This window comes from Saccostrea echinata, unplaced genomic scaffold (assembly GCF_033153115.1).
Source record: "Saccostrea echinata isolate AGI-Se365-2 ecotype Australia unplaced genomic scaffold, CSIRO_AGI_Sech_v1 ptg000008l, whole genome shotgun sequence".
NCBI classification, from domain to species: domain Eukaryota; kingdom Metazoa; phylum Mollusca; class Bivalvia; order Ostreida; family Ostreidae; genus Saccostrea; species Saccostrea echinata.
Window position 1 is genome coordinate 2,714,409 of NW_026889757.1, and position 72,089 is coordinate 2,786,497.

The following is a 72,089-nucleotide window of genomic DNA, read 5'->3' on the forward strand; positions in this document are numbered from 1 at the left end:
TGTTTTCTAAAGATGGTTTTCCTATGACGTATAAAACAAGAGGCCCAAGGGCCTTAACGGTCACCTGAGTATGATACAATAATTTAAAGGATGCATAGAATATAAAATGAGGGTGATGATGATCAACAAAATAATTGGTCTTAATATTCATTAACAGTTCATAAATTAGGTTCTAATCTGTTCCCCATTTATCACTATCACCATACAGTATATTAACAAATTATTAATGCTTCTGTACTATTTTAATCCCTTGTTGAAATCTCTTACATTGGCCTCTCTTGGTCTTTGATGAACATTTAATAAGAAAAGTTATTTTTGTCTCATTTTTATTTATCTACTACTTACAAGTCTATCTGATCATTAAAACAATGAAAGTACTTTTTGTATTATACAATAAAAGTTTTTGCATAATTCTCTTATTCTATTTACCTTTCAAGTACATTGTTTACAGTGATAAATTATCAAATGTAAATGGCAAAGGGGAATGGAATAACTCCTCTCAGTAGAATACAAACTAATAGAACCCTGGCCAGGACCAGAACACTTGACCAAATGGTCCAGATGTTCAAAAATCTGGTAAAAATTCCCTTCCTTATAAAAATTTTTACTCTATTTGCCTCAGATATGCGGAGGTGCGGAGAAGAGTTTTAAAGAAATAATGCATTTTTACTACAGATTCACTATATTATCAATAGAGCCCCCCCCCCCCCAAAAAAAAAACAACAAAAAACACCAGAGCTTCTGACCCTGGAACCATAAGTTTTCTCATCATAACTAATCACTTTGTTTATCTGCTTAACACGAAGGAGCAAACAGGATTATTTAATAGAATTAATGCAATTCACTATATTATCAAGAGCCCCACCCTCGCACCAGCACATCTGACCCAGGGGTCATGAAATTCACTACTTGGAAAGAAGCATTCTTGCTCATCATAACTATACACTTAGCTTCTTTGCTTTTTAAACCAGAAGCAGAAAAGAATATTTTCAAAGAAATTTTGCTTTTTCACTTTATAATCATTAGAAGCCCCCCCCCCCCTTCACCAGAACCCTTAAACCTGGGGTCATAAAATTCACAATTTTGGAAGAGGCATCCTTGCGTATCATAACAATGTACTTAGTCTGTTTAAACAATACCCAGGGGCAGAAAAGAAGATTTTCAAAGAAATAATTCACCTTCACTATAGGATCTATATAGCCCCGCCCTAACACCAGAACTCCTGTCCCCGGGGCCATGAATTTCATAATTTTGGAATAGGCATCCTTGCTTATCATAACAAGGTACTTAGTTTGTTTAAATAATACCCAGGTGCAGAGAAAAAGATTTTTAAAGAATTAAAACATTTTCACTTTATAATCAATAGAGCCCCGCCCTAACACCAGAACCCCTGATCCAGGGGCCACGAATTTCACAATTTTGGAAGAGGCATCCTTGATTATCAGAACTATGTATTTAATGTGTTTCAATAATACCCAGGAGTAGAGAAGAAGATTTTCGAAGAATTAATGCATTTTCACTATATAATCAATAGAGCCCCACCCTAACACCAGAACACCTGACCCAGGGGCCATGAAATTCACAATTTTGGAAGAGGCACTCTTGTTCATCATAATTATGTACTTAGTTAATTTATCTAATACCCAGGAGCAGAGAAGAAGATTTTCAATGAATTAATGCATTTTCACTATATAATCAATAGAGCCCCGCCCTAACACCAGAACCCCTGCCACTGGGGCCTTGAAATTCACAATTTTGGAAGAGGCACTCTTGCTCATCATAACTATGTACTTAGTTACTGAATTTGATACCCAGGAGCAGAGAAGAAGATTTTCAAAGAATTAATGCATTTTCACTATATAATCAATAGAGCCCCACCCTAACACCAGAATCCCAGACCCTGGGGCCATGAATTTCACAATTTTGGAAGAGGCACTCTTACTCATCATAACTATATACTTAGTTACTTCATTTAATACCCGGGAGCAGAGAAGAAGATTTTCAAAGAAATAATGCACTTTCACTATATGATCTATATAGCCCCGCCCTAGCACCAGAACCCCTAACCCTGCGGCCATGAATTTCACAATTTTGGTAGAGGACTCAATGCTTATTACAATGATGCCAACAGTTTGACTGCTTGATGTCCAGGAGTAAAGAAGAAGATTTTTAAAGATTGCATTAATTTTGGTGGTTTTAGCCCCACCCTCAGGCCCCAGGGGGGCAGGAACCATGAAATTCACAATTTTTGTTCCCCTTCACCCATAGATGCTATATCCCAAATTTGGTTGAAATTGGTTGAGCGGTTTCAGAGAAGAAGCTAAAAATGTTCAAATGTTAACGCACATCGCACGACGCACGCCGACGGACAAAAACGGATAGCAATAGGTCACCTGAGTGACTCAGGTGACCTAAAAATATTTAAAATATTGAAATTATGAATTAAAAGAAGCTTTAACAAACGTATATTCATAAGAAAAACAGTGTTATCTTCACCTCAGTGCCCGGTATAACAAATTGAACTTGGTTGAATAATGAAGGGATCTGGGGATGTTGACCTACAATATGGCGGCCATGGGAAATAACTCTTGCTTAAATCACCTTGATGGAAAACCATCTATTGCATAGTATTATCATATTTATGTATTGGCAAAATTATAGGGGCGAAAGGAGGGGGTCACGTTTAAGCAGATGAGTCTTCAGTACAGGGGTGGATTTGACCGGGGGAGGGGGGTGGGTTTTTTTGTTTGTTTGTATGTTGTTTAACGTCCCTCTCGAGAATTTTTCACTCGTATGGAGACGCCACCACTTGCCGGTGGAGAGCTGCAAATGTTGTCCTATACTCGGCACTTACGGCCATTGAGCAGTGATGGATCTTTTTCCGTGCCAGCACCCACTGCGACACAGGACCTCGGTTTATACGGTCTCATCCGAAGGACCGGTCTCCACGTCCCACATTGGGATTCGAACCCGCGACGTAAGGATCAACTCCTTACTCCGCGACTCTAGAGTAGACGCTCTAACCACTGCGCCACGCGGGCGACTGGAGGGTGGGGGGGGGAGTAAAATATATAGTAAATAAATATAGTAAAATAAAGCGGATATTTGCAGAAGTAAGTTCTGCACGAAAATTGTGAGATGTATTGGAAGAAAAGGAAATTACACAGGGAAAAGACTTTTTTTATGCCCCCGTATTGAAGATTCGGGGGTATAAAGTTTTTGCCCTGTCCGTCCGTCTGTCTGTCTGTCTGTTTGGTCGCAAAAACTTTAACCTTGCCCATAACTTTTGATTGGTTGGAGCTATGGCTTTCATATTTCACATGTGTATTTTTTGTGACAAGACCTTTCTTTAGGTACCACCGTAATTGACCTTGACCTTGGAGTTTGACCCAGTTTTGCAAAATTTTACCAAACTTTAACCTTGGCCATAACTTTTAATAATAATAATAATAATACTTTATTTATAGAAGGTAACCTGATTAGTGCAAGCACTAGTCTTCCTCAGGGCCTTCTTCATAACACATATACAATGTATATATATATGTAATAAACACAAATCACAATTATGAGATGATAAAATATAAACACTATGTTACAACACAATAAATAAAATCATCAAAGCTTAGTTCAAAATGTGAAAAGGAGGGGGGAAAATCACATATTTTTACGTAGAACTAGTACGTTTCGTAAGTAAAAAATTTTCAACACTACTTTTAAATATTGCAAGGGATTGGGATTTCCTGATACTAATAAGTAATTCTTTCCAGATAATAACCCCTGAATATTGTAAAGAATTTTTAAATAAATTTGTTTTGTATTTTGGTAAACGAAGTTCGGAATTTGTTTCTGAGCGTAACGTGTATGATCCAGAACTTTGTAATTCCAAAAAATTATGCATATAATCGGGAGACATACCATGAAATGTTTTGAACATTAGAATGCTTTTCTGTAAATATAGAAGTTCATGAACCGTTAACCAGCCTAAAGTGTTAAATAAAGGCATTGAAGGTGCATCATATTTTTCATTTAAGATAATCCTTGCTGCGCGTTTTTGAAGTCTGTAGATTCTGTCGATGTGCGTTTGAGGAGAGTTACCCCAAATAGATAAACAATATAAAATTGATGGTAAAATAAAAGCGTTATAAAATAGTTTTCTAGTATGCAGTGGAAGAAACTTTTTAATTTTTCGTAAAGTAAATAATTTATATGTAAGAGTTTTGCAAATTGCATCTACATGACAAGTATATTGAAGAGTATGATCAATGTGAACACCTAACAATTTCTGCATTTCCACATTTTCAAGGGGATGACCGGAAAGTTGTAAATGAAGACTAGTGTTTTCTAATTTTGATTTTTTTTGCTGTATGCCCATTAACATACACTTTGTTTTATCGGTATTCAAAAGCATCTGATTTTGTTGACACCAGTTTTGTATTTGATAGAGGTCATGATTAAGAGTTGTTTCAATACGTGAAATATTGTTACCATGAAAATGCATTGTAGTGTCATCAGCAAACATATCAATATTACAATGTTCAACAGACAATGGTAAATCATTAATGTACAATAGAAATAATAAAGGGCCTAATATAGACCCCTGTTGCACACCTGCTGTGACTGGCAGTGATTCAGATGTGTATGCACCTATTTTTACACTTTGAGTACATCTAGCCTCTTTAACATATTAAATACCTTTTCTTCATTAATCAAAGGAATTTCAAAAAAGTCTTGATCTCCAAGTTTTGCCTCAGTGTATCTTTTCAATTTTTCTGATTCAAAAGTAGTAAATGAAAGACTGTTTAATAATTTTCTTGGAATTTGTGCAAAATGTTCATTAAAAGCATTTTGCAATATCCTGTAAATTATCAAGATCTAACCCGTTATATGTTATATTGGAAGGGGATGAGTTTTTGTCTGATTTTGAGGCCAGCTGATTTAAGTGACCCCACATTTCTTTTGACGTAGAACTATTTTCAATTACTTTCTTATAATATGTAGATTTTGCATCATTAATTAAAAATGTGACTTTGTTCCTCCATAATCTAAAATTGTCCATGTCTCCCTGCTTCTGGAATTGATCTCGTAAATTCCTAGCATCATTTATTTCCGGAGTCAACCATTTAGTGCGGAATTCTGATTTAAGGTTTTACCAAACGTCAACATGCCCAAAAATTTATTTTTACAACAGCTCCAAAACTATGTGAGGTATAAAGTTTAAACTTTTACAGTTTAAAAATATATCATTGATTAACAGATAGAAAGTATCACTTAAAAACAAATATTTTTTGAGAAAAAACAATTTAAAAAAAATTGCATATTTTAAAAAAATGCACCTGCTTAATTCTGTACTTTTAGTGAAAACCATCATTGAAGAAATAATAATGTTTATCAATGAAGGGCAAGTTGGACGTGAATGGTCTCTGAAAGGCTGTTATTGAAAGCATGACATGTATAAAGACAAAACCCCTATAAAATCCGCCATTTGCAATGTACTTTCGGTTTCAAATCTTAACATTTGGACAAAATAAACAGGGAAAACAACTTTCCAGAGGCTATCGAAATCCAACTTGCCTTTCATTGATAAACATATATTGTTTCTGCAATGATGGCTTTCACTAAAAGTATGGAATTAATTAGGTGTATTTTTTTTTTAAAATATATGCATTTTTTAAACAGAATTTTTCTCGATAAATACTTTCTTTAAGTATTTGTTATCAAGTGATACTTTCTATCTGCTAATCAATGATATATTTATAAACTGTAAAATTTTGAACTTTATAAACCACATGGTTTAGAAGCTATTGTAAATATAAATTTTTGGACACGTTGACCTTTGGCAAAACCTTAACACGCTTTGTTTTAACTTTTGCATGCTTATTAATTATAGCATTGAAAATATCATAGAAACAGTTTAAGATGTCATTTGGATCATGCAGTAGGATTAATTTAATTAAAATTTGCATTGTTTAAATCAAGCAAAAATTCTGTTTCATTAAAATTTTTAAAGTCACGATACTGTATTTCAATATGTTTGTTTTTACGTTTCATGCTGTTAGAGCTTCGTGTGGCACATATTGGATAATGATCAGACATTGCTACAGGGGCTACTGCTATTTCACATATGTCAGCAGGGTGCGTAGTGTAGAAATGGTCAATGAGAGTTTTAGAGCTATTGGTAATTCTTGTTGGGGTGTTAATTAATATTGTTAATCCAAAATCTGCAGATGACCAACTCCGCGGGGGGTCTCGATAAGCGTAGCACCATATTCCTCACAAATATATTTTATGTACTCATTTACTTCAGTAACATCCGCATCACATCTTGGAATCACTTCCGATAGAAACACTGAAATTGTACGATTTCTCTTCTTGAGATCTGCAATTATTTCAATGAAATCATCCTGAATCGCATCGATGTTGCGCAAGTTAGCTACATCATTACCACCAGCCTGGATGATGACATTTTTGATGGAGGATACATCACATCTCTGTAGTTTTGTGCGGATGTGTGAAATGCTAGCACCACGATTATTACTAACATTCACACTAGAATCTAATCCTCGGGTTTTGATTCGTTGAAGAATAGAACTTCCGATGACCAGGGTAGTTTTTTGCTTTACTTCTCTTGTTGACATAGATGGAGAAATCCTTGTGAAGCTGCCTCGTTCTTTAGGAGTTGATATGGGCTGACTCTCTCTGGAAGGGTGTAAGTTAGGGTTGTCCTTTGTCGCAACCATTTTGATTTTCTGTGTGGGTTGTAAGTTTTTCCATACGGAACTGTCATCTATATCTGTTGATGTACTGGTGTTTTTTTTGTCGACACTAAAAGAACATTGGCTGTGTCTCGATATTCCAGTTTTAATGGAAAGTCCTTCAGTTGAAGTTCCCTTCTGTTTCAATTGTATTCCCGGAGTTTGTGTGGAAGCGTTAGTACAGACTTTTGTTTGATGTGCTTCCAGGAGCTGCTTCTTTAGGAGATTTACTTCTTGTGTCAGCATTTTTACAGTCTCAGAGAGAAGTTTCACATTTTCGGAGCTGCTACATTGGTGACAAGTTGTCTCCACATTTGATTCATTTAGCTGTTTAGAGGGTCTCGGGGTCGATGTACAGTTTGGTTGACTGACAATAATTTTGCAATCTGTCAGAGAGTCAGTTTGGCTTATATCTACTTGACTCTTTACTTCGTCTAGAAAATCATTCCTTTACCATTCAAATGCACCATTCTCTTGAATGAGAATTGTATTTGTGCTTCTGTAAATTGTTACAGTTACTGAGTCACACATCGATTTATAGATGCAACCATTTCTATTATAATCTTCATGAAAAAGAAGCATCTTCTGTAGCACAGTTGACATAAACTAATGCTGCTGGACATCATAGTTTATGGTCACACTTTCTGCGTTAAGTTTAACATGAAGAAAGTCTGGTATACTCACTGATGGAGTTAAGTCCTGTTCCTTGTTTGTACCAATAAATGATTGTGATAATCCATTAAATGAATTCAGAATTGATGTAAAAAGACTAACATTTGCACTGAGATCCATCATTTCTTTTGAACAATTGGTGCTAGGGCTTTCATTCTTCACAGGTGAAATCCATGTGACAAGACTTCCTATAGATACCAACACTTAGACCTTTTGACCTTGACCTAGGAGTTTAACCTACTTTTGAAAAACTTTAACCTTGGCCATAACTTTGGAATGGTTGGTGCTAGAGCTTTCATACTTCACTTGTGTAATCCATGTAACAAGTCCTTCCTTTGGATACCAACAACTTTGACCTTTTGAGCTTGATCTTGGAGTTTTACCTACTTTTGTAAAACCTTAACCTTGGCCGTAATTTTTGAACAATTGGTGCTTCGGCTTTCATATTTAACCTGTGTATTTCTTGGGAGAAGGCCTTTCCTTGGGCACCATTAATTTTGACCTTGACCTTGATGTTTGACATACTTTTGAAAAAAAAAAAACTTTAACTTCCTTATCTATTCAATGGTTGCTGCTAGGGCTTTCATATTTCACAGGATTATTCCTTGAGACAAGACCTTACTTTGGGTACCAACATATTTGACTTGCATTTGAGAAAGTTTATCCTTTGCTATAAGTTGCCATACGGGGGCATCAGTGTTTCAGAAACACTTCTTGTTTTTTTTTTTTAAATTTCAATGATGGTACAGAGACACCAAAACAGAATAGTACAATTTAGAGGACGACAATTTTATTCTAAGGGGGGGGGGGGGGGCTGGCTTTTTTTAAAATGTTTATTTTCATGTCATTGAAGGACAGATTATTTATTTCCAAGATAATTAAGGACAGTTTTTATGCCCCCGTAATCGAAGATTCGGGGGCATATAGTTTTTGCCCTCCCCGTCCGTCTGTCTGTCTGTTTTCCGCAAAAACTTTAACCTTGCCCATATCTTTTGATTTGTTGGGGCTATGGCTTTCATATTTCACATGTGTATACTTTTTCCCAAGACCTTTCTTTGGGTACCATAAAATTTGATCTTGACCTTGGAATTTGACCCACTTTTGCAATATTTTTTCAGACTTTAACCTTGGCCATAACTTTTGAATAGTTGGTGCTAAGGCTTTCAAACTTCACAGGTATATACCTTGGAGTTCTACCTACTTTTGAAAGACTTCAACTTTTGTCATAACTTTTGAACGATTGGTGCCAGGGCGTTCATATTTTATATGTGTATTTCTTGTTAAAAGGCCTTTCCTTAGGCACCATTATTTTTTACCACTTGAACTTGATGTATGACTTACTTTTGAAAAACTTTAACCTTTTCCATATCTATTCAATGGTTGCTGCTAGGGTTTTCATATTTCAAAGCTATATTCCTCGAGACAAGACCTTACTTTGGGTACCAACATATTTGATTTGTATTTGAGAAGTTTAACCTTTGATATGAGTTACCATACGGGGGCATCCGTGTTTCACAAACACATCTTGTTTTTATTTCTACTACACCAAAAAAAGTGGGTAGGAAAAAATAATTAAAAAAAAAAAATTGAGAAAATTAGTGTGTGCGAGGGGTGGGGTGGGGTGGGGGTTACCATCACTCAAATTCAAATAATTTATTTTCTTCCTAGTGGAAAACATTTTTTTTTTCAACATTTACAAGGACAGATTTTTTTCTCCAAAATCTGCCAGCACCTATTAGAATCAAATAGTTGTACCCTCAGAGTTACACATTACGAATTGAATCCTTTACTGAAGTGGTCATGTGCAAATTCACACTTTATAATCTTGCACATGAAGAAATTAACAGTTCAGCACTCTGTGTATATGTTTGTCTTTATATGTGGTTGTCGCAGTGAAATCAGCGCGGGGCGGGGCTCAGGACTTATTGTAATGACATATACGTAGTAAACTAGTGTATTAAATGACTCCTAATCTAGCTGCCTTTGCATTTGTTAACTGGACTGAAGCTGGTTTTTGGTCAAAACTAATGTCATACGTGCTTTCAGTCTCAGTGGAACACTGTAATTAAATCGACAAAGAGTGAGCTGATGAAGTTAGTTTCAGCTTTGTAAATATTAACGGTGATGTGAACATGCCAAAATATATGTTTAGAAATAATTGCCCTTACAAAATATTTAAAACATCTAAACCACTTATATAATATTTAAGTGAAAATTTTGAACTTGTTATTAAACTTTAGAACTGTTCAATTTTTATTTATCATAGTATATCTGTATGAATCTATGTATAAGAAATAAGTCCCGCTATCAGGATAAAATAAATATAATAGAAATAAAAGAAATACTTAATACTTTACATGTATGTAAGTAACACACTTTACAGAAACGAATCCGGGATTTCAAAGGGGGGGGGGGTGTCAAAAAGATTAATAGAACTCATAATACTTGATGAAGGTGATGTAGATGATAATGATGTCAATCTAGATAATAACTCCCCTTTAAATTGTCAAATCTCTGCAGCAGAAATCTTGCAAGCAGTTAACAAACTGAAAAATAATAAAGCTCCAGGGTATGATCAAATCTGTAACGAATACATAAGTACAACAATATCATGTTTTTTGCCATTATATGTTGACCTTTTCAGTTTGACTTTTGATACTGGTTTTGTACCTGAGGAATGGCTGATTGGTATCGTTAAGCCACAGGTACTTGTGGACAGGAAACCCCCCCCCCCCCAATTTACACCCCAGGTCAAAAAATATTTTTTATGTCTTTTTTCATAAATTATTCTTCTGGTACACAATTACAATGTATTCCATATGAAAAATCCAAAAAATTACGTTGAATTAACGTTTTATTAAAAAATCATTCCCGCGGTATTTTAAAATGGAGAAGGTAAGTCACTTCCATTTGTTAACACTGAACCCCTCTGGGATATCAGGCCTGAAATATCATTTACCTACTACATGTCACCAAAATGTGTCATGATATCTTGTTTCGACAGATATATTTTGTCTTTAATCGTGCTATTTAATTGTCTAGGCATATGGAATACATTGTAATTGTGTACTAGAAGAATAATTTATGAAAAAAGACATTTTTTGACCCGGGGTGTAAATGGGGGGGGGGGGGTCCTGTCCACAAGTACCTGTGCGTTAAGCCAATATATAAAAACAAGGGAGACCCAACTCTTCCTGAAAACTATAGACCAATAACACTATTAAGCTGTTAAGGAAAAGTATTTACCAGTATTTTATGCGAACGTTTGAATATTTTTGCTGATGAGTTAGAATTGATTACTGAAGCCCAAGCTGGCTTTAGAAAAGGATATGGTACAATAGATAACATACTGATATTAGATTTTTTTTGTGTAAATTTGTTTCTTTTAGTAAGAAAAAACTTTATTGTGCATTTACTGATTTTAAACAAGCCTTTGATACTGTTTGGCGATCTGGTTTGTGGTCCAAAGTGTTTAAAATTGGTATAGATGGTAGATGTCTAAGATTTATCAAAACTATGTACAGTGGTATTAAATCGAAGATATATATTGATCAAAATATCTCTGAATTTTTCATGTGTAACCTTGGGGTAAGACAAGGGGAAAATTTATCCCCGTTTCTTTTTACTTTATATATTAACAATTTAGAAAAGTATTTATTGCAGAATAATATTGAAGGGGTTACGAGCTTTAGTGACAAATTAGAAATTGAAATGCAGATTATGTTTAAACTATTTATACTTTTTTTATGCTGATGACATAGTTTTATTATCTGGTAATCCAGAGGATTTACAAAGATCTTTGAATATTTTTTCTGATTATTGTGACCATTGGAAGTTTCAAGTAAATACAGACAAGACTAAAATTTTTTCTAGAGGAAGAATACCAAAGAAAATATTTTTGTATAGAGGTGCACCAATTGAAATTGTAAACGAATTTAAATACTTAGGTGTTATCATGTCTCGTAGTGGTTTCTTCAGAAGTGCCAAAACACCTTTAACTAAACAAGCATCAAAAGCCATGTATGGATTACTTAGAAAAATAAGGTATTTTAATTTGCCAGTAGATTGTCAAATAGATCTCTTTGACAGAGCTATAAGCCCAATTTTACTGTACGGGTGTGAAGTGTGGGGCTACGAAAATATAGATATTTTAGAAAAGGTACACTTAAAATTTCTGAAATTTGTTTTACATGTTAAATCCAGCACTCCAAATTGTATGGTATATGGAGAAACTGGGCGAAACCCTTTAATAATACGTATAAAGGTACGAATGATTACTTTTGATGTCACTTGAACGTAAGTTTACAAACATAATGTATTGCTTTCTCCATAAATGCTTTTCTGAAGGTTTATTTCTGCATCCATGGTTGAAATGTATGAGATATTTTGAATTTATGTGGTCCGTCTTATGTGTGGATGAATCAATTTTTTTTTTAGTATTTCATGGTGAAAATCTATTGTGAAAGAGACATTGTTAAGTCAATTTTTACAAGACTGGCATATGAGCATATAAAATTCATCTAAACGTTTAAATTATAGGATTTTTAAAAACAATTCTGGACGAGAAATGTACCTAAGTAAACTCCCAAAAGATTTAAGAATTATATTAACAAAATTTAGAATTTGTAACCACAAACTTCCAATCGAAGCTGGTAGATGGACTAATACTGACAGATCTTTAAGAATATGTAATTTATGTAATAAAAATACTTTAGGTGATGAATTCCATTATGTAATGGAATGTCCATACTTTTCTTCATTACGTATGAAACTTATTGATAAGAAGTATTGTTTTCATGTAAATACTTATAAGTTTGAGAATGTCCACCACAAATGTTGACTCACTGATATACAGTACCCGCATCGTTATTCTTTACAATTCTATCGTGTCCTATCGTGCGTTTATCCTATCGTATCGTGCGTGTATCCTATCGTATCCTATCGTATCGTGTTTTCCGTTTATCAGGTTTTGCGTTTTCTATCGTGTTTTCCGTTTATCAGGTTTTGCGTTTATCATGAAGATCGTTTATCAGGTTCTATCGTGTATCGTGTTTTGCGTTTATCGTGTGCATTCGGAAACCCTCGCTTTTTATCTTTACTTTGAGAAGAAACACCCGAGATATCCCGAGTTCATTTTTCGTTTTGTTAATTTATTTAGGATTAATTTAACTGTTGAACAGAATCACAAATTAATACTCTAACTCTGGTATATTTGTTTAAGAAAATAAATAAATAAATAAATAAATAAATAAAGGTCTAGTACCGTGACCAAGCAGAGAGTGTAAATCGAAAGCCAAATTCTATTTTTGGACATGAAATAATCCATCTACTAGTCTTTCGTTATTTTTTTTGTCTTTAATTTGTCGATTTGTAAGAAACATTTTTTGTCAAAGATAGAAATATTATACTTCCTTTACACAGAGTCACAAAAGCAAGACATTTATTAACTTTGCTTTGATAATTATAGAAACATAAAGCAGTAGATATGTGTGTAAAAATAAACTATAAATAAAAAAAATATCAGCATCATTATTACATGTAAGTCAATCCTTTCTATCAATAACGGAAACATAAATTTTGTCTATGCGCGCAAGTTTTGTTGTTCCTTTTTATTTATTTGTTTCTCTGATGTGTCAACAAGTTAAATTACAGTTTATTTTACATGAACATGCTCCATTCAATTCATCATATGATAATTATATATAGGCGAGTTTTGTCCCCCAAACTCCGTTGATTTAGTTCATTCGTATACTTTTATATAATTTTTTATAGGTTTACAGTATTAAACATTATTGGTGTGATCAAATTTAAAAAAAAATGCGCTTGTGGTACTTCCGGATCTTCGGGTTTTCTATGTAAAATAAAAAAGAAACATTCTATTAATCGAAGAATATGGTAAATAATTCTTAGCAGAAAAATACGAACTTTGCCTCGCACGATTTTTTTTTCTTATTAAAAAGGCGCCTCAAAGATACATGTAAAAAATTAAAAGAAATCACCCAGATCTGCCGTGATACCCAAGTCGAGTAAATACCTTGAATTTAATATTAATGTTTATCGATTGCATTTAATACTTGACTATGTTCAAGAAGTCAATATATATTCTTATTTATTTATTTATTTACTTATTTATTTATTTTGCTCTTTGAATTGGATCTTTTTTTTTTTGAGTGGTTATGGAACACCCCCCTTCTTCCCCGCTGACTATGCCTCAAGTGGGATTAAGACTTTCATAATTTATAACAAAGTTTTGTCTAATTTTGCCGATGTAGTTCTATATAAGATAAATTTTGTAACAATTAATACAAAGTCTAATAGCAATAATTTACAATTCTTCAGTCCGAAAATCGACTTTTCGTATTGTGGAAATTAATTTATAATTTTTTTTGTGTGTGTACAAATGTATGTTCTAACATGTTGTATACAAGAGTATGTAATAATTCAATGTTATTATTTAATACAAAGTTTAAGTACCCATAAAATATATTCACATACATTGTAAGCTTAGCATACACGCGTCTATAGTAGATACAAATTCTGTTATTGTAAATGTTTATAACACAGGCATGCGTAGAAAGCAATTTCATTTCTTTGGGGGCGGGGGTCTAAAAAGAAATGTTTTGAAAAGCAAACAAAAGAGGCTGAAGACATTATTATTGTTGATGGGCAATATTATCATTATATTTCTACTGTATACTACACATGTTGGTACACTGTAACTTTTTTAGGTATACGACTGCATGCTCCCTTCTTAATCTTACATGCCTATAGTATTAGAAATACCAGAGAATAAATACAAAAGAATGGAAATGCGGTATTTTTTTCGGATACTAGATGATGACAGATCTACATGTAGTGACGTTTATTAATTTTATTGAATTCGATTTCTTTCGGCCGGCCTCCTTCCACATATATACATAATTTTATACAATGTATGTAGGAATACGTATATAAATACTTTCTATGTGCACGGGATATGTGTAACATATATATTTATATATAGGAGAGATTATTTCATCACAGTCCAGTGCTCAGTCTGTGTCAATGCAACCAGCAATTTCAGCAAGTCATGTGTTCAAAACGTAATAAAAATAAAAGTAATTTATATAAAATATAAATTAAAGCAAGTTCGTAAAAACGTTGAGGAGAAAGCATTAACATTAAATAATAATAATGTTTTTTTTTCGAATCCCCCCCCCCCCCTTAAAATTATGACAAGTAATTTTTTTTGTAAGATTTGAATTATTAAATACAGATTATTAAAGGCGATTTTGGATACATCACAAACTTCTAGCACAAGATATTGAATCTAAATATTTCACTTTTTACATGGAGTTCTTCCGTAAAAATAATCAATGTTTGTTATGAATTTCATAAGGTTTTATTTGTTAAAATAATGAATATATTTATAGCGTTTCGTGAATCTATTGACATGGGTGTAAAACTTTGCTTGTCTACCGAATTTTTGAGCCACCTATAAATTAAAATCTCCGTAATTAAACGATTCAAAATTCAAATTTAACGATTCGATGGAATTTCGACATTTGTATAATTACACAAACAATCGCCTAATTTCCATCGTAGATTGGAATTAATCTTAAATAATTACAGTTTGAATTTGATGACGATCAGTTTTATTGACGGAAAAAATGTATCTTTTACAAAGCATCATTACTTCAGATGTTTTATCACGATAAAATTAATATATTTTATCATTTAGATATGCGGCTTTGTAAGTAATTAAAATTATTATACTACTAAAAAGGAAACTTTTCGTCTTGTCAAAAAACGTTTCGCATCTTGAAACAATCCTATCAGGTTTTGCGTTTATCCTATCGTGAAGATCGTTTATCAGGTCTATCGTGTTTTGCGTTTATAGTATTTTGCGTTTATCGTGTATTGCGTTTATCCTATCGTGCGTGTATCCTGTCCTATCGTGCGTGTATCCTATCGTATCGTGCGTGTATCCTATCGTATCGTGCGTGTATCCTATCGTATCGTGTATCCTGTAAAGAATAACGATGCGGGTACTGTAACTGTCTTTGTTTGTTAAAAAGATATTGGCCTGTTTTCAGTAATACTCTTTCATTTGATACTACTCTTCCTTACTTGACTTTGTATTTTGTATATATGTAAATATGTTCATGTACCTCATATACCATTGTTTGGTCTGAGAGAAATAAACAAACAGAACAGGTCCTTAATCTGTTGCTTATGCACGCAAACACGGTCGGCTAATTTGGTTCCGGTTTGTCCTATATAATTTTCCTCGCACGTAGGGCATGTCATACAATATATAAGGTTTTTAGATTTACACGTCATAGAGGATTTTATGTCGAACTTCATTCCGTTATTAAAAATCATGGATTGGCCGGTTTGTAGGACTTGACAGGTTCCACATCGAGGATCCTCGGTTTTTCAGGGTTTGATGTAAATTTGGCTCTAATAAGAATTTTTTTTTCAAATTAAGTGGTTGACGTCTGCTATGTAGTATATCCTTGGGCTTAATAAGGTCCCTTAATGTTTCTGATTGTTGAAGAATAGGGAAAATATTGCTTGGCGGTTTTAGATATGTTGTGATTTCTTGGGTTGTGATTAAGAACAAAAGGGATCTGTTCGTTGCTTTCCTCCTCGTGCTGTCGAATAGTTCGTAATTCATTGATGGGTGTTTCCTTCGCCTTTTGTATTGCAGCTTCAAATAAGTTAGATGGATATTTTTGTCTTGTCTGCGTTCCTCATCTACAACGATAGTACATATTATCCGGACCATATTAAATGGGATGTTTCGTTTGGTAAGGGAGGGATGGCATGAGTTGTCGAAAATCAAATATTGATAGGAATCTGTGCTCTTATAGATCCGATATGATTTTTCTTCCCTCTTTTATAATAAGAATATCTAAAAATGGCAATTTCTTTTCGTTGATTTCCATTGTAAAATGCAAACTTTAATGAAGCCGATTTAAAATGTTGCTAAAATGTTGTAGATCTTGTAGAGATTTCGTCCAAAAAGTAAAACAGTCATCTAAACAACGTTTCCAGTTTCTTTCAATGTATAGACCAAATTCTTCTCCAAAAAATGTCTTGCATTCAGAAAAAAGTTTTTCCTCCAGAAAGCCTAGAACTAAGGTTGCGTAAGTAGGAGCGACTTTTGTTCCCATTGCTGTCCCTTTTGATTGTAGAAAAAACTTGTCATCAAAAAAGAAATGATTGTTTTGTAAAACTATTTTTAATCCTTCAAGGATAAATTCCTTAGAAAATCTCGGCTGGATTACATCTGGATGCTTGTCCATCCAAAAGGAAATGGCTTCTATCCCTAAGTTGTGAGGAATATTTGTATATAAACTAGTGACATCAAAACTCACTAATTTCGTATTTTCTTCAACGTTTTCTGGAATATGGTTGAGAAAATCCATGTTGTCCTGAATAAAACTGGGTACTAATTTGCAGATAGGTTTAAGTAGAATATCTAGGAAATTACTTAGCCTTTGCGTTGGACAAGAAGGGCCATCTACAATAGGGCGCAGTTTTAAGTCTGTTGGACGTGGTAATTTAATATAAGGTTCACTCATTTCCTGTATTCCGTTTTGAATTTGTTTAGACTTGTGAATTTTCGGTAGTCCGTAAAAGTTACTAGTTTTTACCTCAAAATTAAGAAGAAGATCTGCCTCTTTTGCAGTTAAATTGTTGGCAAATTTTGAAGTATACTTCTTTATTGTAGACATCGCTTTTTTGTCTTCATTTGAAGGTAGTTCTTGATAAAAGTTTATATCATCTAACTGTTCTAGAACCATTTCTTTGTAATTATCTTTAGCCATGATAACGATAGTTCCTCCTTTGTCAGCCTCCTTTATGATAATGGTATCGTCACTAGTAATATTTTTTAATGCTGTTCTCTCAATTTTTGAGATGTTATCTCGCACACGGATATCATTATGGTTGTTGTATGCAGATTTTTTCAAACAATTAATATAGTCGTTCAGGTGTATGTCCCTGTTTGGTTTCGGTTTAAAATTACTTTTGTGTCTGACTGAGGATTCATCATTGTAATCAAAATTCTGAAAAAATTCCCTGAGTATGAATTTCCGACAAAATTCCTCTGTGTCTTTGATCACATCTACGTCGTCTTTTTTAGGCGTAGGAGTAATTTTAGACCCCTTTTGAGTAGTTCCATTTCATCCATAGAAAAATCCCTTTGAGATAAATTTATAATTTTGGGGTCGACTTTTGACCTTTTCTCTAAAGATGTTGGAAGCGGAATGTTTTCATGCGGTGGTTCAGCAAATGGCCCTTCCACAAAAAAGAATTTCTTCCTGCATGCTGGTGGTTTGTATTTCTGTTATTAGAAACGTTGTTGTTTATTTTGTTTAGCTGTTGTTCCAAGGTTTCCTCCATTGGGCGTTTTCCTTGTTGATATTTGTTTGTACTCCGCCATTTCTTTTGGTGATAGAATTTATACCGTGTTTATTTTGCCTCACGTCATGATAGTTAGGTTTATTTTGTTCAGAAAAAATTCTTCGTGTCCCGTACGGAAGTAGGGTTCGTTTTGATTAACAAAATCTGTGTTGGGTCGCTGACCTTGACGTCTGTTTTTCTTTTGCTTTTGAATTTCTGGACTTTTCATTATGTTTGTCTCGTAATTTTTCTCGTAATCTTTTAGCTATTTTTGTTTTGAGTGTAGCAATTTATCTGACTTGAATTTTTCTTGATCGGTTTTTTTTCCAGAGGTCAAGAAGTTTGCCTCGAGTGGTCTCATCAAATTTGCTTTTGATCCCTTCATACATACCCTGGTCACACATAATTTTTAATTTTATTTCATAAATTCCGAAAAAGAATTAAAAATAACTTTCCATGGAACATTTCAAATTGGTATAAATTTTCAATACGCAACTTGTTGTAGCCCACAATGCATTGCGACTCGTTCACCTGATTGGTCTGTCGATAAGGATAAACAGATAGCTTATTTACCATGCAAATTTATGCCAACGTCATAAAATCTAGTGGTCTCGATCTGTTAAACCGAAAGACCCGTTACTTTCACTTCTAATGCCGGTCGCTTGGCGAAGGAACAGTCAATGTCTATGCTCACTTCTGGATTTGAGTCTTCAGATTTGGATTATGATGATCTGTATATTATAGCAAATTCTGCTAGGCTTATGTCTGTCAGACAAAATAGTCTCATAGAGTAATAGTCCAGAAATCTAGCTTAGATGATATGTTCATCATCATCTTCAATCTATTCTATGACAGCCCTGGGTTTCAGTAACATAATGGAAATGACAACACTCGAAAATGTTGTCTTTTGAGCACAGACTTCACTACGGTTTCAAGGCTACAGTCCGTAGCTCTCGTTTCATAGCATGTTGGAATTTTCCTTACAGATAGACTTCAGAAGATCTCACAACATCGTCTCTGCTTTGCTTACATGTATGTATATGAAGCAATACACATGAAGCATGCATACGGGTTGCAGACAAATTGGATGTCCATATTTGCCTTCCACATTTTAGGAAGAGCAGGATTGTGGTTATTTACATACTTCTGGTAGAGTTGTCGTATTTACATACTTCTGGTAGAGTTGTCGTTTTATAATAATATCATCTGTTTTTCTGGATCGCGAGATTGCAGAATAAAACATAATATGGAAGTCTGATTTCTTTCAGTAGCTGCTCTGTGGACATATCTTGTTCCAGCAATCCAGCCCATCCAGTTTGGCATAGACACAAGACAGTATTAGTGTGACTTAAGCCTCTGTCATGTTGGTTTCTGCATTGTCTTCACTGGGTGGCTTTTGCTAATTTTCACCTTTCTATTTAGTGTTTTATTTATAATGATTCTATCTGCTGATGGCTTTGGGGAAAAAAATCTACAGTTTTGCTTGGTTCCCAAGTTTAATAAACAAGACTGAACTTTTTTTAACAATTCACAAAGCCCTTCATCATTGTTGATATGTAACAGCTGATATACTGATATGGAAATTTTCGATTTCTTCATTAGTGGAATTCTCAAAGTCTGGTTCGCCTTCCATCCAGACTAGTAGTTGTGCAGGGGAGATCCCATCTATTGAAATTTTATTCTGTACATATATAAGGTGACTTTCATAACAGGTTTCTGTGGCCTAAGGACAAGGGTAACTGGACTTTGTCTTATCCATCCACATCTTTTATCCCATGACATCTTTATAACATCCTGCTCTGTGAAGTTGTGTCTATACTGTATTCCTATTATCCGTACCCCTTCTAGCCATTGCAGATCAACTGCAGACAGTGAAATGAACCATGTGAATGATCCCAGTTGCATCACAAAGGCAAGAAGTTCTATCCACATCTTGTCAAGGTATGCTGGAGAACTTCTGATTTGAATGAGGGATTTGTAGCAATGGTCTTTCTGAATCAATGCCTATAGCTGTGACGGATCCTTTGCTAGTCAAATTTTGAAGATGAACCCTTTATCATGGCAACAGATATGGTATCATTGATGTGTTGAAGATCTCGAATGTGTTGTGCATAAAAAAATGTAACCGGAGTTGCCAGCTAAAGTGGTGTCTTGATGTAAAAGGTATATTTTGAGTGATAATTTGATTTTTACGTTTTGTATCATAGCCAAAATTCCATCTGGAAACAGTTTAGGAAAGGCAAGAACTTCATTGTTGTCATCAGTCGGAAGTGATACAGGTGTTTTTCCTTCACCAGGTGCAATTGATACGATTTCATTTCCTCTGTACTTTTGTTGAATACATGAATCATAAGCAATGCCTCCTGTTTGAGATATCTTTACAGCATTCACTAAATCATCATCGTCATCTCCTGACCATTCATCGTATTAAGTTGATTATCTCCATAAATACCATCTTTTATCAGGATTCTCAATGTCATTATCCAATGATGCATTCTGTTTTGTATGTGATCCTGTCAATCATTCCCACAATGATGGATAATCTCCAGCAGCCAAATCTTGGCCATTTTCTTATACAGGAAACATCTTTGTCATTGTTTTCCTTCGAAAACAGCATTAATGATACTTCTATTCGGAGATATATGCTCGAACTCAACATGACTTCTATATTACGCTTTCTTTTCAGTTTCACTTGAATGAGTCCTTCGTTGGTAGAAAGTGTTGGTAACAAAGTATGTGCTTGTGTACTATTTACAGGAACATTGAACAAGGAGCCGTGTAAAGCCTTCTGTCTTCCACGGGGTAGGACAGGTATATTCATCAATATGAGTCTGTCAAATTAATCTAGTTAACGATATCAAAAATTCCTGGAGTTCCGCGTGAGATGTAGTTCATTTACAGTTGTTTATACTGGTATTTTGTTTTCTTCTGCAGCGAACCAATGCATGTTTTACGTATGGAAGTAATCTAAAACTAGCCTGGTAATGCATGTTAGGATCCACTGTTCTTAAGAGTATTGACAGTCAGTTCTTAGAGAAGCCGATTATAAATATGCATACAAACGGATTTGATATGTGAAGGAATGTCTGATATGAATTTTGCAGGTTTAGACTTCTACTCGTATTTACTGATTCCCTCTGCTGAAGCCTTGTTCCGATTTTATTTTTTTGTCATCAGGTAAGTTATTTCTTACATCTTTTTTTCTACCTTATGTCTTGATGGTGTCCTTGGTTGCATCAATTAAGTTCTCTCTTTTATTTTGTTTTCTTTTTCTAGTTAATGCCTTCATGATGTCCTTGGTTTCATCTTGTAATTGCTCGCTTTTGTCTTGTTTACAAATTCTATGTAATGCCTTGATGGTGTCCTAAGTTCTCTATTTTGTCTTGGAATTAAATTTCCTCAACAATTAAACCCCAGTGTACTAGACACTGCTTATGCTGAAAGAGCACCTAACTAAAAACATTGCATGTCTCGCCGTATCTTCCACTTTATTTCACCCACCTTCGCTCTGGAGCTGTGACTGTGAAATCGCTGCTTTCAGCAGAATGCTCGTGTTTTTTCCCATACTCATCCGGACTACCTTCGAGCACTATCATAATGCACTATGATAAAAAAAAATGGCTGAATACACCTCGCCAGTTGTCACTTTTCCACGCATCTTTTTCCTCATGGCCCCTCTCGTGACCAATAAGGAACGAGTTGATGATCAATGATCTATTGAAGAAAACATGAAATATAATAACTAAGTTTGAAAACAAAGAAATTCAATGATTTACTAGGAAGCTAGGAAGACTTTTTGTCATTTGTACAACAAACAGCATAAACAACGCAACAACTTATAAAATACTTCTCTTTCTACAATGTTTGACATCCGGCCGATCTCATGATATTTATATTAATGTCGGTTACCTCCTTCACCCGCTTACACTAGCCTGCTATCTGGATGCTCTGATCTACCCTACTACTTGCACATTTATCCGTCTGCGTTTCAACAGTCACACTATTTTGTCCAGAACCAACATCAGATCTGCAGACCACTTTCCTCTTACTGGGCAAAAAAATCGTTTCCTGAATATGCATTCGTCATCAAATCACTGGTATAAAACGAAAGATTTGGGATCCTTTTTCTTTGGGAGCTTTATATCTGACTTTTCATCCCAGTCATTCCCGCTGTCACTGTCATTCTTCAAGGAACTATATACTAGGATCCGGTTCGTCTTTCTTTGGGGACAGATCATTCTCTGCATTAAATCACTGGTATGAAACGAAAGGTTCGGGATCCATTCCTCGGCAGCTTCTTCCAGCTTCCTCTGTCATTCCCGCTGTCTCTGTCTTTCTACAAGAACTACTCTGATCCGGCTCGTCTTTCTTTGACTCTGTGGATAGATCATTCTCAGCATTTTTCAGCCTCATGTATTTTGTTAAATATTCTTCTTGGAGGATACATGGTATTTCTTGCACACCAACATGTTGCTGGCACATTTCAACACATGAGCTGTCCATTGACTTTTCCCTTCAACTTCAAAACATATCAAACATATCTCATAAGGTTTATTTAGCGTCACCTTTATATTAACCATGATTACTCTGCAAAGACACATACATATAGCAATAAATTTATTGAAATAATTATCTTGTTTTTTAACTACATTATCAAAGCAAAAGACAAAACAAAATAGCAGGGCTATAGGTCCTACACATATCTCAGTATATATATGCAGTGCTACATACTTGGGTACCTGTGTCCAGGATGAAGGCGCATCATATATTATGTCCAGAGGAATGGCAGTTTCCATACCAAGCATCAGCAAGTGTGGAATATATCCGGTTGATTAATGCTGTAACGCCCTATGGGTTATCATTACAAAGGGTATGCTATCATTACTATCCGATGTTATAAGGAGCACAAACACCAACAGAATGGTTGTTGCCCATCGGATTGTCCTACTCTGTATACCTGATCAACACACAGGGGTGTGACCGGTCTGTAGGAGGAGGGGTCCTTACTCCTCAAAGGCATCTTGTTTCCAGGAGTCCGTGTTTTTCCTCTGTTCATGATTTGCTTTTGTTTATAATGAAAAAGGTGAAGACATCAAACAGTTGTCGATCTAAAAAAAAACCCACAAACAATACAAATCTGTGAACAGGGCATTAAACATGGACCCCGCAAATTCTATAGGTGAGAGCAGGTGCTTTGGAGGAGTAAGCATCCTCTCTCGACCGGTCACACCCTCCGTAAGCCTGATGAGGTAGAAAGAATATTTGGTTGTCAAATTTAGTATTAAAAAAACAAAGGCCTGACAATTAATATGAAAAACATCAGCAAAAATACGACCCAATAAATTTTTTTTGCTGTAACAAGGTCATTATAACGTCCAAAGAATTTATAATTACGAAATGTTGACTTTTCATGAGGTTGTTGAAATTCCTATAACATAAACTTATCTGTCAGTAGCTTGCCTTGGTTTAAAAATTTATCGTACTCAGAGCATGCTCTTGAATATCGAATAAGTTGGGAGGTGTAAACCCAATATGCAGGTGATAGCGGAATATTACTACATAAATAAGGAAAGTTGACTATGGACAAGCTGATATTCACCATGTTTGCCATACAATTTAGTTGTAAGTTTGCCTTTATCATCTATAGTCACTAAAACAGCCAAAGATGAAACATGTTGCAGACTCTGTGGTGTCTTTCATTTCGCGTTCACTGGGGGGTATATGTAGTCGACAAATGAATGGAAGTTAGGCCTAAAAAAATAATAACTTGGTTCTCAGGCCAGTTTTCTCAAAAATAAATGCGAGAGGGATTTTTTTTCCTTTTTATCTCATAAAAACAGACGCGGGATTTTTGATTTTTTTAATTTCAAAACTAGCAACTCTTAATCAAGAGTGCTTCAACACTGGGTATAGAAATCAAGATCATTTATTTCATTTATTTCCTGCTTTTTTCTCTTTGCTCTTGCATTTTCTACATTCCGATGATACCTGTAATGAAACGACAGCATCATAACAACCAGATGTGTTAAACTTACAGAACCAGACACTTTTAGTGATGCATCAATTGCCTACGTATCACAACTAATCTAATAGCGTTTCAGCACTATAAAAACGCTTATGATTTATTAAGCACTGTCAAATTTATCAGTCTTTTTTTTATCCACACTAAATGAATCAGTAAATTTTGCTAACGTCCAAGTTACGAGGTTGAGGGAGCCGTCTTTCATAGACTTATTGAGTTCTAGGATGGAACGACCTTCAGAAACCTTATGTACCCTTATGGTTGCACCGTCCGTAAGTTGAGACCTCGAAAGACTGATCACAGAAAGAATACATTTGAAGGGAATTTATTTCACGGAGTCTCAGACGAAAATACAATTTGATGTGACCGACCTAGAAAAATTCAGGATGGCGGCGATATGTACCCTGTGAAATTATTGTTTGTGTGTGTGTGAAATATATGGAGATAACGAACAGTATTCAAACTCAAAAGTCCATTAATCAATACAAAATAGGAGCAGAGCAAACACGGACCTCAAAACATCAGAGGTGGGATCAGGTGCCATGGAGGAGTGAGCATCCCCTGCCGACCGGTCACACCCGCCGTGTGCTCCTGGTCATGATCGGGAAATAACGGAAAAATCCGTCGACAATTCAGTGTGTAAATAATGGCCTAACAATTAGTGTGAAAAACGTCAGTCAGCATTTGACTCAATGATAAATTGTATTTGCTGACAAGGTCATTGTGTGTGTGTGTGTTTTTTTTTTTTTTTTTTTTTTTTTTTTTTGTCAAATTGACATTGATGTGCTCTGGACTCCTTTATATCCCATAGAAAGTTTTATTTGGTCACCTTTTCCAGACCACATTTTGCAATGTGCAGACCTCTCACTTTCCCTTCTCTGTTGCTTGGCATTAATGGAGGACGTAATTCTGTGGCTTTCGTTTTAATAATGAGACCATATCCCTCATTCTTAATTTGGTGCATCTGAATTCCAGCATGAATATATATTTTTTTTATCTGTATTTTCTTTCCAGTTCCCTGATAAAGTAGCTGTGTTACGGGTTCAAATATTTTTCAAAAGTCACCGTTTTTCTTCCACCGGGATCACAAATGGTACTATTCAAAGAGGTTGAAAATGACTGCCCTTGGCTTTCAGTTCTAGATTGTTGTCTGCAAAATTGAGAATTTTAAATTAAAGAGAGCTGGAAGGGACAAATGCGTGAAAACATTTTGCCCTTTCTGATAGGCATCCGTAAAATTGAAGACATCTTGATGAAGAAACAATTTCTGATCAAAATTTGTGCACTTTGCTACCTGATACGTTAAGAAAGGGTCTTCTTCCGGAAATTTTCTACTGGTCTTGTTTGTTTCCATACGTAAATGATGTTTGCGATTCAGCGTTACAATTATGACGTCATAAAACAATTTACGTGATGTTTAATCATTACAATCCCCTAAGAAATAAAATTCGTATATATCGTTTAATAATTATTTCACTTTACTAAATATGCTAGTATTATTTTTATAATTTAACCCCCCCCCCGGGCCATAAAATAATGCGATTTATTTTTAATGAGATAGAGCGGGAATAGGGTCATTTTTTTTAAATCCTGAAAAATTCAAAATGGAAGACGAGGAACATTACCAGTAACTTATCAAAAGCACAGGGTATTGTAACTTTTTGTCATGAAGTATTAACTGGTCCTGAAAATGCTAACCATCTTGATCGAAAAAAAAACCAATTTACTTAAGATTGCAATGGTCTGTGAATGTGGATCTTCAATATCCTTAGTAAGAAAGAATGGCTTGTTTGATTGAGAAATTTTGTAATGCAAAAAAAATCTATTAGATTTTCTAACATTTCCACAGTGAGTAATTCTTTATTTATAAATCCTTAATTTATTTCATATTCCTTTCTAACAATTACATTCCTCAGATAAAAAAAAATAAATATCAACTGTCTTTCAAAAAAAGATCTTTACTTTGCGCCTATTCTCCTTCCTCTATCAACTAACTGGGGACCAAATGTGATTCATCCCGGATGTATTATTCCTTCTCCAGACGTACCAACTTTCACATTACTTCAATACCTGGCTCTCTTCTGGATCGTTCCCATCAAAATTATCATGGAAATCTATAGTGCGTTTAACAGTTTACAAAAACCACACCCTTCAACGTACCGATCGAACTGAGTTTGACCCAGACTTTATCAGATTCAGTGCTGTATTTTGTATATCAAAACCTATCAACATGTGGAAAACTGCAGATTCTTTCATTGAAATTCAAAACTTTAGATTACCTTGACCTGACCTTGCTTCTAAAATAAAGCGGTCAAATATAATCTAATTGATACCTTCACTTAGTGATAATGTCTTCTTGAATCTGTAAAAAATTCATTAATTTTTAAGTTCAAGAAATCCTAGATGAAATCCCGTACAAGCGCGGGGAATTGAATTTATACCACTACCGACAGAAAATATACATAGTTTCTACTGACACCCTACAGGCTTATAGCAGGAAGAAATTTCATTAATTGACGTTTATTGTGACACCTGTTATACTATGTTATGGATATTGTAAATCTGATGCTCTTATCCGTCAAGGATAAAGCAGCGAATATACACATTTTACTGATAAATTGATTGGGGGGGGGGGTTAAAAATTCTCAGGTACTTGGGTCTTCGTTTATAAATATGTATGTACCTTATAGATATGTAAAATTTGTACTTTACCTTTTTTACATATCAATTAGGTACATACATATTTATAAACCAAGACCCAAGTACCTGTGTAAAAATTAGCTTTTAACGCCCCAATGAATAGGCCGAGTATTTGATACCCCAAAAAAAAAAACAAACAAACAAACAAACAAACAAACAAAACCTGAAATGTAATGATTAATGCACAAAATTTTACAGCTTTAATTGCATTTGAAAATACCTTATTCATTAATTTTCTCTTTTCATGTAAGCAAGTTTATTACGAAGTACAAACTAATTGTACTTTGGGTTCGTTGCCACGACGCTCTCGCTGACGAAAATATGCAAATGTTACCGATAAATGTATTAGGAAAACCTACTACATATATGTAATAGTCTTTTGACATATACCGGTAAATATATTCACAACTTATAGTGTTATCAATGATTTACCATTATTTAAATGACAATTCACAGAAAAGCTTTTTTTTTATCCTCATGCAGCTGTAATCGCCTCGTTTTTCTTTTTAACATCGGGCTTGATGCTATATGATGTTCTAGAAGCTTCCGTCAATATTAAGATCGGTGAATGACGAAAATAATTTGCACATTTCCCTTTTTAATCGGTTATCACAGCTTATTTCTTTTATATCATTTAAATCAAGTTTTGATTGAATAATTCAGTGATGACGTTTTATGAAATAAATAAACGATTGCTTGTTGTCAGTTCCTTAAAAATTGCCAGTACCTTAGATCCGCCAACTGGAAACGCCACCGTACTCACGTTTTTGTTATTTCATGGCTGTTTATAGAAAACGAAAGTAGACTTTTAATTTAGTGTACGATACTTACGAGGCGAGTGAAATCTAAATATAGTTTACGGACATCATCTTGTATCTAGTGTATTGTTAGAGGAGTAAGTAAGAACTCTGGTGCACCTGTTTCGGAGTTTATTTGCAAAATTTATTGATTTATAAGTACTTATAGATTCTTATGAAACATGAAATTCTCACTATATATGAAAATATAAGTTCTATGCATTTCACAGAACAATTTGGTATTTAAAAGCGAAACAAAATTTTCACGAATTTTGATTATTGCTCCATAATTCTAATATAATAAAATTATACGCGAAAATGAAATTTTCGCGACGACAAGATCTTGCGAAAGTACGCGAAAATAAAGAATTCTCGCAAATAAAAAGTGATTTGAGGTATATTTTAAAATTATTATATCTCACAAGCAAACGAACTGTACTTTTCATTAAAAAATGGGCAAAACAATCTACTACGAAATCGTATTCCTCTTGGGCTTCCGTAGACAATTTGTGAACTTTTTCTATTTAAGTGATCTGACATTATACATTTGAAGGAAATCTGGGAATACCCTTGTATATTAAATTTCTGAACGTTTCGTAGTTTTCTTGGACCTCTGTCGTTTTGTAGAGTACTGGTCTAGATGCAAAAAATCTGCCCTAAACATTTGCGCAAGCTCTTCAATTAAAGGCTGAGGTTGTATAAATAAACAAATTGACATTGATGTGCTCTGGACTCCTCTACATTCCGTAGAAAGTTCTATTTGGTCACCTTTTCCATATCATATTTTGCAATATGCAGAGGGCATCATAAACTGCAGACCTCTCATTCTCCCCTCTCTGTTGCTTGGCATTAATGGAGGCCATAATTCTGTGGCCTTCGTTTGTAGTGACGAGACCATATCCCTCATTCCTAATTTAATGCATGTGAATCCCAGCATGAGTATATATTTTTTTATCTGTATTTTCTTTCCAGTTTCCTGATAAAGTAGCTGGGTTACAGTTTCAATTATTTTATCAAAAGTCGCTTTTTCTTCCACCGGGATCACAAATGGCAATCAGATGTGTATTTAAAGAGGTTGAAAATAAATGTCACACACAAAATTATTCTCCAAAAATATAAACACATTTATTTTCACTTAATATTAAGATAAGACTACTGCAAACAAAAAAGATGCAATTTAATTTTCAAGTAGACTTCCAAAGATAATATAAGCTTTCTTTTATCTCACGAAACAAGTTGCGTGTTTGTGACTCGTCCGTCAGTCTTGTTTTGTTTGTTTGTTTTTGGTCAGCGCAACTGCTCTTAAATCGCTGCACAGAATTTCCAGGTATTTAGGACACAGTGTGTAGTTGTGCATATTCCCAGGAAATTTCGATTCCATTATTTTTCTGGGAATTTCGACACTTTTCAACGTAGATTTTTGGCCATATCTTGAATATAGAGATGAACAGTTTGTCAGCACAACTCTTAAACCGCTGCTCAGAATTTCGTCAAACTTTGCAGATATTTAGGACACAGTGTAGATGTGCATATTACCAGGAAATTCTGATTCCTTTAATTTTGTACTTAGAGTTTTAGCTATTATTGAAGAAACTTTCCAGCTAGGTTAAAAGGAAATCCACTGGAATCAGCTTTTGTAATGAAATTTTATGTGAAATATTTTATGACCTTAAAAGACCCCTTTTGATTTTGAGATCAAAATGTTAATGATTCAACACATACATACTAAAAATCTTGGATAGAAGTACACAAAAAGTTCATAAGTACAGTATTTAAACAGATTTATATGACTACATCATAATTTTGTTTCAATCCATTAATTAAATGTGTAAATCGTCATACGTTGGACATGGACTTACACTCATAAACAAATCGAAATTACTCAGGAATATAAATATCAGTTTGTTAACGTAACTCATGCACTGAATTTCCTGAAACGTTGTAGGTATTTCAGACATTTTGTTAGATTTGTATATTACCAAGAAAGTTTGATTCCATTATTTATCTGGAATCTCAGCCCGATTAAATTTGTAACATACAAAGACTTGAATGTCCTTATATGCAAGAAGTTTTGATGTGATTATGTTTTGCAAGTAATGCCCCTTTTTGAATTATACTGTGCATTTAAAGTGCACCGTGCCATTCATTATGTGTTGCATTGTCAAGTTTTGGGGTAGCGTGGGGTATGTGAGCTTGCTCACTTTTTCTTTCATTTAAAGTCAGTATGGTAGTTAAAAGACAACACAAGCTCTAATGAGCTTATGACTGACTAGAATAAATTATACATAACGTAAATCATGCAACACTACAAACATGCATTTATATCACAATGGCACAGTACATCTACTGTATATGAGACATATCGGATAGAGATACATATTATAAGACACACATATACAAACACACACATAAAGACTACACAGACCTTGCCTAGTGGCTGTGCATCCACAGTCCTTTCCGCTCCACGAAGCTATCATAGAATTAAACGGTAAAATCTTAGATTGGCATTTAAAATTTTCGAGTAAGGAGTTTCATAGACCTGGTGCTACATATCTAAAAGACATTTTGCCACAAGAAGTTCTGACTTTAGGAATTTCTGAAATATTTGAATATCTGAAATTGTACTTTGCTGTCTTAAAACTTACTAAGTCTGGCAGACATCTTGGAGAAATGTCATGTAGAATTTTAAAACATTCAAGAGCCATACTGCGCACTCTCCTCATTTCTAAAGAAGGTAATTTTCCTTGGTGTAGCAAAGTTTCATAGCTACTCTCCAAATCTTCATAAATGAAACGTAAAGGACGTTCTTGAATCTTTTCTTTTTTCCTCGTGTTTTTCTTTTAACAAAAGTGCCAAACAATTGGACTAAAATTAAAATTTGACAGAATAAAACTATAAAATATGGTTATTTTGTTCGCTCTAGTTAAGACTGAACCAGTACGTTTTAAAACATTTAGTTGTTGGGCTGCTTTTTTGCAAATATTACTAAAATGAACATCAAATTTGAGCATAAAATCAATGTCAATACCGAATAGTTTACAGTCTCTTCGAATAAGATTTCTACACCGTCAATCCTAAAAACTGGTTTCTTTGCAAATGTTTATTTTCATGTACCCATAGCAATTGCCTGAAATTTGGATGGATTAGGCTGCATACAGTTATCTTTAAGCCATTTCAATAATACTGAAATTTCGTCTTGCAGAGTATTCTGTTCTTTTGCCAATAGGCTAGAGTAATATCATCTGCATATTATATAAAGACCCATTATTTATGAAATGTAAAATATCGTTTATAAAAAAAAATTGAAAAGTAGCGGTCCAAGAATAGAACCTTGTGACACTCCCTTTTTTATGCCAACCCTACTACTGGCAACTCCCTGAAGTTTCACTTGCTGAAAACGTTCAGACAAGTAGTTATCCAGAATAGAAACAGAATTTGGAGAGATACCATAAGCAGAGAGTTTACTTAATAGTAAATCATGTGGCAGACAATCAAAAGCCTTAGAAAGGTCCATTAAAATAGCTGCCATATGTAAATTTTGATCTAAAGCCATTTTCCAGTCTTCTAGGAGTCGCAGTAGTATGGTTTGGCATCCATGACCCAGAGAGTATTATGAAAACTATCATCAAAATAGTCATACTGACAGGTCTATAATTAGTTTTAACAGAGGGTTTTCTATTTGTAAAGTGGGATGACCTGAGCTTGTTTGAGTCTATCAGGAAAAGTAACTTTTTGTATGGATTGATTATTAAGAGCAGAAATATGTATACTCAGAGCAGGTACTCCAAATTTCAGAAGTTTAGCAGATATTGTATCTACACCAGTAGATTTTTAAATATTTAATTATTTATCAATTTAATCACTTTATCTGCATCAGTTTTCTTGAAATCAAATTTCTGAGTAGATGAAACATTTTCCGTTGTTAGCCTTCAGGTTACAATGTTTTTTATGCCCCCGAATCGAAAGATCCCGGGGGTATATTGTTGTTGTCCTGTCTATCTGTCTGTTGTCAACTTTTCCCTAGCCCATAACTATCGCTGTCAAGGGTAAGGCTTTAATATTTGACACGAATGCTCATTATGACAGGATCTTTCCTTGGGTACCACCATATATGGCCTTTTGACCTTGGAGTTTGATCCATTTTGCAAAATTTTACCAAACTTTAACCTTGGCCATAACTTTTGTACGGTTGGTGCTAGGGCTTTCATACTTCACATGTGTAATTCTTGTGACAAGACCTTCCTTTGGATACCAACAACTTTGACCCTTTGACCTTGGAGTTTGACCTACTTTTGGAAAAATTTAACCTTGGCCATAACTTTTGAACGGTTGGTGCTAGGGCTTTCATACTTCACATATGTAATCCTTGTGACAAGACCTTTCTTTGGATACCAACAACTTTGACCCTTTGACCTTGACCTTTGACCTACTTTTGGAAAACTTTAACCTTGACCATAACTTTTGAACGATTGCTGCTTTGGCTTCCATATTTCACCTGTGTATTTCTTGGGAGAAGGCCTTTCCTTTGGCATCATTAATTTTGACCTTGACCTTGATGTTTGACATACTTTTGAAGAAAAAACTTTAACCTTTTCCATATCTATTCAATGGTTGCTGCTAGGTCTTTCATATTTCACAGGTTTATTCCTCGAGACAAGACCTTACTTTGGGTATCAACATATTTGATTTGCATTTGAGAAAGTTTAACCTTTGCTACAGGTTGCCATACGGGGGCATCAGTGTTTCACAAACACATCTTGTTTTCATTAGAACAAATACCTATTTCACTTGCCACATTAGCATGAAATTCATAGAAAGTATCACTAGTTTCTTTTGGATCATTAAGAATTTTGTCATTTTCACATAAAAGGATTGTATTTTGCATTGTCTTTGATTTTTGGTTTAAAATGGTTTTATAGTTTTCCAAATCTGAACTTTTATCGTCCCCCAACACATCTTTCTTGGAAATAATTTCTTATCGATACCCTTTTCAGTCTTGTAACAAAATTTCTTTGTTTTCCTAATTCTTCCCACTTCTTATCTGTCCTACACTTCTTAAACTGTCCTACACTTATCAAACTTGTTTTCAACATTTGTTTTTTTGTAAATAGCCTTCCTTGATTCACAGTTCATATATGGTACACTATTTTTATGTTTTTGTCTTTCTTTCATGGTCCATATTTGTCAGTAATGTTCAAAATTTTGATAATTTGCATTTAAGTGTGAGGCATCATTTGCAACTGTGGGAATCTCAATATTTTGCAAGTCTAAAAATAAAAATCTTTACCAGAATTGTTAAAACTACGAGTTAATAAATATGACCGCATTTTTAATGCTGGAGATGCTAGTCTTGATAAAAGTTCCAGTAAAATTGTAACAATCACTAACTCCTGTATTAAAATCAAATCTCCAATGACCTTAATTTTTTCACAAAAGAAGTACTTTTTTCAAGCATTTTGCACATAGATTTACTAAAAGATGATTCAACAATAGACGGAGGTCTGTATACTCACACAAAAATTCATTTAGATTTACCTAATGTCACTTTCATTGTGATAGATTCCAAATACCGATCATCTAAGCCTATCCTTCTCTTGGCTGGAAAATCGGATTGTATAAATAAAACAAGCCCCTCCATGCTGTGTTCTGTCACGCCGAAACATTATATAATCACCGACTGCAAAAATTGCATCAAGAAAAGAAGAGTCTATTTTCGTTTCGCTAATAATAAGACAATCTACTACTTCATCGATTAAAATGTCTTTAATTTCATCAAATTTGTATCTTACACTGTTGATATTTGAGTGTCAGACATGCCAGAGAGTTATCTTGGTTCCGCCTCCTTGTTTCTCGCAGCTTGTGCCAGATGTCTACATCGTCCAGCTAATCGCTGTCTAAAACTGGGTCACTAGGTTTATTCAGTGTCACACACACACACACACACACACACACACATATATATATATATATATATATATATATATATATATATATATATATATATATATATAACATAAATATGTATCTCTTTGCATGTATTCTCAATCATGAATTATCTTCAAGGTCATGACCTCATGAAGCTTCCTGTTTGACTTTCATGTCACAATGCAAATGCATTTCAATGTAAAATAATATATCACAATTCAATTTGTGACGTCATAATAAAACATCACAATGTTATCTATCAAACATGCACGTGAACATCTGACCACTGTAAGTTTAATAACTATATAATTATATTCCTCCAATCGATAGGCGCAAGTCAGCAAGAAAAAAATACACCAACGCCAACTTTAAAATAATGTTTGTTTGCTCTCTCCCGACTCAGGTTGAAAAAATTTGGTCGGTCGGTAGGTGAGAATTTTTTTTCTCCGAAAATTTCAATTCCATTTTTTTATTTTTTAAATTTGTTTTCCAGAATACTTAAAAAAGTAATTGCTTCTTGGAGATTAAACGAAGTTTTGAGTCGGGCCATTTTTTGCCAGTCGGTCGGGAGAGGGCAACCAAATAAACTTTTAAAGATGGCCCAATATCTTTAGAAGAGGACACCAATAAGGATCAAAAGCAGAGATGATCGCAACACGGAGCACACCTCAATTAACAGCACTTTGTGTCGTCCGGATAAGGTGATCTACAATGTACGAAGCCGTCCCAAGGAAGTACGATGGGCCTCCTAACACAGTTCGGTGCAAGTTACAACCCCCCCCCCCCCAAAAAAAAGCTAACAGAAAAGGAAACATGCAAAAAATCCTCTGAAAATATAATTGTAAACCTTGCAAAATTGCAAGACTTTATAACACTGTGCATGATTCACAAATGTAAAAGACCAGGTGGTGTCAAGACCTCAACTGTCCAGAGAAAAGGAATGTGTGTATCTCTACTAACCACATATTACAATTAACTGTTTGTTTGATACAAATCCCTATAAAATTATACACAGAATGTAATAAGTACTAGAGTTCTGCAGCAGTATCTCTGAATGAAGGAGTCTCAATATATTTTCAAAAAATAACAGCTGTAACTATGAATTAAACAAATGTTCTCGGACTTGTAATATTGATGACTCCATTTCTTCCAGTGAAGCGAAACTTGCTAACAAAAACTTACGGAAAATTCACAATGCCAAAATACTCACAATTAACTCCTTGTCAAGTGATGCATGTACTGAAATAAGCAAAGTCGTTAAGGATTTTTTTAAAAAGCTAACACTACCAAGTACTTGCAATGTTTTGTACATAGATTACTTACCATTCAGAAAAAGTTAAAAGCACATGTGTTTCGAAACTTCTGGCAGGTTATCAACAAGAAACTGGCAACATGTATTCGTTCTCGGGTGAGACTCCAGCTTGTAAGCATTCAATAAAAAAAGAATACGGCAGACACTTTTGCACCTAAGGCATTAATGGCGGTTAAAATATTTTTGACTGTTTCAGCGGGTCTAACACTAACTGTGTAAAGATCTTCAGCAAGCCATGCTCATTTGGAATCATTCAAAACGCAGTTTTGCCACACAGAAACAACTTGGACCTTGTCGATGAAGACCGTCGAAAGCTGGAATCAGTATTCTTTGAAGATTTTAAATAAAATGTCACTTCTATATACAACCAATCAATGCGAAAGCTTCCATCATAGAGTTTTTACATAAGCACCAAAATCTATGCTCTTTAAAAGAAATTTTCATGGACTATGCCATGAAACCTGTCATTAGTCTACATTTGGAAGGGAAACCATCAGAACTCTTGGCAAAATCCCTTGGATTAAATTTTTCAAAAATGCCCCTTTCTTTCGTCTTGTGACTCGAAAGGATATACTGGCTTTGTATCATTCACAGAGAAAAAAAACTGAAGTATAAAATACGATATCTTGCAATGATCGAAAAATTAGACAAGGGTCTTTGTATTCAAATGCATGTCAAGAATTGAGTGAAATTCCCAAATTTTAAAATAAATGTCAACAAACAATAAAGTGAAAACATTCCCCGTTTTCTTCTTACCTAAGCATACAATTTTTTAAACCATCATGTCCAAAACATGTCTTATCATGCTTGCAACGATTACATAGAACGTCGATATCTCCTGGTTCAAGAGATAAATGTTTTAAATAAATACACTTTGTCTCATGACACAACTGTGAGACACGATGATTTTTATTTAAAAACTGGAATTTTTTTTTCCAAAAAATAAATGAGTCACTGAACAGTAAAAATTTGTCTTTTATGCAGGGAATGTTGCCTCGAAATGGCATAACCATCTGAGTCTGTCATTCCATACTAGATATGACAATCATTCACGACATTATATCTGGAGTTTTGAAATCAGAAACTGTCGCTCTTCTGGTTAAAAGGGAGTTTTATATATTTCAGTCATGCTAAGTACATTGATGGATTTAAAAAGAGCCATAAAAATCCAGCAGTCTGAAACAATAATATCATAATTATAAACAGTGAAACTATACTGCATCGTTTAGTATATTAAATAAAACTAAAACAACAATTTTCACTGACATAAGGTAAACAAATGAAGAGAAAATATCCTTTTTTGTCATTCCTCAAGGGAAATAAAACATTTCCGTATTTCAATCTCTGGTGTCTAGATGCAAAGAAAACAAAATTTTGAACAGTTTGGTGTATAAAAATTTAAATTTGGTTAAGAAATAGCCAAAGAATTACCAGTTTAGTATGACATGTCCATGACATTGGTCGACTCATAAAACAGGACTGTGAAAATAAATTTCAAAACTAGCAGTAGAATGAAAAACGTCATTCAGCATTTGACGTAATGAAAAATTGTACTTGCTGACAAGCTGTATTGACCATAGAACTAATGGTGTACAGTGGTGCCTCCTTAATCCGGACACCTTCGTTCCCAACAAAATCGTCCGGATAAACGAAGCGTCCGAATAAGTGATTCGTCAAAACCAGAAGTCTCTGATGAGACTGTAGCTCTACTGGTCTGTTTGTATAACAAAAGAAAAGTAGCTGTTGGATTTGAAACATTGCAACATGCAACAATAAATAGAATTATGTATCTTAATGTAGTCTACTTTTGTGACAAGTTATATTGAAATCAAATGAAAACTAGAAGTAGTAGCGTTTTGAAAGTATTTCACGGAAATTTCTATTTTTAGTACCGGTAACCATGACAACACCATTCACCCAAATAAAAAAAACAGAAATACATATTATGTATCGTAGTGTATTCTAACTGTGTGCCAAATTAGATTGAAATCAGACCAAAATTGTAGGAGGAGTAACGTTTTAAAGGAATTTCACAGAAATTTCTATTTTAAGTAACCATGGCAACACTGTTCATCGAATTCAAAAACCAATGCAATAAATTATGTATCTTAGTATAGTCTTCTTGTATGCCTAATTATATTAGAAGCAGACTAAAACTGTAGCAGGAGTAGTGTTTTAAAGGAATTTCACCGAAATTTCTATTTTTAGTAACCATGGCAACACCGTCCATTGAATTCAAAAACCGATGCACTAAATTATGCATCTTAGTGTAGTGTACTTGTGTGCCAAGTTATATTGAAATCGGACCAAAACTGTAGGAGGAGTAGCGTTTTAAAGGAATTTCACCGAAATTTCTATTTTTAGTAACCATGGCAACACCGTCCATCGAAATCAAAAACCGATGCACTAAATTATGTATCTTAGTGTAGTCTACTTGTGTGCCAAGTTATATTGAAATTGGACCAAAACTGTAGGAGGAGTAGCGTTTTAAAGGAATTTCACAGAAATTTCTATTTTTAGTAACCATGGCAACACCGTCCATCAAAATCAAAAACCGATGCTCTAAATTATGTATCTTAGTGTAGTCTACTTGTGTGCCAAGTTATATTGAAATCGGACCAAAACTGTAGGAGGAGTAGCGTTTTAAAGGAATTTCACAGAAATTTCTATTTTTAGTAACCATGGCAACACCGTCCATCGAAATCAAAAACCGATGCTCTAAATTATGTATCTTAGTGTAGTCTACTTGTGTGCCAAGTTATATTGAAATCGGACCAAAACTGTAGGAGGAGTAGCGTTTTAAAGGAATTTCACAGAAATTTCTATTTTTAGTAACCATGGCAACACCGTCCATCGAAATCAAAAACCGATGCTCTAAATTATGTATCTTAGTGTAGTCTACTTGTGTGCCAAGTTATATTGAAATTGGACCAAAACTGTAGGAGGAGTAGCGTTTTAAAGGAATTTCACCGAAATTTCTATTTTTAGTAACCATGGCAACACCGTCCATCAAAATCAAAAACCGATGCTCTAAATTATGTATCTTAGTGTAGTCTACTTGTGTGCCAAGTTATATTGAAATCGGACCAAAACTGTAGGAGGAGTAGCGTTTTAAAGGAATTTCACAGAAATTTCTATTTTTAGTAACCATGGCAACACCGTCCATCGAAATCAAAAACCGATGCTCTAAATTATGTATCTTAGTGTAGTCTACTTGTGTGCCAAGTTATATTGAAATCGGACCAAAACTGTAGGAGGAGTAGCGTTTTAAAGGAATTTCACAGAAATTTCTATTTTTAGTAACCATGGCAACACCGTCCATCGAAATCAAAAACCGATGCTCTAAATTATGTATCTTAGTGTAGTCTACTTGTGTGCCAAGTTATATTGAAATCGGACCAAAACTGTAGGAGGAGTAGCGTTTTAAAGGAATTTCACAAAAATTTCTATTTTTAGTAACCATGGCAACACCGTCCATCAAAATCAAAAACCGATGCACTAAATTATGTATCTTAGTGTAGTCTACTTGTGTGCCAAGTTATATTGAAATCGGACCAAAACTGTAGGAGGAGTAGCGTTTTAAAGGAATTTCACCGAAATTTCTATTTTTAGTAACCATGGCAACACCGTCCATCGAAATCAAAAACCGATGCACTAAATTATGTATCTTAGTGTAGTCTACTTGTGTGCCAAGTTATATTGAAATCGGACCAAAACTGTAGGAGGAGTAGCGTTTTGAAAAATTGTTTACAGACAGACGGACAGACAGACAGACAGACAGACGGACGGACGACGGACACCTTACTATCGCATAAGCTCTTCTGGTCTCTGACCAGTAGAGCTAAAAAAAAAACAACCTTCCAAAACATACACATTAAGTTATCAAGTAAGAAAAACTATTACCTGTAATACGTTTTATGTCTTTATTTTAATATTCCAACTCAAAAATAAGTATACATGCATAAAGAGGTAGAAAAAGTTTGCATATGAAGTTTATAGGATAAAACAAAATAGCACAGTACACATACATGTACTTATCACCTGCACTAAATATTTTATGAATATATGTACACATATTCACATTGAGAAAGCAGTCTGGAACTTCCTCTCCTCTGGACAGTAACATTAGGATGTCGTCGTCTGTTTGGTGATGCCCTGTTTCTTCTTCAGCGTCATTGTTCACGTACTTCTCAGCAGTCATATCTGTGGCTGATGGAAGTTGGCTGGAGTAGGAAAACGTCATCGTCATTATCTTCATTCTGGCGGCGTCGGTGGGAAAGTGGCAGGTCATCATCTTAGTGAAATTGAGGATCATGTGCTTCTGGTAGAATTCTCACATGTGATGATTTTTGTTGAAACACAATCCCAGGGCGTCCTCACCATATGTAGGGCTTGTCGCAGGTTCACGGTCTGTTCCATGCTCTCAGCACAGTCAATGTAATGGGCCACAAGCTGTTTGATGATTCCTTCATCCATGGGCTTGTCGCAGGTTCACGGTCTGTTCCTTGCTCTCAGCACAGTCAATGTAATGGGCCACAAGCTGTCGTCTGTAGTGGGATTTGATGATTCCTGCATCAATGGGTTGTATGTGTGCTGTCGTATTTGGGGCCGGGAAGGAAGTGCAGCTTTACATTCCTCAATATGAGTCACCCAGATTATGACTGGCAGCGTTGTCCACTTAAAGAATCACCTTCCTGTAAAGTTGCTGAGTCTCATTTGTTTGTCGAAGTATTTAATCCAGTCTGAACAACATCCATGTCAGCGCTGTCCGCCTCTCCTTCATGTAATTTTCTTTTGATGCTACGTCGACTCTTGAAGCGATGAAGATATTCTCTTGAGTAGTTGAAAAGCAACGGGGGCCAGCAGTTCTCTACAAGCACTTTAATTTACCTTGTCTCGGTGAAACTGGGTTTCGGAACTTCTAGTCATTTAAGCGATGAAAAAGATAAAATTATAACGTATTTGAATTTTCGTTCAACAAATGATCTTTCTTTGGTTTGAAGAATGTTTTTATTAGCCTAAAATCGCGCTTACCTTTTTAACCCGAAATTCCTTTGAAGGAATGTAAACTGAAGACGATACCACTGCTTTTCACTTCATATATAAAGAACTCGTACAATATTAGTAAGATTAATCTGAGGAGCGATCATTGTTCTTTCATTATGAACAGATATTTTCTGAACTGGACTGCTGAACATCAATGTAAATATTCAAATGTTGGAGCGAGGCGAATTCTCAAGACCAAACAGCTTCTAGGTCACTGCGTGCACAACATAGCAATACGGTGGGCCGTTCGTGTAATAAATGCAGTTCTATTTGGAAAATTCGTCTCAAATGTAAATATAAGTAATAAGCAACAACGTTTGTTTGATTGATTGTATGTTGTTTTAGTCCCATTCGAGAATTTTTCACTCATATAGAGACGTCACCATATACTGGTGAAGGGCTTCACATTTAGACCTTTACTCGGCACTCAGGGACAAACAACAATGTTAAAAAGTTCACTGGGAAATGAACTTGGTTGGTGCGTGATCAAATCTACTGAGAAGCCCTTTGGGCTTCACAGGATTTGATCACGTGACCAAGCAAGTTCATTTCCCTGTGAACTTTTTACCATTGTTTATTTCTTAAATGAAATATTACGATTTGTAGTAGAAATCGACCGTCCGGATGCGGAACGCGAAATTCCGGATTAATGGGAAAGAATAATGTGTAAAAACTCCGTTCCCAAAAAATATCGTCCGGAAGGTGAAGCGTCCGGATTATTGCCGTCTGGATTACCGCGGCGCCACTGTATTTCTTATTTTGGTGTATTTGTACTTGGTATTGCGATTTATATAAACATGTAATCAAGGAAAGAAACATTTATTCCATAGAGTTTAACTCATTTTTTTTTACTCTAAAAGCCTTTGTTTTAACCAATTATGTCACTACTAACGTATCCCTAGCTTGTACTATTGTTTCCAACAGACAGATAATTTGTTTATTTTGACTATCATTACACTGTAAAATTTTCAAGAAAGTTTTAGGATCAACACAATCATTATCATAAATTCCTGCCAATAATTCCAAATATCTATGTAAAATTTGTTGCAAAAAGAAAAAAAAACATGTCTCCCATTCACGTGCAACGTAACGAGTGCAAGATTATGGAGTGGGTAATAGTAAAGGCATGTCTTGTAGGTTCTCTACATTATCCATATGCAGTGCATTTTATCTAACTCTTATTGATCTGTGTTGTCTTCATGATAAAGGGTTCTCGAATTATAGACAAGTCATGTTTTACATAACTTGACCTTAACGAAAGGAATAGATCAAATATTTTGTGGTAGTGCATTTTATTTTAAAGTTGTTGCAGCCTGGAGTTTTGCTGTATGGGATTGAGGTGGGAGAAGTTATTCAGAATTAAAGGTTAACAAGTTAAATTGATGCAAAGCATCAAATCGGCCGCAAAAATTTGTTAATATTAGCTTTTTAAAGTATTTCCACAAGAAAGAGTCCAAAGAAAAAAATTCAAAGTAGAAAAAAGTATATGATAAATTTTATTGCCAACTGTACACTTGCTTTACTTTTCTGTGTATTAAAATTTTTTATTTATTTAAATTTTCAGTGATCAATCAAAATAAATTCATGGAAATACATATCGGACTGATAGAATAGGATTGGATAGGAAGTATTATCATCAAATTACTTCATTTAAAGACAAATGCAACAAACATCTAGAATTGTTAATTATGAATTTGTCCAAAATCTTATACGTGATAAGAAGAAAACACTTGCTGTGGCCTTCATCTCGACATTTAGATATATCGACGACGTATTGTCAATCAACAGTTGTTATTTCCATTCTTATGTCGACACGATATATCCCGGTGAGCTTGAGATAAAAGATACTACAGAGTCTGACACATCTGTTTCATATTTGGATATTTTACTTGAAAAAGACGTTAATGGTAATCTAACAACCAAGCTTTATGATAAACGTGATGACTTTAACTTTTCAATCGTTAACTTCCCTTACTTATGCAGCAATATACCTTCATCACCTGCATACGGGGTTTATATATCTCTCAGTTGATTCGATACGCAAGAGCATGCTCTACGTATGCACAATTTCTAAAACGAGGTAAATTACTGACAAACAAGTTGATGAAACAAGAATATCAACAGTCTCGTTTAAAGTCATCATTTCGTAATTTCTATGGTCGATACAATGACCTTGTCAGCAAATACAATTTATCATTGAGTCAAATGCTGACTGACGTTTTTCATACTAATTGTTAGGCCATTATTCACACACTGAATTGTCGACGGATATTTCCGTTATTTCCCGATCATGACAAGGAGATCACGGCGGGTGTGGCCGGTCGGCAGGGGATGCTCACTCCTCCATGGCACCTGATCCCACCTCTGATGTTTTGGAGGTCCGTGTTTGCTCTGCATCTATTTTGTAATGTTTAATGGACTTTTGAGCCAACTGTTCCTTATCTCCATATATTTCATTATCAATATATACTGGTCCTAGCTGACAAAGCAGATAATATATTATTTTACCAGAATAAAAAACATCAAAACGCACGACTTAATACTTTATACAACCATTCCCCATGATAAATTAAAGTCTAGGCTTTGTGACATGGCAGGGACAATTAAATGTGAACTCAGAGGATTTATTACATATTCAATATTAAAAGCAAGGAAAATTAGACAAGAAAAATTATTAAAAATGTCTAATTTAGTAAACAAAATGAAATATTATCAGTGGATCCAATAACAGTTTTGTCTTTCATGATGCTGGTCAATGGGGCCAAACTCATTGAGTACTTTTATCGGTAAATTATACACTCGGGAGGAAACCTACGCATTCTCCATCTTAAATGACTATATAATATATGCATTGAAAGAAACGCATATTTTCATTAAACATTTAAAATCAGGAGTCCTTATGAGTGGAATACCCTGTAGTATATATTATATCACAATCCAAATCAAACAATTTTGGTTAGTTATATTTAAAAAGTGCAACGTTATCGTGGATAAACTACGGAAAAGCCACCACCTAATTTTGGAAAGTTTGGCATTTGATTGGATTTATGGAGAAACCAAAACCGTGCCAAGGAGAGGATGACCACTACACAGTAATTTTGGGATTTACAATTTAATAACAATTATAAGCTAATTAAATTACGATCAGTCTCGGTGATATTTATTCGTACCACATTATATTTTGATAACGACATGTTGTATTAATTGTCCTTCAGACATTTGTTAAGACTTTGAATATCTAATTTTACACTTACGGGTTTTTGGCAAATATAGATTGCTGAAAATTGCACAGAGAAGACTCCATTTATTACAACCTTGGGGCTTTTCTAATTTTTTTAATTACTTAATGCCCGTCTATATTCGAGCGACCGATGGAGAAAATATTGAAAAGTCTACAGTGGAGTAAATGTGTAAGTCTACATGGTTGACAATTTCACACAGTTGAACTTTTGAAGGCCTTCTCCCCTTAACCAATATTTTCACAAGACTTTAAGAAGACAATTTAACGTAGCTACGGATAGCGATCACGTGGCATTATATGTGAATTCTAAATTAAAAATTTTTTCGGTCCGCTTATTCCGGAAATGTGCCTTTTTCAATATGGCGGACTGCAGTTGTACACAACGTGTTCCGAGAAAGTTACAAAAAAAAATCTCAGTAGTAAAGGTAGATCAAGTAAATTAGAGCGAATGAGAAAATAAAACATGTCTAAATACAGGACAACAATAGAACTTTTTAAATGAAAGAGAACATTTGTATGTCGCAAACGACTTACACCCTATTCAAAATATTCCAAAACAGACGACACAGCTGATGTTGATCATATAATGACATCAAATGGAATGAAGGGTTGTTGAGCTGAAAAACTTGGCAAGCGAAATTATATACTTACAGCCACAGAGTAAAGACAATCGTTTACATTTTCCCAACACATAAAACATTGTTGATCGTGGACTCGATACTTTATTATATCAAAATATTAGGCCTAAATGTGACTGATAGTACTATACTATTTGTGGATTTACCACTTTTTCCACGGGAAAGAGATCAATAGAGAGGTCTTTGATATCAACTCAAAAGTAGCACTTGGTAAGTCAAAATAATTGCACGTTTTAACACATGATTTACATTGTATATTGATGTACAATTTTAACTTTAATTGTCATAACTGTAATTCATCATGATTAAAACTTCTCCTTTGTAAGGTTGTTAACTGCATGTAGGGCAAAAATGGGGAGGGGGGCAAATTTTTAGGATATTTACTTGCCAGTGAAGGACAGATTATTTTTATTTCCAAGATGATTGGAGATAGATTACCCCCCTCCACCTATTGGTTCCACCACATCAAAGAAAAAAAGATATGTCAGCCTCTATTGTGCAACCAGGCTAAGGAGTCTTGTTGAATAGCTAGAGACAAAGAATGCTAAAGCGGATCAATTGGAATGCAGTTTTGATGCTGGATAGCAAATCAGCAAATTGCTGTCAGTTGATATTGGTAATGTCATCATTTGAAATTTGTTATGCCAAATTTAATAAGTGTAGAAAATTGGCAATTTATGAGATGTAAACTACTAAAAGTTACATATATATATATGTTTACTGAAATTCTACATTAGGGATATAGACATTTTGGGGGATACATTTTGATGTGGATTGATAATATTGTTAAATTTTATATTTTATATTTATTATTTTTATAAATTTTATATTTCAGATAAATTCATCAAGTACGGTGTATAAGATGGATGAATGTGAGGTCCAGACCATTCATGCTGATAAAGGTTCAACTATTGCAGCTCGACTAAAGAATGACTTTCCATCTCAGACTCTTCCAAAAGAGCAGGACAAGAATCACTTGAAGAAACTGACCTATTACAGACAACTTTTGTTGTCATTTTTTTGTAATATTATCCCTTGTTTGAGTGTTACATCTGGTGTGGTAATAGATAGCTTCACATATTGTCTTTTTTTCATGTATAATCTACTAATCATGCATAATCCACTGTTCACGTGTTATGTCGGGTTCAGTATTAGGCCGCTCAACATAGAGACTATTCTTTATTATGCATAATCTTCGTCAGGTTTGTTAATAAGCTGCTCCACATATTCATGTAAACTCTCCATTTTCATTTTTCATATAAAATGTTGTGTGAAGTGTCATGTCAGGTGCAGTAATGGGCTGTTCTTTTGGCCGCAACCACACCGCGCCATCGGACTCTGTTTTGGGCTATGTTTTTAATTGGGGCTGCTGAGTACGGCTATACTTTATAGAGACTTGCGAGTCGCGCATTTCGAATTCGAGAAATACCAATGTCGTTACGAAAGAGTATTATTGTCGAACAATATGTAAATGGTCTCAGCAGTCAGTAATTAAGACATGTTCATTTACACACCCTATAACATTAGATAGTGCAATCTCTTTGGCCCTTTAATTCGGAGCATTTGAAGGAATACAGAATATTCCTCAAAAACCGGGAGATACAGAAATGCATCCTGTAAGAGCCATAAAGTCAAATAACGATTTTAGCAAATCTGAAAGTCGAATCGCCGAAATAGAAAAGTTACTGAACAATTTGCAAAAATCGGTTTATACTTTGGCTGAAAAAGACAATTCCCATACCAAACGCTCTAATCAGGGCAATGAAAACAACGCACAGTTTTACAATTGCAATCAAACAGGACACATTTCTAAACCTTTGAGGAAGTACGTCCTACTCCTGTGCTGTATTTTTTCTGTAACGGTCTTTGTCGTAGGCGTAACGACATGAAGGTTCACCTTAAAAATTGTCACCATGTGGACCAGTTGTCCTTAGAGAATGTTCTCTGCAAGTGTCAGAAAGTAGCCAGGCCCAATAAGAGTTAAATAAACCCTGGATTCTTGCCGACTTTTGGCCAATCCAGTGACCTCTGGACCTCCTCCTTCATCTGCGAACAAGTCATCCGAAGTCTCTTTGTTCCATCTCTTGATCTTAATCCTCCAGCTGATGACCATGTTCCTGATCCTTCGTTTGAGGATTCTTGCGGTCCATGTTCTCCTAGGTAGCATCTCCTGACACTGGAGGAGTAACAGTCACGGGGCCGCCCTGCAGTTGTGTTACCCCTGGACGTCTTAACCCAGGATTTCCCATCATTCCAATTTCCGGCAGTGCCAGAGACCAAGGAAGATTTCAGCAGTTTAGCCACCTGCAGTGGCTGGACACGCTTTCCCTCTCTGTCCAACAGCAAAGGAAAGCTACGGAATTCCAGTATATTGCGTCTTCATCACCCGCGCTGTTGGCTGAGAGGGAAAAGCGAAGGAAGCTTGAAGCGGAGAACTTTCCTCTTTGGAAGGAACTTCTGGAGCTGAAGTCTGTGAGCCTTCTTTTTCCTGAATCTTGATTCTGTGCGTGTACTTGATGTTATAAAACAGAATTGTGTTAAAATGATTTATATATACTGAGAGACTTTAACTGTTTTGAATTATCAGATACTACTGGCAGATATCATACATGTAAATATGGCATTGTTTGTTATGTTCATATTTATTCATCATATTTATTTATATAACTTAATATTTCTATGACTACTTGTATGTATATATATATGATATAGAAATGTAACCTATTATTATGTCTAGTGTATGCATTGCAGTACTGCTCCATGTAAGAGTCAGGCAGGTTCCATGCAGGGATAACACACAATTTTTGAATCTGTTTTTTTTCTTCTCAGTTGTCATTCATATTAAACCTCTTTAAATATTTGAATAAGAAAAAGTTCATTTCTTTTGTATATTTGTGTATAGTATATTGATGGATTTGGTTGAATTCCTATATAATATCACTAAAATTCATCCTTTTTGTATCAATGAAACACAGAAAAACATTCTAAGATATAGTTTTCCATAAAAATATTTTCATCTTGGTATATGCTTTTATATAAAATTCTTGATTTTCTGTGTTTTCTACATGCTAAGAAATATACAGCTTCCAAAGTTAAGCCCCTTCCTCCCATTTTAACTATAAGAGTTATCTCCTATTTCCCATAATGCAGCAGGGCATCAGTAATGGCAGCCCTCCATTGGAAAATGTTCCATCAGTGTTTATACTTCAAGTTGTTGTTCTTTTTCACCTCTGCATCCATCAGAAATAAATTTGATTAGATTAAAAGACTGCAAGAGAGGCATTGTATCACATCTGTTGAAAAATGGGATTCGATCTGGCGTGAAAGGAGAGGCTGATGTGTTCAGTGAAGCAGACCTAATATGCAAGCGCGTGGGACTCTTCACTATTGAGGAAGCATTTACGGTATGTCCCTATCACAGAGACTTTCTTGGTGTACATTGGCGTCCCAAGACATCTTGTCAGTATCCTGACCACCAGGGAAATGCCAAGCCATATCGGAGTTTCAACTCTCTTATGTCTAAGCGGATGGTTTCCGAGTTTGGTACTTTAGTGCCTATAGGTTCTGGTAAGTTAATTTATATTCTCTTAGAAAATTTGAATTGTAACTTAATCTGAATTAAAGAATGACACACGCTATCACAGTTTAAAGCTGAACATGATTCGTAAAAGCAATGTGTCCGCCATTTTTGTTCGGATTCTCGCTATATCTGAGGACCCCTATATAAAGGGCCTGACTTGGACACTGTTCAGTATAATCAGTCGACACCGGTGTAGACGGACGTATGCTATACAGCACTCGATAGCGACAAAAATAACTGTAATACCTCGTCTAATGCAGGAAAGTAAGATACAAAAGAAACTTACAATTATAGTTGTACAGGCCAGTGCAGTATACAAACAAACACAGATACAATAAAATGTAAACAAAGGTAATGCAAGATAACCAGCACGAACACGGGTCGCCATTCCACGCCAATACCCGTGACAATAAAGCAGTCAGGTGTAACGAATGCGAAGAGTATACCCTCGTGTTGATGTATCGTAGATATAATATCGAAAATGGCGTATGCCTATTTACGAGTCGTGTTCAGCTTTAATATCATGTGAAGGTTGTTTCCATGAGACAAGGGGGGGGGGGGGGGGTATGTGTCATGCAGTGTTTTTACTATAAATTCCCATATTTTAGTTTCTGATTCAATGATGCAGTGGTCAAAGATTTTTTTCTAAGGATGCTAAATGAAAAATTATTTATTTTTTGTTGAGGTATTTATTAAATGAGATAATATATCAGAAATCAGGGTTGTCAAATTCCATGTTTAAAACAATTACACAACAAAGTGTATTAAATTAATGTTTACAAGTGTTACAAATACATTCTTTTAAATAAATGACTATATACATGTAGATATGAATGTAGACAAATTGGTTGTCAATGATTTGATCAGCTCATGATGAGAATATTTACATGTCGAAAGCATTTTAGACCAAACTTAATACATGTAGTCCCATGTGCTACATGTTCAAAATGTATATAACAGTATATATAAACATTAAAATAATCATTGAAGTTGATTGCATGTTTAAAAAAAATAGCAATGATAAATCTTTTATACAAAAATGACTTCTACACATAGATTTATTTATCATTATTTAAAACTTGAGTATATAGAGATACATGCACTTAAAAACCTCTGTAAATTTCAATACTTCCCTTTTTAATTTTTAGGAATATGCAGAAAATGTCATGGAGATTATTTGAATCTTCCTTCATCAATAGGCATGATAGGAGAGGTAATGAATGCGGTCTTATTTTTCAAGAGGTCTTTCACATCTAGGAATGATTTACCTGTGCCTACTTGTGTATTTTCATTTATATTAATGATTAAGCAACCTCCTCCTTGTTGTATGAAATAAGTTGCTACATCCATAGTTGCATGGTTGTGATAGCAACCACACTACTTGAAATTATATTTAAAATTAACTAAATAGAACCAGTAAAAATTACTTGAAAATAAGATTTTTTAAAGAATTACTTATATCATGAGTAATATTCTTAGTAAACAACACAGCAAAATAATGAAAATATTTAGGATTATTTTCAAAATAGTCTTTCAACAAATATATAATTCCTTTGATATGATTTTATTTTTATAATATTTCCATTATTTCTATAATCCTCATAGGCTCAGGCTGAAACAGATATTGAAGCATGGAGTTGTCGACTCCGGACAAAAAAGACAGAGACTGTTATATATGAAGTAAGTGTTGAACAATTTGAATATCATATGAAAGCCAGAAATCTGAAGAAATATTGTACTTTTGCATCTGTAAAAAGTAAAAACATTTAGTTTAAGGAAAATCAAGTCTGGGAGAAAAAATATTTCAGCTCTTGTCTTTTGAAAAGCAAGATGATCATAATGTGGTAACGCCTATTACTCAGTTTATTTATCTTTTAAAAAATTATCATTTAATACTTAAGTGTTTATACTCTAAATTAATTGTTTGATTGATAACAGCCAGGTATGATTAGACTACCATCATGCATAGGGGTATCAAGTTTTAGCATACAATTTTTATAGTGGAAAATATCATTAAGTTTTTCTTCTTTGAAACAGTACTGTAAACATAAACTAGAATATGAAAAGTATAGCCATACATTTACATTATTTTGAAAGAGCTAGAGGCATCTTTTAAAACTATAAATATCATGACAATGAAAACCCAGCCTACTCCATACCAGGGACAACAATTTGAAGAGGTCAGTGTTTTATACCCAATGGGCTATGTAGCTCCTATGTCAAACAAATATCACAGAACTGAAACTTTGTCTTCAAAATACTTAGATAATATGTTCAAATACATATACTTTGTTATAGTAGTATGTAAAATTTATATGATATGTTTAATTTTGTAACATAGTGATAGTCAAAGCAGTGCAGTTTGTAGTCAAGGTTCTAATTGGAGTCAGGAAGAGGAAGCTCTACCCCTTCATGAAATTCAGTTGACTGATGTGAACACAGCTATTAACATCCTAAGCCAGGGTCAAATTAGTCCATTGCGATCAAGACTCAAGCAGACTTGATGGATACTAAAGAACGAACTTTAAGGTGAACGAATCACTTCAATTTATGAAATTCTGATTACTGTTTTCATGCATGAACAGTGAATTTAATATATAAGTTCTTTCAAAAAACTTGCATGAGGAAGCATCCTTACTATAACCACCCTTCCAACAATGTTGATGGTATACAGAAAAATCACCTTGTCTGTGTGTCAGTATCTGCAATATTGACTGTATAACTTTGTAATATAAATCACTGGCAGCTTGTACTTAATACAAATGATTATGACCCGAGGGTGTGTTGTGACCTTGACTCAAGATAATTCTTGCAAATTCAAGGTCACTGACAAAAAAGTATAAAATTCTTGTTCAATCTACAACTTCTTTATAGAGAACATTGATATTTTATACATTTAACAAAGATTGTTTATGACCTGGACATGTGTCAAGAACTTGAACCAAGGTCATCTGATCAAGTTCAAGGTCATTCAATTCCTGTTTTCACCATATCTTGTATAAATGGAGAACATTAGAGGGGTATCTTTTCAAAAATATTGCATATAGGGGGAATTAGTTTGTGAGCTCACTCAGACCTCTAGTTTCATATTTGTTCAAAGTTATGCTCAGGTGATACTGTGACCCAAAGGCCTCATGCTTTGGACTACCTCATGTCACATTCAGTAGGTGTTTACTTTTTTAACAGCAGAAGAAAGAGTATCTTAAATATATCTTTCTAAATTTTAGATACTACAAAAGGAAAGCACTGGAGACTTGTACAGCTCTACTAGATGCAATTGCTCCTCATCAAGGAGAGCGACTTAAGAAGATAGCATTACCAAATTCAGAAGCTACTGATGATGACCTTTTCCATGTTGTTGGCGAAATGTACCACAATATCAAGGATGCAAATGTGAAATGTCAACTTTTGTCTCTGGTAGTAAACAGATGTTCAAAGACTGAACTGTTGACAAAATTTCCAGAGGTTACAAAACATCAGATAGATAAAGCTAGGAGACATGCTTTCGTAAATGGTCCTGGATCAGGTGTTCAGCAAACAGTATCTTCTCAACACAGACAGAGAATCAATTTTGCAAAGTTACAGCATGCAGTAGACTTTTTCAGTGATCCATCATTCAACCAGATTTCATCATACACTACAAGGAACCTAAAGCTAGATTCTGGAGACATTTTAGTAATTCCTGATGTAGTTAGGACTATGATCCATTCAAATTTGATCAAACTTTACAACACATACTGCGCCAGTAATAACTTTGAGCCTCTTAGTGAGTCAACTCTATATGAAGTCCTAAATGCATGTAGTGCATCAAAACGGAAGTGCCTGAAAGGACTTGATAACATTGCTGTTGGTGGATCTTCTGCTTTTGACAGTCTGAGTAGCTTAGTTGATAAACTTGATGAACCTCAACAATGGAAAAAAGAAATGAAGGAAAAGCTGTTCAATGCTCGACTGTACTTAAAGACTGACTACAAACTCCACATTAAGCGAGAAGATGAATGTGCTTTCCACTGCTTACAATATGCACTGAGTGACCCCAAATCAAGCCATCTTAGTGTTTCATGTGACCATGAGCATACTAAGATCTGCAGCAGGTGTAACATATTTGGTGAAGCTGCCACAGAGATCCACAAGGTCATCATAAAGACTCCATCAGAAGAGCAAGAGGTACTATTGCAAGATTTGGAAATGTCCGTAACACAGGTAGAGGACTGGAGATCTCATATTATAAGAACTGTGAATCAAGATGATGGAAGAGTAGACATTCTGCATGACTTGAAGAACAACGAAGTTTTGGTGATTCTAGACTGGGCGATGAAATATTTGCCACAGATGTATCGTGAGAAAATGAAAGACTTCTTTGGACAGAAAGGTGTACACTGGCATGTATGTGTTGCAGTTTTCAAGGAACAAAATGGAAGTTTAGTGGTAAGTTAATATATAAATAATATACAGTTCAACTACAGTTTCTCGGAAGTTGATTTCTTGAATATCATGGATATCTCAAAGTAATTCAATCAAATCCCTCTTAGATTACTTATTATTCAAGTATTTTTATCCTTGATACATGCATCATCTCAAAGATTTTCTGTAGTCCCAAGGAGTTCAATATAAGAACATTTGACTGTACACATATAAAAATTTATTATGGGGTATAGATCTATCAATTGTTTGTTGTATTATGCATACTCCATGTGTATAGCATGTGAAAGTTTTGGTATTTAAAATTAGAAATAAAATGAAGTTGCTTTACAGTGTGTGAACATATGCCTCAAGCAATTTTTACTCTTTTGTAGCACAAGACTTTTACTCACATAATGGATTATGTGAAACAGGACTTCTTTGCTGTTCTTTCATTACTAGAACATACACTAGTAACTATTAAAGAACAGCTGCCACACATTACAGAAGCTTACCTTAGATCAGACAACGCGGGGTGCTACCATTGTGGGCAGATATGGCTCTCCATACCATCATTGTCAGAAAGAACAGGTAATCTTTGTCAATTATGCACAATGCATACCTTGTAAGCATCTGAAATTGTTGATGCTTTGGAATTTGTTTTCTCTTTAATAAATGGGTTTTCTTTGTCTAGAACATTATCATAAATTATACTTCTTAAGGGATTGATTTGCTCATTCTCCTCATCTACATTCTGTTTTTATGGTATTCATAATATATGCATAAAAATGTTTTTCTGAATTTTTTTTATTTCAATTGAAACAAAGTTTGAATTTCCATTAGGTAGCTATGTTGCGTCTGTTTGAAAATTATGCTAGCAAAAGTAAAAATGCTCTTGAAAAAAAGCTTCCTTGAGAATATATGTATGCTGTAGTGAAAAATATGTTTTCATCAAATGAAAATACTATTGTATGTATTCTCAATTTTTCAGGAATTACTGTGAAGCGTTTCGACTACAGTGAAGCACAGAGTGGAAAAAGTTACTGTGATGCAAAAATTGCTCACATGAGATCAAAGATGAGGATCTTTTCTTCAGAGGGCCATAATATATGTACAGCTATCCAGATGAAGGAGGCAATTGAGAGTGGTGCAGGAGTCAAGGGAACGTGCATTGCTGTTGTTGATGTTGATGTCACTAAGCAAACACTCACAAAGCATTCTTGGAAGGGAGTAAGCTTCATATCAAACATAGAATTCACAGCAGCAGGATTAAGAACATGGAAAGCATACAGAATTGGAGAGGGGTGCTTCAAAGATACGGAAAGTCTTCAGAAACTAGGTCAAGCGCAATCTACTACCAGTTTAAAGATCATAAGTGACTTCAACCACTCTGAAGAACATGACCAAATTCATCTTAAGACACCAGAGAATCAACCAGGATCACATGATGATCAATCTGTTACCTTATCAAATGATGATGATGATTGTGTTGATGATGAACCTTCTGGAATGAACTCTAAGTTATTCTTTTGTCCTGAATATGGATGTTTAAAGTCATATCAGACTTTTGAGAAGCTGAATGAGCATCTACTCACTGGAAATCATGTGTTTAAAAAATTGTCAGAATCTTCAGGTGACAAAGCAAAGAAACTGTGGGCAGAAAAATGTGACAGTGTTGGCAGCTACCCGCCCTAGAGTTGAACAGGAGTCAGGAGCTTCAGACAGTGTAGATTTGCCAGGTCTAGGATGGGCTTTGAAGAAAGAAAAAAGATACTGCAGATTCTCTCAAAAAGTGAAGAATTTCTTGACCGATTTATTCAAGAAAGGAGAAAAAAGTGGTAGAAAGGAGAATCCCACAGCTGTTGCTCTGGAAATGCGAACTATGATGGAAGAAGGAAGTTTTCTCCTTGTGAATGGTTACAGCCAAGTCAGAATTCCTAAATTTTTTTTCTCGACTTGCAATAAATTCCAACCAATCAAATGTACTTTGTGTGGACACATGTGAGTTAGTTTCAAGTGACAGTGATTTGTTAGCTGTTTTAGGTGAACTTCAAAATGAGGAAGTTTTTCAAAGCATCAGTGATTGACATAAACAGATTACAGGTAGTCCACTCCAGTATTTCTGCATTTTGAATACTACTTATTAAGACAGGCAGATAAGATCTTCTGGCAATCTTAGAAATGCAATGTATTTGATTTTATGTTTGCAGTGTTATTGTTATTTGAGCTTTTGCAATGATATTTTGATGCATCACTATAGCTATTGCCAATTTTTAAAGCATGAAGTGTTTCTCTTGTCCATATTCTGCCTAGCTGTTTTTCTGTCCATCAAATGCACATTTTGTTTAGCTCATTTTTTAGGAAACTATTGAAAGTATTTTTATCATACTTCTTCTGCTGATACATATTGGTGAGTGCTATTAACTGCATTAAAATTGTTTGACCTTAACCTTCCTATGACCTTGACATTGCCATCATTTTACTTTGCATTTATCTCATTTTCAAAGAAACTATTCAAGGTATTTTTATATAGACATATATACAGATGCATATTGGTGAGAAATATTCAACTTTATAAAAACATAAAATCTGACCTTATATTTTTAAATTTTGCATATAAATCAGTTTTAACAAAACTGTTTAAGGTAATTTTATCTAAACACGTGCATTGATACATATTTGTGACAACTTGTATCAGCTGTGTCAATCTTTTTTTTATGTTGATCTTCCATATGACCTTTTACTTTACTTACACTGTTTAAAACTCAGTTTTAAAGAAACCATCCAAGGTATTTTATTCAATTTAATTCACTAATACATATCAACTGTGTCATAATTTTCTAATATTAACCTTCCCTGTGACCTTGACCTCACTGTCCTCATTTTTCCTTTTTCCTAATCTTTAAGAAAAAGCAATGTAGATTCCTTTTTATTTCATATAATTAGCGATTACTGGATGTTCTATGGACATATTTCTAGTTATATGCAATCATAACTCCTCCTGAGTTAAGAAAAATCCCCTTGTTTAGCTCATCTGATTTGAAAGCTCAGCAATGCTTTTCTGATCATTTTTTTTTTTTTGGCATGTCATCTCTATATCATGTAAATATGCAAAGATTCCTTAGTTTTGTTGATTCATTTTTGTTTAATTCAAATTGTAGATCCTGCAGTTAGGTGGGGCTAAAATTGAAATGTTAAAAATAAATCTGGATTTTACATCACAATGTTACAAATGCACTGGACTTTGGTTTGTCTTGATGTTTGTTTTAATCTTCAACAATTGTTAACATGGCAACCTGAAATTTCACTTATGATTTTACATTTTATTTTTCAATAATTTGTATAATTTCTTTCTACATTAAATGGAATCATCAATCAAAAAAAAAAATGTTTTAATGGAATAGTACATCAGATGCATAGTGTTTGATTTCAGGAATTTTTGAAATATGTTAAAAAACGCTTTTTTTCGAATTGTTCAATTTATTTAAAAAATGGAAAACGCAGAATTTTTATTTGATAATTCACATCTCTTGAGGATACAGTTTCTGAATTCATAAATGAATTTATGCAACCTGTATGTTTTTTCATGAAGTATAACTTTGAAATAATCAAAATTTAGGTTTTTTATTGAATTTCTCCACTGGGCTATTTATAGATTTCAAGATTCAGTTAACTGAAAAATATTTAAAAAAATAAAACTTGATTTGTTAGAACTAGTAGACTTTATATTATAGTTTCAGATAGTAACAAGACTTTTTGGATAGAAATTGCTGTTTGTGATGCACTTTTATATTAAAATACACAAAAATTGTAATTTTTTATGCATAATTGTTCCTTGTTTCATGCAACAATGATATTCAGTTGGTTACCATAGCAACAATGACCAATGAAAAAAATGTTTTGTTTAAAGCTCAAGTCTGTGAACATACATTACATATAAATCATCAGATATATTTTTCATGCATTTGTTTTCACTGAATATTGTGTTAATTAATGATTGCCAAAAAATGTGCAGGTTGTCATATTTTTTAAAAGATGTTAGACTTCAATAAACAGACTGAAGTGTATCATAACTGTATGTCGGCATAAAAAAGTAGCTAGTAAAAATTCACAATTTTGATACTGAAAATTCCAAAACAATTGTTACTTTTTAAATATGATTGTATTGTGAATATCCGGGAAACCATTTTACCTATGAAGTAAATAAAGAAAACGCGTAAATGAAGATATAATTATAAGAGAGTTGATGCCTTAAGCAAACATTTTTAAAGATTAAATAATTGATTAAATAAATAAAATATTTTACTTTTTAATTCTTTTAGTGAACAATATTTTTCATTTCACCTATTGAAAAGCTTTCTTCCAAAAGATATCTTTCCATTGGGTATGAATTTTAATGAATAACAATTTTTGCAAAAATCTATGACATCACAGGAGGGTGGAAATGCCTTAATAGGTAAAAATCTTCCACCAATCCCTAGAGGAACAAGGTTCACTAAAAGCCTTTTTCGGCCGTGAATTTCTGAAAAACTGAAACTGCTTAGTTTTAGTTGACAATGCATTAAATTTCATTTAGACCTTTGGCGATTGCATATCTACCAAAAATGACGTAATTTACTGGCCAGTCAATACATTATGACGTCATGAAACGCGTCATTTTCCTCATATCCTGAACAATTCTACAAAAACAGTCAATTTTTAAAGCTATTTTTTTATATTTAATATAGAGCGCAATGTCTGAACTAAAATGTGCAATTATTTACTGATAGAACCGTTTCTGAGGATTACAAAACATGTTTTATTTTTTTAGATCAGAGGGTGCGCACATATTATTTTTCTTCTCTGAAAGCACTTAAATACACCTGTTTTCCTTAAAATTCAAGAACATTGCAATTCCATAAAGCTTGTTTTCCAAGACCTGGACTTTAAGGAGAAAAATTTTAATACGAAATGAAAGCACTGAGTCTCTACTTTATCTTGATGTTTGAAATGGAACATAAGGTGTTTGTCAATAAATTGGTATATCTACAGGGCCATTTTATGCATAAAGTGAACCTTTTTTTTATTTCAAAGAGTGACATATCAAGTTACATAATGAAATTTTTCTCACATTCTCTCACACATTCACACTTCCCCTCTGTAGTTTTAACAAGAATGAAATAATAAACAAGAGGCCCAAGGGCCTTAACGGTCACCTGAGTATGATACAACAATTTAAAGGATGCATAGAGTATAATATGAACTGAAAGGTGAAACTTTGTTGCCAAAAAGCAAGAAAAATAGGGTGATCATGATCAACAAAATAATTGGTCTTAATATTCATTAACAGTTTATAAATTATGTTCTATAAATCTGATCCCCATTTATCACTATCACCATATAGTATATTAACAAATTATCAATGCTTCTGTACTATTTTAATCCTTTGTTGAAATTTCTTACATTGGCCTCTCTTGGTCTTTGATGAACATTTAATAAGACAAGTTATTTTTGTCTCATTTTTATTTATCTACTACTTACAAGTCTATCTGATCATTAAAACTATGAAAGTACTTTTTGTATTATACAATAAAAGTTTTTGCATAATTATCTTATTCTATTTACCTTTCAAGTACATTATTTACAGTGATAAATTATCAAAAGTAAATGGCAAAGGGGAATAACTCTCTCAGTAGAATACAAAATAGTAGAGCCCTGGCCAGGACCAGAACACTTGACCAAATGGTCCAGATGTTCAAAAATCTGGTAAAAATAATCTTCCTTATTAAAACTTTTACTCTTTTTGCCTCTGATATGCCCAGGTGCGGAGAAGATTTTTAAAAAAATAATGCATTTTTACTACAGATTCACTATATTATCAATAGAGCCCCCCCCCCCCCCCCCCCAACATCAGAGCTTCTGACCCTGGGACCATAAGTTTGCTCATCATAACTAATCACTTTGTTTATCTGCTTAACACCAAGGAGCAAACAGGATTATTTAATAGAATTAATGCATTTTTACTATATTATCAAAAGCCCCACCCTCACACCAGCACATCTGACCCAGGGGTCATGAAATTCACTACTCTGGAAGAAGCACTCTTGCTCATCATAACTATACACTTAGCTTCATTGCTTTTTTAAACCAGAAGCAGAAAGGAATATTTTCAAATAAATTTTGCTTTTTCACTTTATAATCAATAGAAGAGAAGAAGACTTTCAAAGAAATAATTCACCTTCACTACGGGATCTATATAGCCCCGCCCTAGCACCAGAACTCCTGTCCCTGGGGCCATGAATTTCACAATTTTGGAAGAGGCATCATTGCTTATCATAACAATGTACTTAGTTTGTTTGAATAATACCCAGGGGCAGAGAAAAAGATTTTTAAAGAATTAAAACATTTTCACATTAAATCAATAGAGCCCCGCTCTAACACCAGAACCCCTGATCAAGGAGCCACGAATTTCACAATTTTGGAAGAGGCATCCTTGCTTATCAAAACTATGTATTTAATTTGTTTCAATAATACCCAGGAGCAGAGAAGTAGATTTTCAAAGAATTAATGCATTTTCACTGTATAATCAATACAGCCCCGCCCTAACACCAGAACCCCTGACACTGGGGCCATGAAATTCACAATTTTGGAAGAGGCACTCTTGCTCATCCTAACTATGTACTTAGTTACTTTATTTAATACCCAGGAGCAGAGAAGAAGACTTTCAATGAATTAATGCATTTTCACTATATAATCAATAGAGCCCCTCCCTAACACCAGAACCCCTGACCCTGGGGCCATGAAATTCACAATTTTGGAAGAGGCACTTTTGCTTATCATAACTATGTACTTAGTTACTGTAGTTAATACCCAGGAGCAGAGAAGAAGATTTTCAAAGAAGTAATGCATTTTCACTATATAATCAATAGAGCCCCGCCCTTACACCAGAACCCCTGCCCCTGGGGCCATGAAATTCACAATTTTGAAAGAGGCACTCTTGCTCATCATAACTATGTACTTAGTTACTGTATTTAATACCCAGGAGCAGAGAAGAAGATTTTCAAAGAATTTATGCATTTTCAATATATAATCAATAGAGCCCCGCCCTAACACCAGAACCCCTGACCCTGGGGCCATGAAATTCACAATTTTGGAAGAGGCACTCTTACTCATCATAACTATATACTTAGTTAGTTTATTTAATACCCAGGAACAGAGAAGGTTTTCAAAGAAATAATGCACTTTCACTATATAATCTATATAGCCCCTCCCTAGCACCAGAACCCCTGACCCTGGGGCCATGAATTTCACAATTTTGGTAGAGGGGTCAATGCTTATTACAATCATGCCAACAGTTTGACTGCTTGATGTCCAGGAGTAAAGAAGAAGATTTTTAAAGATTGCATTAATTTTGGTGGTTTTAGTCCCACCCCTCAGGCCCCAGGGGGGGGGGGGCAGGGATCATGAAATTCACAATTTTGTTCCCCTTCACCCATAGATGCCAAATTTGGTTGAAATTGGTTGAGCGGTTTCAGAGAAGAAGCTAAAAATGTTCAAATGTTAACGCACATCGCACGACGCACGACGCACGCCGACGGACAAAAACGGATAGCAATAGGTCACCTGAGTGACTCAGGTGACCTAATAAAAAGTTTATCAATGAGCTATAGTATTCCATTTGAAAAATAGTTACTGTTGGTGTTTTAATAAATGTTTATAACTCAAAAATATTGATCCATGGTGACCATAAGTTTTCAAAATTGTTCATTGCAAATTTTTGAATTGATATGCGTTTTTCTACTTTGTACATAAGAGTTAAATAATGAAGCAGCCCAGTAATCATAGGTATTTTGTTCTGTTTCAAACAGGAAAAGATATATTGCTTTGTATATAGAATAATAAAATTTATCACCCTATTATGATAAGATAATGGAGTTTCACCAAATATAATATTACATGTGTTAAACCCAATTCTTTTGGAAGTTTTTGTAAAATGTGCGTACTAAGATTACTCCACAATAAAGAGATTTTTGTGCAATTCAAAAATATATGTTGCATAGTTTCTATCTCCTGTTTACAAAAAGTACAGTGGTCATCAGATAAAATATTTATTTTCTTCAAATAATATTTCACTGGAAGGATTCTATGAAGGATTCTATACTGTAACCATTGAACGGAAGTATCCATAGTTGTTCTAAAACAAACCTTAAAAACATCTTGAACACAAATATCAGATTCTAAAAACACTGATAGCTCCTGGTTCCATCGAAATATAGACGTAGGAGTGACATTATTACTATTCAAATATCTGTAAATTATTTTAGTGCACTTTTCATATACAATAATATTTTCAAAGTAAAAAGGAATAAAAGGGGCACATTCCCTCTTAACAGATGATTTATCTATACACATTGTTTTTAAATACCTGGATATAGCACATAAAATACTGTTGTATTGCATAATGCAAACTAGACAAATGAAATCTATTTTCAAAGTCAATGAGAGTTAAAAAATTTCCTTCATCGTTTAAGAAATCACAAACACTTTTAACACCATTTTTATACCAGGTCTTTACAAAAATTATTTTGTTTCCCATTTTTATATTGGGATTGTACCAGACAGGTAAATTTAGATACCTAGTTTTCATATATGAATTGTTATTGAGCATCTTCATGAAACATACCCATGAATTAAACACATCTTTCCAAAAGTCATTATTTTTTAGAATAAGACGAGACACATACTCTTCACCAAAATCAAAAAGTTTACACAATACGTCTTTACCATTTATTGCCAAAAAAATATCAAACCATGGTTGATTACTTTTTGTTAATTTTTTAATCCAAGAGCATTTAAGAGATACGATAAAGCTATTTATATCCAACATTTTTAATCCTCCTAGTAAAAATTCTTGAGTAATAATTTTTCTTTATCACATTTTGATTTCCATATAAACTCAAAGATTTCTCTGTTCAATAATGATAAAATTTCTTCACTTGGATTTGGTAAAGATATAAAAAGATGGTTCAGTTTTGGTAAGATTAATGTTTTCAGAACTGTGACTCTTCCAATAGGAGTAAGAATCCTTCTTTTCCACTGTTGAATTAATGCTTTGATTTTGGGTATTTGAACATTGTAGTTTATATCAATAATTTTATCCAGTTCTACTGAAAAATTAATTCCAAGTAAATTAAAAGTTGTGCAACCCCATTCAAGTTTCCAACGAGAATGATGAAAAACTTGATTTGAGAATTTTTTTGAACCTATCCAAACAATTTTAGTTTTTGAGCTGTTAATTTTAAGTCCTGTAAACTTTGAAAAAAGATCAATTGTATCTAATGCTGCAAAAAGTGATTCAGGTGAACCATCAAGGGCAAGCCAGGTATCATCTGCATATTGGGATATTTTATGTTCTGTCTTGTTAATTACAATTCCTTTAATACTTTGATTTTGTTTAATCATAATTGCAAGAATTTCTGCACAAAGAAGAAACAGATATGGTGCCACGGGATCTCCCTGACGACATCCTCTTTGGATATTAAACTGTTCAGATAAAAATCCACATTGAAGTACAGATGCACAAAATTTTGTATTTAGAATTTTTACCCATTCAATAATGTTTTTACCAAATCCAAAAAATTTTAATACTTTATACACAAAAGTCCAGGATATTGAATCAAAAGCCTTTTCAAAGTCTACAAGTACAAGTAATCCAGGTATATTTCTAGATTCAGTATAAGCCATAAGATCATAAAGAAATCTGGTATTTTCACCTATATATCTTCCTTTTAAAAATCCAAGCTGAGTATTTGATATAATATTGTCCAGGGTGGATCTTATTCTATAACTAATACAACCTGATAAAAGTTTATAAAACACATTTAAAAGAGTAATAGGCCGCCAATTTTTCAGAAATTCTCTTGGCTTATCACCTTTTGGTAAACATGTAATTATTCCTAGTCTTTGAGAAATAGGAAGTTCTTTTTTCTGAAATATGTCATTTATGGCAAGTACTATGAAATGTTTCAAATCTGACCAAAAAATTTAAAAAATTCAGCAGTGAAACCATCACTTCCTGGTGACTTATTGTTTTTCATGTTTCTTAACACCTGTAAGACTTCATTTTCTAATATATTTCCCTCAAGTGTATTGGCAACATGGCTTTCAAGTTTTGGAACCTCACTAACTGTAATAATATCTGCAAGATCTATATCGAGAAGTTCTGCATCTTCAGAAGTATAAAGAGATTTGTAATACATCCTGATTCTATTTAAAATTTCTGACTGATTGTAAATTATTTCATTTTCCTCTGTTTTGACCTTTTTGATAATCTTATTCAAATAATTGCGGGATTCCAGTTTGCAAAAAATATTGAGATGGTTTTTCTCCATCTTCAACCCATCTGGCTCGAGACCTTATAACATGACCTTGTAACTTTTCTTTTCTCAAATTCTCAAGACTTGTTTTTTTCTCCTCTATTAATTGTAGACTCAATATATTCTCTGCCTCTAATTGTTCTATTTGTGCAATAAACAAGGCTTCTTCTTTATTTTTTTCTATATGACGAATATGAGATAGTTATTCCTCTAATCTCCATTAGAAGGACTTCAAAAAATGTACTGTAATTCATATCTTCTATAAGCACATTATTCTTTTCATATTGGTTTCTAACAGACTCTATTGTTTCTTTAACCTTGCCAACATATGTTTTGTCTGTAAGTAAAGAGTTGTTAAATTTCCAGACACCTTTCCCTTTTTTAAATGTATTAAATTTCATATCAAGAACCACCGAAGAGTGGTCTGATCTGTACCCTGGTTTATTTGCTAAATTTTCAACCAAATTACACATATTTTCAAAAATTAAAATATAGTCTAATCGTCCTTGTTTTACTGGATTTTTCTTTCGCCATGTAAACATGTTTAAATTTGGATTCAAAATCCTGAAATAGTCAATTATTTGTAGATCATTTATAATTTCTAAAAGTTTTTCCCTCGCCTTTGGATTGTTAATGTTACAATAATTTTCTGTGTCTATTGAAGGGTCAAGAGCCAGATTAAAATCACCACATAATATAAAATAATCATTGTCAAATTCTAAAAATGTCTTTCTTACCAACTCATAAAACTCTGGATTATCAGTGTTTGGTCCATAGATATTAATTAAAGTAACTTTATTATCCTCGATTGTCATATCGAGAGCCATTATCGTCCTGTTTCTCCCTGTGAATCTGAAATTCAAAATTGTTATTAAAGAGGATGCATACCCCTCTAGAGTTTGACTTGTACGAATTGAAAATACATTTATATCCCCATTGTGTTTCAACGTAAGGTTCTACTTCTTTTGTAAAGTGAGTATCTTGAAAACAGAGAACTGAATAACCTTTTTTCTATTTTAATTTAAAACATCCTGTCTTTTGGTACCTGTTGCCAAGCCTTGACAATTCACCGTTGCTATTTTAATTGAGTCACTTATTTAGTTTGTAGGAATTTAGAAAAATCGGTAAAAAAAAATCATAAACAGTGATGAGCACCATCTTTCTAGATAATCAAAACACATAATAGAAAACCGGGGGAACATGCACACACTCACACTTACACAAAAAGTAAACATGATATAAATAGAATAGCGAGCCCGATCTCACAGTCAGAAGGTTTCCCGATCTCGCAACAAAGTCCGCTCCGCTGCATATTCACAGTATTCAGTGTCTTTTCAATTTTTCGGACACATTGTCCAGAATATCAAATTTATGGCGATTCCCTTCTTCGTCTAGACGAAGACTTTCCCATTATAGTACCAAGCACTGTGAATTCGCGGATCACCGTTCAAGTCGATTGATTGAAAAGACTACTGCTCTTTAGGACAGTTGATAGGGACAGAAAACGAAAACACATTCGAAAATCTCGGGGTTTTTCTACTAGTTAACACAGCTGCTAATTATAAATTTGAAAAAACCGCGTTCTAATTCCGTATTCCAATGTAAAACGTCGAGGTTACTTTCGTTTTCTGTCCCTATCAACTGTCCTAAAGAGCGAGTTTGGATTATTATTAGTCTGAAATGTGTATTGTAGAAGCTCCAAGGGGAAAATTTAAGCATTATGTCCTAAAAGAATCATTACTTGACAGATCCGAGGCGGTGAGTCAGTAAAATACGGGAAAATATAACAAAAACAGAGGATGAAGCGAGGAAGGGGTCCAAAATGGCGTCCTCCCTTGTGTTGTTTTAGTATTACCGTATATGATTTTTTTTAAATAAATAATTATTACACGCCGGGAGCAAGCCCCTGTGGTCTCTACTTTTAATTACAGAGAAATTAGCATCACTTTTCAAAGAAGTATACAATAAAATAAACAATTTAATGCAAAAACCTACCTGTTTGAATGCCACCTTGTCCTTGAACTTTTGAGTTTAAAAATCGAAACCTTGAAACATTCATACTAAATTTAGTTCTCAAACGCATTATTAACACGGCATGGGAAATAACTATTTTACTCTTTGGTACCGTCGCCCGCGTGGCGCAGTGGTTAGAGCGTCTGCTCTAGAGTCGCGGAGTAAGGAGCTGATCCATACGTCGCAGGTTCGAATCCACTGCGGGACGTGGAGACCGGTCCTTAGGATGAGACCGTATAAACAGCGAGGTCCCGTGTCGCAGTAGGTGTTGGCACGAAAAAACATCCCTCACTGCTCAATGGCCTTGAGTGCCGAGTTTAGGAATAAATTTGCAGCTCTCCACCGGCAAGTGGTGATGTCTCCATATGAGTGAAAAATTCTCGAGAGGGACGTTAAACCAGAAGTCTCTGATGAGACTGGTTTGTACTTATAACAATGGAAGATAAAAGTCACACTTGGACTTGAAACTTTGCAACAGCAATAAATAGAATAATAATCCTTGGTTTAGTCTCTTTTTTTTTGTGGCAAGATTTATTGCAATCATCAAAAGTGTAGGAGGAGTAGCCTTTTAAAAGAATTTTACAGAGATTTCGATTTTAGTAACCATGGCAACATCATTCAACAAAATAAAAAAAAAAAATAAAGATAATTATGTATCTTGATAGTGTAGTCTACTTGTGTGCCAAGTTATACTGAAATCAGATCAAAACTGTAGGAGGAGTAACACTTTGAAAGTATCTCAAGGAAATTTCTATTTTTAGTAACCATGGCAACACCGTTCATTGAAATCAAAAACCGATGAAAAGAATTATGTATCTTAGAGTCGCCTACTTGTGTGCCAAGTTATACTGAAATCAGACCAAAACTGTAGGAGGGATAGGGTTTTGATTGATTGATTGTATGTTGTTTTACGTCCCATTCGAGAATTTTTCACTCATATAGAGACGACACCATATACCGGTGAAGGGCTTCAAATTTTGACCTTTACTTGGCACTCAGGGCCATTGAGCAGTGAGGGATCTTTATCGTGCCAACGCCTGCCGTGACACGGGACCTCGGTATTTAAGGTCTCATCCGGAGGACCCGCAACTTTCACTCCAGAGTGCCGAGCGCATGCTACCCATTTTTTTATCGACTTAAGTCAGTCGCGGCCGAGATTCGAACTCACGACCTCCCGATCACGGAGCGAGCGCTTTACCGACTGAGCTACCGTGAATCGTAATAGGGTTTTGAAAGATTCTATTTTTAGTAACCATGGCAACACCGTTCATTGAAATCAAAAACCGATACACAGAATTATGTATCTTAGTGTAGTCTACTTATGCGACAAGTTATATTGAAATCAGATCAAAACTGTAGGAGGAGTAGCGTTTTGAAAGTTTTTCAGAAATTTATTTTTTTTAATTAACCATGGCAACACCGTTCATTGAAATCAAAAACCGATGTACAGAATTCAATTATGTATCTTAGTGTAGTCTACTTGTATGCCAAGTTATATTGAAATCAGACTAAAACTGTAGCTTTTTGAAAAATTGATTACAGACGACGGACACCTTACTATCGCATAAGCTCTTCTGGTCTCTGACCAGTAGAGCAAAAAACAAACAAATAAACAAGCCCTTTGGTACCTCGTAGAGTTTGTTTACATCGCGAATTTAAAGGCAAAGATTTTAAGCACCGCCTTCAAAAATACCTGGTCTGTGTACCCCTGTCAACCAAGTGCATTAAGGTACATCATTGGGTGCAAGAACTTGATTGATATTTACTTACTTGTCCCTGTGTATACCCTGTACACCTTGTTTGGCACTCGTGGTGACCTTCAAATTAACTTTTATCCTTTGATATTTACCCATGCACACATGGTATAAACAATAGAGAAGCTGTATTACTATGGAATTTTTAGCTTGATAAGACATATACACACCATTAGTATTTTAAATAATTATGATATTCTTTATGATAATATATATCAAAATTTGGTGTAACTTTTTTTCAAAGCTCAACAAATACTTTAAATAATAATATTCTTAATGGGTGGGGATGCTTTGGCACACATTTAATTATAAATTAATAAAAATTATTGAGATTAAACTTTCGGTACAACTTTTTATTCTAATTTAAAATCATCTCGGAATCCCAACACAGGTAGTTTGACTTCTACGGTACATGTACTCTACTGTGAATTAAATCATTTCCTGTGTATAGGGATAGGGAGACAAACGACCACAGGTAGGCTGCTAGCTCTCAAGGCATTCACACCTGTATATAAAATAAGCCCCTCCCTCATCTGGAAATTACCACCCGGTAAAAAATCTCTGCTTTTAAACATTTAACTATATATCATTGAGATGATGGCCATCTCATAGGGCCCCGCTTTCAGCAACGAACATGAAAATGTAAGGTAGCTGAAAAGGGTTTATTTTGAAGAGGAACATTTGTGTACTATTAAGGGATGTGTTGTTTGAGTTTAAAGGGCTTCTATGTCATCCTTGTTATAATAAAAAATGGCAAGAAAATCACGATTGTGCCATACCCTCTATCAAAAAACGACACAAAAATCACGAATGTTGCATATCCTCTATGAAAATTGTTGCATATCCTCTATCAAAATATGGAAGAAAAATTACAAATGTTCCCTACCCTAAGTCAATTGGTAAAGTTTTGAGGCTGACTAGACTTACGGGAAAGAATTTAAGCACCGAACAAAGATTTTAACCAGAGAGGGTATTTTTGAACTTGACCCTTGACCTAGAAACTTTGTTCAAGGTCATTGTACATTCATTGACCAGTGGCACTCTGTGAGTAAAGTATGAGCCATATTGGATCAAAGGGAGAGAAGATATGCTCCGGACAAAGATTTTTCATATAACTCTGCTATGACCTTAACCTTAGACCTAGAAACATGGTTAAAGGTCACTGCACACCCTTTACCCAAAGGCACTCTGTGGGTGAAGTATGAGCCAGATTAGGCCAAGGAGAGAGAGAAAATATGCTCCGGAAGAGAATTTAAACAGAAAGGCTATTTTTGACCCTTGACCTACAAACTTCGTTCAAGGTTACTGTACATCCATTGACCAGTGGCACTCTGTGAGTGAAGTAAGAGCCACATTGGACCAAGAGGAGAGAAGATATGCTCCGGACAAGGATTTTTTCATATAATTCTGCTTTTATCTTAACCTTAGACCTAGAAACATGGTTCAAGGTCACTGCACACCATTTACCCAAAGACACTCTGTGGGTGAAGTATGAGCCAGATTGGGCTACGGAGAGAGAAGATATGCTCCGGACAAGAGATCTCGGACGGACAGACGGACGGAAGGACTGACGGACAGTGATCACTATAGGACGCCCGCAGAGCGGGGCCCTAACTTAAATCTACGGACTATGTTAGGCTTTATTCCACCTTATCAAAACGGTATGCAGATAAACATCTTTGACTTTACTTTTTCTGTATGTCTTTGTCCTTTTCATACTCCAGACAAGACGTTGCTGAAACCTTCCGCATTCTCTCTAAAGATCTAGACATCATATATGGCATATAGCAATAAGGTTGGACGAAACTGCAGCAACATACATCAAATAAATAAAATTGAAAAGTCCATTGCTTCAATCATTTCTGATAAACATGTAGATGCCTCCCCCCTTCCCTTGTATGATAAACTTTTTATAACACCCCCCCCCCCCAACCTCACAAACTATTATTTATCTACAGCAAATAAAATTTCACGTATGGGGCTAACTTTAAACAAGAGGCCCATGGGCCACATCGCTCACCTGAGTAACTTTGGCCATGCTGTTCATTACCAGACTCCCCCCTTGTAATACCTATTGTGGCCCCACCCTCCCCCCAGAGGCCATGATTTGAACAATTTAGAATCTACACTACCCCAGGATGCTTCCACATAAGTTTCAGTTTTTCTGGTCCAGTGGTTCTTGATTTTTAAAGATTTTTCCTATATATTTCAATGTAAAACTTGGGATTCTCCCTATTGTGGCCCCGCCCTATCCCCTGGGTCATGATTTGAACAATTTAGAGTGTACACTTCTTGAGGATGCTTCCACATAGGTTTCAGCTTTTCTGGCCCAGTGGTTCTTGAGAAGAAGATTTTTAAAGATTTTTCCTATATATTTCAATGTAAAACTTGTATTTCCTATTGTGGCCCCGCCCTACCCCCGGGGGTCATGATTTAAACAATTTAGAATCTACACTACCCCAGGATGCTTCCAAATAAGTTTCAGCTTTTCTGGCCCAGTGGTTCTTGAGAAGAAGATTTTTTAATGACCCCACCCTATTTTTGTCTTCTCTTGATTATCTCCCCTTGTGAGGGGACTTGGCCCTTCATTTTAACAATTTAAATTCCCCTTCACCCAGGGATGCTTTGTACCAAGTTTGGTTAAAATTGGCCCAGTGGTTCTTGAGAAGAAGTCAAAAATGTGAAAAGTTTACAGACGGACGGACAGACAGACGGACGGACGGACGGACAAAATGTGATCAGAAAAGCTCACTTGAGCCTTCGGCTCAGGTGAGCTAAAAATTGTTTGGTTGCTCTCTCCCAACCGACTGGCTAGAAATGACCCGACTCAAAACTTTTTTTAACCTTCCAGAGCACGATATTTTTTTTTCTTTTTATTCCTGAATTTTTTCATCCCGTCAACAAATAATTCAAAATCTTTTGGAAAAAAAGATTTTCCCACCTACCTACTGACCCAATTTTTTTTTATTGTGAGTCGGGAGAGGGCAAACAAACATTATTTTAAAGATGGCCTGGGTTTTCCTCAGTGGCTATCCAAAATCTTCTGTTTAGGAGTTTTAGTTAACATATAAATAACTTAGATATAACTAGTGATCAAAGGAACAGATGTGTCGCCTGCTTTGTAGCTTCATTAAAGATGTAATAAATCCAAGTGTGGTCAGCTATTTGACTAGTAGTAGCATGGTAGTTCATGTACTTGCCTGCAAAGAAAAAAAAAACACATCCGCGGATAGTATAAGACTGCGATAGAATCTGAAAATCAAAGAAAATATGGTCCCCAAAACTCAAATGAATAATTAAATTGAAATTATCAGGAATAGTTAAATACCTTGCTGCCAACAGATTTCAGTCTGCTTTTCAGTCCACAAGACCAATTGTGGAATAACAACTTCGATGTATTTTCCGCCGAAATATGGCTGAAATATTGCCGACTCGGCGTAAAACAACAATAATCAATCAATCGATGTATTTTTATAGTATTTAAATATAAGTTTGTGTAGTAACTGAATACCATACAGTTTCAAAGTACAGTATCATAAGCCCATAAACATGTATAAATGCTAATTCTCAAAATACTCAGAATCCTGCCTCTCAAAATTCAAAAGAATTCAAGTTAAATGAAACTGCATGGGGCATATTTTGCAAAGTAGGTTAAAGTCAAGTGGATTGTAACGCTGGTTTAACAGTGCATATGCTATATAGCATAGCTTAACCTCTTAAATGTCAAAAATATGCTGTATATCGGCATTATGACCTATTTTGAAAAGGTCAGGGGTCATGAGGTCGGTAATCATGGCAATTTAAAAAAGCCACAGTGCCACAAAATATCAAATCCACACCTCTTACAGTTCTTGAGATATGAGGTCGGACTAGTTAGAATAATCTAACTGTGTCTCGGGACAAGCCCTCACCACAGTTAGAATACGTCCCATATACTTGCAATGTAGCAAATCGGAGTGGATCCACTCCGAAATGATTTTGAAGAATACAAAAGGAGTTGCACTGAAAATAACTACCAAATCAATCATAACAAACCTTTTTGAGATGGTATATGTCTTTTAACCTAAAAAAATAATCCATATAAATACGAAAAATCAACTCATTTTCTCAAGGTTTTTTCCTCGCTTCAAATTTAACGCCATGTTGACATTCGGAACTCTCTAGATTGATTATAGAAAATGCACAGAGTACGAGTTATCGCCCGTGTTTATTTTGCTACATTGCCAATACACGGAACGAATTCTATCGTTAAACCGGGTCCGTAGGACAATATCATTTTAACGATAGAACGTTCTATCTAAGGTCGGACATACGGAGAGACAGACGCCGGATTAAGTGATCCTTAAGTGCCGCTCTGCTCTGCAGGCGACACAAAAACCAGGTTGGGGTTGCTTACATCTATACTTGTCATGTCCTCCTTTCTGCATATCTAATACCTTGTAGTTTGCTTCTTAGCTTTAAAAGAGGAATGATAAAGATACTTGCACACTCAAGGACTTGCTATCATGTATTTTAATTTTACCAGCCTCGCTTTGTACTTTCTGGTACATTTCATACTCAACTGGCGTGAAAGTTTTGGTTGACACTTGACTCTTACTTGGAGATTCGACAAATATACTCAAATCCTTTTCAAGAGAAAATTTTTCCCCATGTTCAAATTTGCACCATACCTAGAAAAAGAATCAAATGATTTCCAAGTAATAATGTGAAAATTCACAAAAACAACATTTAAGGCCAACAATAAAAAATGAATTGTTTTATGTACTCCGACCGACCCGTCAAAATCGCCCCCTACTCAATCATTTTTTCAGTACTTTGAATTTTGATTTTTTTTTTTAACTTCCAGAAAAATAGACATTGTTTCATTTCAAAGACTTATATTTTCTTGAAGAAGCTTTTTCAATGAACGTTTTATGGCAATGAACATTAAATCTGTCTTGTCGAGTGTATAATGAAAACATCAATAAATATTAAGTCTGTGGGTCTTTTTTGTAACAATAATCAATTTATCAGATAGCCAGAAAAAAAAACAAAACATACCACCTACCCACCTTAAACAAATTTAATGATGGCCTAAATGAAGTTCAATACAGCAGTAGTTAACTCAAAATACAATTCAAGCAAACTATTTGGTTTGCTTGAATTTTGTTTTAGACAATAAATTTTTCCATCAAAGACATTCTTTCTTGATGTTGCTGTTTTAAGAAATCTAATCTTTCTTTCTGGAAATCCTCTTGCTTTTACGAGTATTTTTGCAAGAATTCATAATTCGCATCTTGCCTTGTCTTTCTTTTCTTTGTTTTTGGAACATTTCCTTGCTTGTGTGGGATGGGGAAGATTGACCTGAAGGGGATGTACTGGATTCATTTTCGGAATTGGAATCTTCTTTTCTGCATTTTTCTTTTGAGTCTTTTTCCCCTGTTGACTTTCCCTCCATAGATGTCAAGAGAAAACTAGGTTTTTACCACTCTTGTGCCCATACAGTTCATCAAATTCATCCATAAATTGGCACGTTTTCCTGTCATTAACCGTTGAGAACTACGGTCAACTGTTGTTTTTTTTTATATTCTCGTTCCAAACTCTTCCATTTGTTTAAACATTGAGTGCCAGTTGCTAAAACCCTTTGATTGTTGAGTTCATCAGTGATATTTTGCCATAAGATATGCTAGAATGTATGTCCCCTTGGACATACATTATAGGGTGCACACGCCTTTATTATGGGCAATACACGTTATAGGCAGTGTACATGGAAATGAAATTGACCTTTTGAACTTAAAATCAATAAGGGTTATCTACAGGTACTATCTGAGATGCATCAACCAGAAATAGTCTTCTACATCACATCTTTGGCAAAAACACGTTTCTACTGATATATCAGTAATTAATTTGTTCAACCTTTGCAGAAATATTGAATGGAAAGCAAATAATTGCAATTTTTCGGGCTTTAGTCCAAGAGGCATAACTCTGTCAAAAATTGTTCGATCGTACACAAAACAAAACTTGACCTAGATATTTTTATGATAAATCTGTACATCAAATTTCATTTCAGTATGTGCAACCTCTGCAAAGAAAACTTGGTGGGTATTGGTTTTATTTAAAAAAAAAACATGTCTCCCTTTCTCTACTAACACGAACGAGTGCAATAATAACATCAGGGTCAAAAAATAATAATGCAGTGCATCTCAGCTCAAATTCCTCGATCTATGTACAAAATTTCAAGTCTTCATATCAAAAGTATAGTAAGTTATGGTCTGGTCGTGTTTTTCTTAATTTGACCTTGAATGAAGAAAGTGGTCAAGGTAAAATATTTTGATGCAGTGCATTTAGTCTCAATGTTGTCTTTCCTTGTTGTAAGTTTAAAATCCTAATGTCAAAAAGTTCTCAAGTTATGACCTGGACTATATTTTCATGTAAAAGATTGACCTTTACTTTATGAATAAGTCAAGGTGAAAAAAAATGTTGCATTCGCCCTTCCTCTATACCACCTCT

The 72,089-nt window shown here is 34.6% G+C and overlaps 1 protein-coding gene and 1 pseudogene across 1 annotated transcript; both read left to right on the forward strand.

The window, feature by feature from the left end:
* Positions 1-39,213: 39,213 nt before the first annotated feature.
* LOC133181098 (uncharacterized) lies at positions 39,214-49,610 on the forward strand (annotated as a pseudogene).
* A 714-nt stretch (positions 49,611-50,324) lies between these two features.
* LOC133181099 (uncharacterized) lies at positions 50,325-53,173 on the forward strand. Its single transcript, XM_061315643.1, has 3 exons — positions 50,325-51,505; positions 51,874-52,069; positions 52,470-53,173. The coding sequence occupies exons 1-3, from the start codon at positions 50,444-50,446 to the stop codon at positions 53,171-53,173; spliced, it is 1,962 nt and encodes a 653-aa protein (XP_061171627.1). The 5' UTR covers positions 50,325-50,443.
* The last annotated feature ends 18,916 nt before the right edge of the window (positions 53,174-72,089 follow it).

Bases quoted from the DNA above. Each gene is read 5' to 3' on its own strand.
- LOC133181099 (XM_061315643.1), top strand. From the start codon at position 50,444: ATGTACCACAATATCAAGGATGCAAATGTGAAATGTCAACTTTTGTCT. The intron at 51,506-51,873 runs GTAAGTTAATAT...ACTCTTTTGTAG, and splicing joins AACAAAATGGAAGTTTAGTG to CACAAGACTTTTACTCACAT. The intron at 52,070-52,469 runs GTAATCTTTGTC...TCAATTTTTCAG, and splicing joins ATCATTGTCAGAAAGAACAG to GAATTACTGTGAAGCGTTTC.